This window comes from Polypterus senegalus, chromosome 14 (genome assembly GCF_016835505.1).
Source record: "Polypterus senegalus isolate Bchr_013 chromosome 14, ASM1683550v1, whole genome shotgun sequence".
In the NCBI taxonomy this organism is placed as follows: Eukaryota; Metazoa; Chordata; class Cladistia; order Polypteriformes; family Polypteridae; genus Polypterus; species Polypterus senegalus.
In genome coordinates, this window is record NC_053167.1 from 88,252,648 (window position 1) to 88,324,736 (window position 72,089).

The following is a 72,089-nucleotide window of genomic DNA, read 5'->3' on the forward strand; positions in this document are numbered from 1 at the left end:
GTAAACACTTTTTTTTAATGAGTTTTAAGCACAGGGAAAAAAACTGAAATTTGAAAAATCCTTCATTTATACAAAAACTATCCATAAACAACCAAGAAAACTAACCTTGCAGCAAATCGCCATGAATCTTCCTGGCTTTCTCGCATAACATCGCCTCGCTTACGCTATCTCCTGCAAGTTGCTTCTAGTTCAATCACAATAGCAACAGTTTTTCCACCTCTTCCAGTACTTGAGGCCTTTGCTTGGTTAACACTGTAACTCCTTTTGCAAAAAAATGCAAAAGTACACGAAATAGAGCACAAAGAGTTCACAGCGAATGCACGCACGTCTGACCGAGAACAATGTACATGGAGAGACTGAACACATGCGGAAATCATCGGTACGCACAAACTGGAAGGGAGTCTGGCTTTTTTTCGTCACCGAGTGTGCGGTCATGAAAAGATGCAAAAGTTTGGCAAACTTTTTGGTTGTAACCCGATTTGTATGTGTTCCGAGACTTTCGTGACCCGAGGTTCCACTGCATAGATAATAGTCTTTAAATTGTTCAGAAATCTGTAATATTATGAATGAAATGTATTCTGTGCGGAGATCAGTGCTTGCGCGCTCCTGTCGGTGTAAGAGAAAGCCCATTTAAGAAGCACGTAGTAATTCACACGCATAGGACACATAGAAAACAAAGCATTTAACATGCTACTTTAGTTACGACGGGATTTGAGAAACTCTAGTAAATGAAACATTGATTTTAAGATGAAGTTTACAACATTCTACTATAATGACAAAATTAACTACAAGATTAAAGTGGAAATTTCGAGATTAAAGTCAGCATTTCGACCTGTGTCCTTATTTTTGTTTTTTTCTCTTTAACCTAATACACTTCTATATGACACTCAGACGGTGGGGTACGACTCGCCTTTTCACAGCAACTTTGATATCTGACCACTTGTTTTTCATTTCGGTCACTGTGACTTTCTGAACTTGAACTTTTGAGTTTCTCCACCACTGTTTCACTTGATCAACTTTCTTTTGTTGTTTATACCACTACTTAAGCCAAAAATAGTACATTTTTCCCTGCCTCCACTTTGCATTAACTGAAATTACTTTCTTCACATGCTTTTGGAATTGTCTTTAAACCAGACACAGAATGGAAGGTGAAATTTATATTGATGTGCATATTAAAATAAACAAAATTATGGGTGGATCCTGGGGTTGGGGTGGTTATGGATGGGGGTATACGGCAGACACGTGCATTACTTTTCACGTTGACCAGGGCGTATGGAGCTGAAGTGCATGGAAGTTGGGTTACGCACAGTTTTGTGCATCTTTTTTTTGTCTGTATGCCATGTTTTAGTGTGAATGCTATGCACAACCTAATACACGAGGTCCCAGATGAGGTCTTGCCAGTACATTATATAGCTTGAGCATAACATCTTTTGAATTAATTTCAACAGTTTTTATGATATAATGAATTGCCTTTTAAATTATTCTCTGCATTGCTTTGTCAAAAAATGTTGCATCAAAATATATCCTTAAATCCTTTTCAGAGGTTGCTTCCTACATGGCAGTGTCTCCCATCTTGATGTTCCTTTTGCCCGTGTGTTCCACTTTTCACTTTTATACATTAAGCTGCATTTCCAGGAGTTTGTCCAGGTCTTTTTGCTGCCTCCTCAGTGTCTGCCATTCCTCCAAGCTTAGTGTCATATGCAAATTTGACTAACTATACCAGAATCAACGTCATTAATAAAAATCATAAAAAGTAATATAATGGTCCAAGGACAGACCCCTGAGGGACTTCACTGAAGACCTTGCTCCATGTGGTGCATTCTCTTCTTAACTGTACTCTTTGTCTCTTGACGGTTAACCAACTAGAGATCCAGTTTTACAGGTTATCTCTGATGCTTACAGGTCCTAGTTTCAGAATTAATCTTTAGTTTTGTGCTGTATCAAATGCATTTTGAAAGTCTAGGTAAATTACATTGTATGCTTTGTTTCTGTCAACTATTCCAGTTGCTTCTTCAAAAAAAATCTACAAGATTTGTTTGGTAGGACCACCCCCTCATAAATCCATGCTGGCTGCTATTTAGAATGTTATTTTTGTTTGTTATTTTCTAATTGATTTCTTTTTAAAGTTTCCATAATTCTGCATGACACAGAAGTCCAATTGGTCTATAATTACAAGGAATCTTTTTGTCTGCCTTCTTGAACATTGGAGTCATATTTGCAACATTCCAGTCCTCAGGTACTTTCTGAAGTGAGTGCTGAAAGAGGCCTACTAAAGATGTATCGATAATCCCCCCTCAAAAAAAATAATATGTAAGATCCCATGAGGTCCAGGGGCTTTATCAGTCTTCACTATATTGAGAGCTTGAAACAAAACTGACTCTTCTATTTTAAAATCTATTAACTGTCTGTTTTTACTTCTGCATAATGCATTCCACTTGCTTTTTCCTTTATAAAACACTTCAGTGAAAAAATTGTTCAGTTAATTTGCCATTGCCTTAGTATTTGTAATGATTTCTTTGATTCTCTTTTGTTTTTTTACCAAACAAATACTGAACAAAATGTTGTTTTTGGCTTCTCCAGAAATTCAGTTCCCCTTTTTACATTTTGAAAATTTTATTTTGAACTAGTGTTCTAGTTTTCCTCTATGTCAGAATCCTATTTTTTTTAGTTTTTTTGCACAGTGATCTTTTCAGTTTTAATTTTTAATAATGCTCCTATTTATCGATTGGAGCGGATTTTAAACACTTTGTTTTATTGCCTTTTGGAATGTACTTATTTTGAGCCTGCATCAGAAGATCTCTGAAGTGACAACAATTTCTTGATTTGTTTCCAGTACTACTTGACTAAGGTAAAGTCTTACACCATTTTAATATTTGGTTGCTTTAAAGAATTACAATGGCTGCAGTTTGAAGCATTATTTATATTTGGTACAAACACAACTTACGCCATATGTACTCATTATCGAATAGATAATATAAAAAATAAGCACAACAATAAGTTCTGGATGCACAACCAGTGATCATTAGACACCAGCCTCTGACCGTGTAATTGCCTGAAATGACAAATGTCACAAATCAAGAATAAAAGAGAATAAAATTTTAAACAACCAATCGTAAAAATAACTTGGGTGCTAAGGAAAAATCAGCTTCAGTGCACTAAAATGTGTAAACTAGGCTACAAATGTCTAACTCAGAGGGTGAGTTATCCAAAAGTTTAATGTCAAAAGTTACAATGATGAAGAATGGAATGGTGAATATTTGGAAGTAACCCAGATCAAACTGAATCCATGGACAGAATTAATAACTCACAAATATTGCACCCATCATTCAATACTCTAAACCAACATGTCTACACCTGGGGCCTCATGCATAACGCAGCACAAATTCACGCTAAAATATGGTGTATGGACAAAAGCAGAAATGTTCATACACACAAAAAAAATCCAGATGCATAAATCAATGCGTATGCCAACTTCCATATTCTTCCACTTCATAAATCCCAGTCAGTTTGAAAAGTGACGCACATGCATGTGTGTGCTGCCACTCCCCAACTCCTCCCAGAATTACGCCTCTTTGAAAATGCAAATCAATATAAATAGCCCTTAAGCTCAGCAGTCTGTGAAAAGGCAATGGCAAAAGCATGGTGGAAAATGGAAGAATTTCAGTGAATACCAAGTGGAGGCAAGGAAAAACAGACACGGGGGGGAAGGGGGGAAACTGTCAACTTTAATCTTGAAATTTCCAATTTAATCATGTAGTTTGTCATTAAAGCAGAACATCATAAATTTCATCTTAACAACTTTCATTTACTAGTTTCTCAAATACCATCGTAACTAAAGTAGCATGGTGGCGCAGTGATCGTGACGAGCTGGCGCCTCATCCAGAGATTGTTCCTGCTTCACGCAAGATGCTGCGCCGTGAGCGACCTTCAATGAATTTACTGTAGCAGTACTGTCTCTTTCAAACGTACAATTCCTGTCCTTTTTCTTTCTCAAAGTAACCAATTGTCACACGATCAGCTCTGTAATAGATGTCAAGCCATCTGTAGGCTTAGAACGCCGATACTTCAATACCTTTAAGGAACAATGAAATATCCTCGTAGTACAGGTTTAATTATTCTATCCATCCAGTGTCGCACCAGTCCCAGCAAGAATACAGTGCGAGGCAGGAACAATCCCTAAATGGGCACCAGCTCGTCGGTAGCGCTGCGACACCGTGTCCTCACATGTTTAATTATTAACATAGATTATTACTTGTTAACATTTTATCTGTATAATGTAATAAACATGTTTTGCTGCATTTCATTTTAAATTATATCGTCATCATATGTAAATAAGCACTTTAAAGTGGCTCAGGTTGTGCAATATTATAACTATCACAAGTTTACAGTGAGGTAAGTACAAAACAGTTCTACAAGGTGCACTTGGACTCGTTGAGTGAGTTTATAGTTCTTGGGATGAAACCGTTTATGAACCGCGATGTCAGTGCAGGAAAGGCTCTGAAGAGACTGTCGTATGAGAGCAGTTCAAATAGACAGCATGGCTGAGGCAGCATGTGCTTGATGCTGTAGACCGACAGCTGCGATTCAGATCCAGTAGGATAAATACTTGACAGTAACAAAGCTAAAGCAGCTATGGTATTTGGAATAATTTGGCCATTCCGTGGACCATTATATTGTTACAGGTTAATTACAATCAGATGCCTTAAACCAACAAACAATATGCGGTCAATTTCAGTGTATATGATAAAGCTGTGTCAGGGGATCTAAAAAAAAAGACAGGGAAACCACAATGGAACAAAAGCACTGCTTCGACACTGGATGCCACCATTTTGCAAAACCGAGTGGAGAACTTGCATATGCCAAGCATTTAGCTGGTTTGAAAATGTGTGTGGCTTTACACCAAGTTTAGGTTTTATACATTGGGATGTGAAGGTGGAAATGGGCATTTTTGTGCATACGCACCGCTTATACATCAGGCCTCTAGTGTTTTTTGATGCTATGCCACAAGGATTAAAAATGGAACTACAAAACTGATGAAGTCTGAGACAAACTTATCATGAAAAGGAGACAGTACTTTAAACTTTTTGCAGTTTTTGGGCACGGTGATGTCAAATCATGTGGAGAACAACAGGAATGTCATTTTAAGAACAGCTTATGCAATGACCTGGTTTTAGTGTGGATTTCCTGTATTGATTTTATTTGATATACTTTGTTAATCCAAAATATCTGATAGAATGATGTGGTAGTAAAAAGATAAGGAGAGGACTGCCAAATATTGAATACAATGGTAAAGAACTACACCGTGACAACCATGGAGAATGGAAAAGTCACAAAGAGGATTTTACATTGGATGGTAACTTTAATTTGGCCACATACAAGCAAGGGTGCACCGACTATAATTCTGCATTGAACCAATTTCTACTTGGTCCCACCTCCTAGGGATTCAGGATTAGTTCTGAGCTCAGGCATAGCATACAGGTTACTTGTTACCCCTGTGCATTTATGAAGTAGTAGACAGACACATTCCAAAAGGTATATTTGATAACTAAAAATTTTTAAATTGTCATAGTGTGTGTCCCTGTATAAGTTGGTTCTATGACTGTTTTAGAACCTGCTGTAATTGCTTGTGTGCTTGTTTGTGCCTTAGCATTATTTCCCATTTTATACTTTAGGTAATGGACAAAATGCTTCAATAGATATTTACATCAAATCACCACAACTTTTCCCATATTTGACTCTTTCCTAAAATCTGCAAGTACAATATTCAGTTTAGCATGGTTTGAAAATTGTTCTTTGTGATTGGAGGTATCAATGCTTAAGTATCTAAATAAAGGATACGATTGACAACAAACAGTCGTTAAAAATACCACAGAAGATTTTGTATATTACTTTGACATTGAAGCTGCTGATCAGTAATAATCAAATATCTACCAATTAATTTTGAGTGAAAGGTTTCTTCTGCAACAACTTAATTCTGAATGTATGAAAAATCATGTTCTCAGGCTGTTCATCTGCTTGACTACTATAAAATTTGTTCTTGTGTATGCCTATATTTAACATACATCTGAAAGATATTTACCATAGGTTTTGAAATGTGTCCATGCTGTGAACAGCTCCTTGTGATGGGGTATTCTATGAAAAGTGTTATACCGACTAATATGCAATTTAAAAAAAAACAAAAAACCACACAATACTATAGGACAACTTGCTTTCGTGGCGTTTAGTACATATTACATACTTTCTACTGACATGGTTTATTAACCGTATTGGTGAGGCTACACCGAATTTTCAGAGCCTCGCCTGGATGCAAAGCAGGAAGAGCAAAAATATACATCCAAAATATACTGGACATCAGACTATATAAGAGCACAGATGGCATCTTACTTGCTAGCAGGTCTCTAAAGTTAAACAAACATCACATAGTTCTCAGGAAGAAAACCAGCCACAATCGTATGCTTTGAAACAACTTAACTCATATAATCCAATATTTGAGACATTATGGATTGAGCTTTCATTTATGAAACCACATGGTCTTTTTTTAACCAGTAAACCTTTAAAGACCCCCTTCCATTGTATTTATTAAGGCTTAATCAAAACATGATCCAATACAAACTAATCACTTTGGACAAAAAACATGCTGGAAGGTTAGAAACCTTGGAATGTACACACCAAATGCAAAAAACACACCACTCACACCAAAAATAGGACAGATTTCAGTTTTTCTTCCAATAGAAAGCCCAGAAATATGACGCAGTGGTCTTTATTTACATTACAATGCAATTAAAAATGAAGCCACATTAAATTGGTCACTGAAAAGAGAAACACGAGAGGTACAGAAAAGGCAGATTAAAGATACCAAAAAGATAATAGAACTATAAAAACTAAATCACAAAGAGGGGATATATAATAAAAAAAACAAAAAAAACAAAAAAAAAACAGGTAAACAAGGTGTCAAGTGCTATAGAAATTTGGTATGTTCTCTTTTATCAAAATTCACTAGTTGGTCACTTTATTCACATTTAAAAAAAAAAAAAAAAGTGTTGTAAGAGGGAACAAACATGTATAAACAAGATTGTCATTCAAAAGCCACAAGCTTTCAATACATGTTCTTTGTCAAAATATTTTTGAACAGTAGTAGACAGGAGAAACATAGAAACTAAACCACAGCAACAGCATTGTACTCTTTAACCATAAAATTTCAACATGGTAAAAACATTTTTCATTCAAAATGCAAATATTAGCTTTCTGTGGTCAAGGGAAGTTAGCAACAAATAATTAAAAGGTAAATAGTAAATGTGTCCAATACACAAATACTGGATGTGCAACTTTGGGGGAAATAAAAATCAGAATATTCTTAAAACATACAGGAACACTAACATAGCCATCATAGACTTTATTACAAGTTACATGTACTATACAGGTTATACTATACAGAAAGTTTCCATTTTTAAAACCAAGAGCCGTCTCATCCATATAAATTTACATGAATAGCTTTACAAACATCATTAAATCACCCTTTTCAACAAGGTTAAGATATTTTAATTGTTGGCTTTAAAATATAGGACAGGAAAAGTACTTCAAAAATCACAACAGTAAATAACCAATATATCTGAAATTTCACATAGATAAGTGTTGTACACAACATGAGACAGGAGAACAGTACAAGAATATATATGTCCGCAAATGCATTAAACCCAAGTGGCATCATGAAAAAAATACAACAAACGGGAACAAACAGTTGTTTATCTTTGAATAAAGATAGCATTTAACAAATAGTCACATTCAGGACTATATTTTTCTGACTGGAAATTACTACCAGTGTAACACTTAAAGAAGAAATTTAATCTTACACTGCCATCTGTGGGATTTTCTAGAGTTGTGCACGTGCAGCTTGCTCTTTTTCCAACGCTGTATCCAAAGAGTTCAAATGATCTGAAAATGTTTCAAGAAGAACAGTTTTAAATGCGATTTTGAAATTTAGCTTGAAGCTAATTTTCTGTGTTGATTACATTTACAGAAAAGAAAATGCATACCCTGCAAGACCAAGCCTTCATTTGCCACTTCTCTAAGCTGGCTTTTCACATCTACCAAGTCATACTGACGTTGCTCCAATAAAGTCATTATTTCTTTTCCTTTCTGAAAGTATCAAAACCAGTATTATAAATTTTCAAAGCACAAATCCACTGCTTTTAAAATAAATAACTTCCAGGCCACAAAATGAAATGCATTCTACTTCTGGTATTGTATCTGAGCATTTTAAAACCAGGATTGGGTTATGTGTCCTAATGGGAGAGCAGGAGTTCGTAGCACAAGATTGCTTGTTCAAGTGCCACCTTCAAACAATTTTTTTACCGTGAGGAAGTTGCATATACTGGAAATACAAACATACCTGCATCATTTCTTGGAATACTTCCACAATCTTTTCTTCCAGGTCAGTTACACATGACATAGCTTCATAGAAACTGTTAATTGGGCTTACATCCTGGTGGGAAAAAAAGTCTCCATTAAAGAAGTAGCAGAAAAACACAACTTGACTCAGATTTAGAAGTACTGTATACTAAAATATTAAAACACAAAATATTCTTATGGTTGCTATAGGTATGACTACTAATCATACTAGTAATAAACATTCTACATGTCAAACATACAGATTATATATTACAGTTTTAATGACGATATTAAAATCAAGCCAACGTCAGAACAAGAGAAATCTGTCAAATACACAGCTGAAAAATATCAAGTATACTTATCCTACTGAAATGCAAGTAATTACTTCATCTGGAAGACTAGATGGCTCACTGACTTCCATTTCATTCTTGTCTGACTGACAGTCTGTTGCTCCATTCAGCTCTTTAACTCTAAAGTATTTATATGGAAAAAAAAAAAAAAAGATTTCAAAAATCAGAGAATGCTTCAACAGTTCTCAAAGTTGAAATTAGCAATAAATGGTTTTCAACCCGGGGGATGGAGAAGCACTAACTTTTGCCCACATCTCCCCATTAAAACCAGAGGTTATTCTAAGGCAGAAGCGGGCAAACTACTCCTCACATTTTACGCTGACATGCTGAATCATTAAAAAAATTAAACCAAGCTAATATCATAAGAATAGCAACAGTCTACATGCTGTAACATACATGGTTAAGAGTGTATTAGTTGTCAATTCATAAAACCAAAAGTATTTTAACTCTTCAGTGAGACAATCAATTCAGTTGCAGGCAACACTATTGCTAAGGTGTAGGCAGGTAGATGTTTAAAGTGTACATAAATATAAGGGTTCTATGTACATTCAAAAAATTAAAATCGAACCTCTCCAAAAATTACCATATTTCTAACTTTACTTTACAGTGTTTATATTGACCCTAGGAGTAGACCAAGGCCCACTGACTTTTACTGGTACATACTGTTCACTGATCTTTTACAGTTCAAAATAAACCCTTACCTGCAAATTAGTCAAACAATTCTCATTCATCAAATTCTTAAACTAAATCTTTATCTGCAAATTCGCTGCATGTTTGTTTCAAGTTCACCCTGAATCAATGTGTGAATATGTACACAGTTGTCATCAAAAAGGCAAGGGAGTCTTGAGAGTATGTTGCCATGTGATGCATTTAAAAAAAAAAAACAACAAACTGTTCTTTCCCAATTTGAAGAAACTAAATCAGACAAAAATGTGAACTTAACCAGATGTGCAGCTCAGGTTGCAATCATTTTGCTGCGGATTTGCATCTCACATGGCAGATTTTTTTTTTTTAATTTCCACTTTTGCTATTACTGTGTACAATGTTCCAGAGGCCTTGCAGCTGGAAGTAATGCCAGTCACCAAAAAACTGCCTACCCTTGGTTTAAGGATTTAGGTAAATAATTTAATTCCTTTATTGTCACTGTACACAGTACAATGAGATTCAATGTGCAGCTCCTCTACAAAACAATCTTCCCAAAAAATGACAAATATTAAAAAAAAAACCAACATGAAAATATAAGTACACTGTAAATGTGTATGGCACAAAGTACTGATTGAGTGGGTCTCTAGCTCTTGTGATGAAACTTGTCTCTGAGCCTTGAGGTCTGTGCACGAAAGGATCAGTGGCGTTTGCTGGATTGGAGAAGTTCAAATAGACTATGGTATGGGCAAGTATAATCCATGTAGATGCTGGTGGTTTTCTTAAGGCAGCGTTCATTTTAAACCATAGCACAATATAGCAATGATGTGCTTCGCAACAATTGGAAAACGAGTACACAAAGAATATCAGAATTCGAGAGAGAGAGAAAAAAACTCTGCAGGTACAGACTCAAATGGTAATTGGTGATTACATGTGAAGTAAGGAAAATAATGCCTACAAAAGACCATGCTGCAACCAGTGGAAAAATAGAAGCATCATTGTCCTAATGCCTTTTAAAATTACTTGAGATGATTTTCCAGAACCAGTAAATTGCAGAAGTAGCACCTTCCAAGCTCCACAGAAAAAGAATGTTATAATGAATAAATCTTCAGGAGCAATTTCACAGAAGTAGCCTTAAAGTTGGAGTTAATGCTATTAAAAACATTTTTTAAAAAAATCCCACATGCTATAAATCGATTTAATGTAACAGGTACAGTCGTGACAAGACTATGAACAAAACGGTCCCCCCAAAATGACCAACTTATCTACCAATCCAGACCACTTATCCATATTATACATACACCAAGTCTCACTATATTGACTACAAAAAAAAAAAAAAAAAAAGTGCTTACAGAAAGTCTTACTTCAAAATAATCACACAAGGTAAGTAACTGCAGGAGAGCTAATGGGTGTTCTCTCGTTTTGGGGCATGAAAGAAATCGCAATCAAATGCTGACTTTACACAAATTTGTAAACTTAAATGGCCAAAACAAAATCCTTAATAGAAACATAACCCAATATTTAAATCAAAGTATACAAAATATTTGTACGCAGCCCAACATCCAAATAGGACATTAATTAATTATAAATGAAACAATTAAAACAGACTGGTTTGTCTATGCATCCATCTGCTTATGTTCTATTTATCTTTTAAAAATGAGCTATTCTTTAACAATTCAACCATAAAAACAAAACTATTTTCAACGGCTAACAATTGTATGCAATATATGAACAACATGTGTCAATGCTGCATGATGTAGTATTTTTTTTTTTTTTTTTTTTAAATTTACATACTAGTGGGCTTTACCCCCTGCTCGTTTTGCTCGCCCACCCCCTTTTTTTTTAAAATAAGAGATGACTCATGTTTATACTGTTCCATCTCAGGTTTATGATAAAAGTATTTGCACAATAAAGAAAATATTTAGCTGAAAACAGTACAGGTGCCGGTCATAAAATTAGAATATCATGACAAAAGTTGATTTTCAGTAATTCCATTCAAAAAGTGAAACTTGTATATTAGATTCATTCATTACACACAGACTGATGTATTTCAAATGTTTATTTCTTTTAATTTTGATGATTATAACTGACAACTAATGAAAGACCCAAATTCAGTATCTTGGAAAATTAGAATATTGTGAAAAGGTTCAATATTGAAGACACCTGGTGCCACACTCTAATCAGCTAATTAACTCAAAACACCTGCAAAAGCCTTTAAATGGTCTCTCAGTCTAGTTCTGTAGGCTATACAATCACGGGGAAGACTGCTGATTTGACAGTTGTCCAAAAGACGACCATTGACACCTTGCACAAGGAGGGCAAGACACGAAAGGTCATTGCTAAAGAGGCTGCCTGTTCACAGAGCTCTGTATCCAAGCACATTAATAGAGAGGCGAAGGGAAGGACAAGATGTGGTAGAAAAAAAAAGTGTACAAGCAATAGGGATAACTGCACCCTGGAGAGGATTGTGAAACAAAACCCATTCAAAACTGTGGGGGAGATTCACAAAAAGTGGACTGCAGCTGGAGTCAGTGCTTCAAGAACCACCACGCACAGACGTATGCAATACATGGGTTTCGGCTGTCGCATTCCTTGTGTCAAGTCACTCTTGAACAAGAGACAGCGTCAGAAGCGTCTCGCCTGAGCTAAAGACAAAACTGCTGCTGAGTGGTTCAAAGTTATGTTCTCTGATGAAAGTAAATTTTGTATTTCCTTTGGAAATCAAGGTCCCAGAGTCTGGAGGAAGAGAGGAGAAGCACAAAATCCACGTTGCTCGAGGTCCAGGTTAAAGTTTCCACAGTCCGTGATGGTTTGGGGTGCCATGTCATCTGCTGGTGTTGGTCCATTGTGTTTTCTGAGGTCCAAGGTTAACGCAACCATCTACCACGAAGTTTTAGAGCACTTCATGCTTCCTGTTGCTGACGAACTTTATGGAGATGCAGATTTCATTTTCCAACAGGACCTGGCACCTGCACAAAAGTGCCAAAACTACCAGTACCTGGTTTAAGGACCATGGTATCCCCTGTTCTTGATTGGCCAGCAAACTCGCCTGACCTTAACCCCATAGAAAATCTATGGGGCATTGTGAAGAGGAAGATGCAATACGCCAGACCCAACAATTCAGAAGAGCCGAAGGCTATGAAAGTTATAAGGTAGGCTATTTACAAGTAACTTACAACAACCAATACCACAATCCACATTTGTTTGGGTGGGAGGAGAATCTGAGTGAGGTATAAGGAAAAGGGATTCCACTCTGTCATCTGCTCTTAAGCTGCTGAGACATCAGTAGCATCTGCACTTTGGTGTTTCAGAGGTTAGGAGCACGCACCGATACAGCGCATTGCTGCACCCACCACATGACGAACCAACTCAGGATCCCAGATTGGGACCCGAGTGTAGCCATGCAATGAGTGACACCTTAACTGGTGTGAGGTTTATGGTGGCCGGAGTGCCAATTCTGCCACCAACCCCAGGTTTTTCCCTGCAAGTTGGAGGGCCTAGGGGTACAATACACCACCATAGCAATGTTTACAAGTCTGTGTATTTGTTATCCAGATGTTCTGATATACTACATTATAAAATTGCTTTTCTTTGTCATTGTGTGAACACAGCAACTATGACAGTGACATGCAACGGTGTCAATTATTGATTCAATACAGTATGCAGCATTTTATGTAACAATATGAGACAATCCTGTATTGCAAGTAATGAGCGACAACTCTGCTAGTGTGTGTGTGGATGAAGATTATTAAGAAACATAAGAAACGATCAAGCGCTGCAAACTAGCTATTACTATTAATACTCATTTGGTGTGTCTTCACTGACAACATGTGAAGTGTGGCCAAATTAACCAGATTAAATTAATGCATTTTGGGGTTGCCAAAAAAAAAAATTAATGCGTTAGTCGCATGTGGCAATTAACCAGTAGCTATAGTAATTCACAACTTGGGGAAATAGTATATAAAGGAACTGGATGAGACTGGCAAAAAAGTCAGAAAGTGCTATTGATGTGCCAGGCCAACGAGGAGGGAAACAATTGTGTATGCTACTATGTTTCTACCATCATGATAAAATCTTCTTGTCAGACATCTGTACAGTACTGATTTTCTAATTTGAGATTTCAGAATAAAAAAAAAAAAAAAATAAGTTCTGTTGTAGAGAGTTTGCAGTCAATCAGGAAGCTGGCATCACAGCATCCAAATGCTAAGGTCAACAGTTAAGAACACTGCAGGTGGTTGGCTCTAGCTTATCAGTGCATGCTTCAGTGCACTGGCTACTACTACAGTATCCACAATCTCCTCAAGAGCAGCAGGAACGTTATTGCGTGTTACTATTTACACTTACTACCTTGCACTACACATTTACTTTTTACTTTGTGTATATATAGTCTCTCTTCTCATTAAAGCTTTTGTTTGTGGCACTATAAACAACACAGTAACCTGTTACTATCTGTATTGTTACAAAACTATCAATGAATGCAGGTTCAGTCCCAAAGCTTGGTCCCGTTAAAATATTTCTTTGTTCATAAAAACATTTTCTGGAAGCTATTTACTTAAACATATTAGCCAAAAAATATATGCATTTATGACACTGAGCATACAACTGGATGCCTGACATTTAGATTACACAACACATTTGATTCATGCCCATTCCTTTTGCTATTCAAAGCCCACTGTATCAAATTATAAAATTACTACTTCTGAGTGGAGTATTCAGTTAAAACAGATAAGTGCATCACACAAAAAAAAAAAATAAATAAACTACTTCTTTCAGTACTAATGGGAAACTTTGCAATCTGCCTAGGCACATTGTTAAAGCACACTAACTTTTATTCAAAGAAAGCATTTTTCAATTTGATTAAAATTAAAGTAAAAAAAAAAAAAAATCAGGGGTTAAAAAAAATGTTAATAGGGATTACCTGTCTGCATATCTAAGTGTATTCAAAGTATATTCACAAGAGCTCATGCCAGGAGAAATCATTGCTATCTACAAAATTAAGGGAAACATATCAAACGTTTGCATTAAATATCAAAACATTTAAAGATAGCAAATGAAGAATAAACTTAAGGTAAATTTCATTAGAAATAGAGCATACAAATTCACAGGATTGAGGCATATGGATAAACTATATTGCAACCAGAATGTTTCTTCAACAATAAACAGTATCAGACTTTAAGTCCTACTACTACCAACACACAAACTACAAACAAGGCAGTTTGTATATCTAAACCATAGGTTTACCACCCTAAATGTATATAGCAATATAAAAGTGACTAGAGAAAAGTGTATAATGATATGACTGAAACTGGTAACTCAGATACAACTACAAAACCCAGTTGGTCTGCTCCTGTGTCATCATCTTCCCAAATAGCTCATATTTAAAACAGAGAATGGATATAGAAATGTATAGTTCAAATACCAAAATATTCCATTATATACAAATTATACACAGACCAGTGTTCCTTCAAAATCTCTGTCAACCACACAGAAGTACCTTTTATAGTGATGATTTACCTAAACTTCAGTTCCAGTCCAACATTAGTCCAAGATAGTGGGATGAATGTCTAACTTACCATGCAGGTCTTAGAGTTTTCACCGATGAATGAATCTCTCAAAACTTGTGTAAGCTTACTCATTCTGAAAGGGGTGTGAGCCTGGTTATTTCCAAGAGCTCGAATACACTCCTGAAACAGAAAAGCTCCTGTATTAAATTTCCTTGATAGAAGTATTTTTTAGGATTTATGTTCTATAACGGAATATTTTAAACCTGAAGTTGGATTAGTTTTTACTATTATACTACTTGAATAAAACACAAACACTATTAAAAGCAACAAAGACATTTACCTTTAAAGCTAGAAGACTTCTATTGATCTCAGCACCTTCGACTAAAGTCTGCCTGTCAGAACTGCAAACATCAGCTCCTCGCTCATTGCCCGCTAGATCTACCAAGGAGAACTTGCCATGGAGCCTGCCATGATGTTTTAAAATAATCTGCAAAACTGCGTGAGAGCGAGACGAGCTTGAATTGGCAAATGTCTGCCCTGATGTTCTGCAAAAAGAAATCAGAGTTTACTATTTAAAAAAAAGAAGTTTAGATTTTTTCCACTCCAAGTATTCAAATAAACCATATACCTAAATGAACTACCCATATCAATCAGTCTGATGACTTCCTCTTCAGAGGAGACCAGGCTTTCTTGAAGTCCCACCACCTGAACTTGCTGCTTACTGTCCTCTAAAACACGCAACTTGTTTTTTTTGTTTAACAAATCAAAAACCTATACAAAAAGAAAACACTGGAATTAGTAATCACTGAATCAGAAACCTGAATTTGACAGGATTTGTAAGTGATGCTCAGATTGCTGAACGGTTATTACAAGTTAACATAAATATGAATCTAAAACTGGTAGATAGTTCAGTTCCACTTATAAAAAAGTAATGTTTTAGATTTAAAAAAAACTCTTTCCATAATCAGTAGGTGCAAAGGAGGCAGAAGTTATTCCACTCTCTCAGTTAGTCTGCACCTAGAGAAGAGACCTTTCAAATTATAGCTCCTTCATCAAATTATCATTTTAATAAGACTAAGACAAAAACTTTTTCGATAAAGCTGGATAAAAACACTACCGAAAAAGTAGTTACCCAAGACATTATGAGAAAATAGCATCACTGTTATTCTGTTAGGTATGCTGCTTGAATGCTTGAAAAATCTCCATCACCACCTTCATAACAACATAGAACATTTTAACAGGACAAACAAGCTTAAATTGTATTTAACAACCTCCAGAATGTAATTTTTCTACCACGGAACACTACCAGCCTATGAGAATCTGGTTCAATGTCATAGATGCCTGCAGTTAACTCAGCAATGGTGGGTAGTATCACTGAAGCTTTGATATATTTGATACAAGCAGGAGTCATTTACATTTCATGTGATCACACACACACACACACCAATCTCTCAGACCTCATTGCTGACTATAAGTCAAATGAGGGCGTTTCTGTAAATACAAAAAAAAAAATTCACCACACATTCATCTGCGTGGTTAGGTTTTATGGTTAAGAAAACATTCTTGAGCACATTGCACCTGCAATCTTAGCCAATCTTATAACTGAATTTGATGAGTATGCACAATTGCTGGACAATTCCTTATTAAAATATATACACGATTAGGGCAAAATGTATTAAATATATACAAATTCTTTCAAATTTTCTTTTCATTAGTTTATTATCTGATATTGTGTTAGGAAAGTTACATTTTACTTGGCAACATAGGGAAATCTGAATAGTTCTTATGCTTTAAAAGGATCTGCTCTTTAGCTATCTGGTGCAATAAATTTTTAATTTGTTCATATACTGCATTCAAATTGCTACTGGGAATAGTGTGAAAAGAACCTCAGAAACTGGAAGGATAGAGATATTTATTGTAAGGTCCCTGGCACATGACCGTAGATATGTACATTTTAACACAAATGAGCCCCAACAACAATATTTTTTCTTGCAAACTTATCAAGAAATGCCATTTATAGTTACAAAATTGTAAAAGCGTAAACATGGCTTTCCAAAAAAATTCCAGGCCTAGAAAAAGGATTTGATTCTACGGCCATATGTGAAAACTGACAAAACATGATATTTTACAGTTCATTGCCATATACATTAATTTGTATGGATTACCGTTCTGTTGGGAGATTAAGAATTTTAGGGTCTATAAACCATCAAAGTAAACTGAAAAACAACATTCTAGAACTGCCTCTGAATTCACTGGAAGCAGCAGATAAAATAAAGGATGATGGCAAACAATTAATGATTAATGTTGTAACTCTGTTTACAACACATTGCTTTGTAGAAACTTTAATTGACTAGAGTGGAGTAAGCCCAGGATAGAGTCTGCACTTCACCGTAATAATAAACTCCAGACTTAGACTTAAGATGGAATTTAGAAATTAAAGGAGAACACATAGCAGGGCAGTGTAGCAGCAAGACACTACAAAGGACAATTTATCCAAAAAAAAAAAAAGAAAATTCTAATAACCCTATATATATCTATATCCATCTCTCGGAAGGGTAACAGTATAATTAGGGAGAATTAAATGTGAGCATGTTATTATACCATTAGAATGCTAGATATGTTATGTAGACAATATACAGTTATATCTTAGTACAGACTCCCCTACAGATTCACCTCCCAGCACACTCACTGATTGCATCACTGATCTTGAGCTATTTATGGAAAATAACTTTCTCAAATTTAATCCCAATAAAACTGAAGTGTTACTGGTAGGTCCAAAATCCCAACTTTCTAAGGCATCCAATTTCTTTGTTGATGGTACACTTGTCAAACCTGCTCCTGTTGTCAGAAATCTTGGAGTTTTGTTTGATTCATCACTTTGAGCTACAAATTAGGTCACTTTCCAAAATTTCATTCCATCATCTCCGTAACATTGCCCACCTCTGTCCATTTGTTCTTTAATGATGCTCAAACTCTGGTTGATTGTTTCATAATGTCTCATATTGATTACTGTAATTCCCTCTTCATTGGCCTCCCTGCAAAATCTATACAGAAGCTACAATATATTCAGAACTCTGCACCCAGAGTCCTCACCCACACAAAGCGTTTTGCTGACATCTCTCATGTTCTCTCCCAGCTTCACTGGTTACCGGTTCCACCAAGGATTAAATTCAAGATTCTGCTTCCCACCTTCAAAGCCCTACTTGCTCCCCTCTAACTCACCAAGCTGATAGTTCCTCACACTCCTTGTCGGTGTCTCAGTTCCTCGAGCAGTCATCTCCTTACTGTAACACGCACCAGACTCTCCACCCTGGGAGGCAGGTCCTTCAGTACTATAGCCCCTCAACTCTGGAACGCTCTTCCTCAGTCTCTCCGAGATTACTCCTCTTTCTGTACTTTTAAATCTCAACTAACTTACCTCTTTCAAGAACTTTTGAGATCTGGCTAATTTTTTTTATTTTTTTAATACTCTATGTAAAGCAACCTTGGGTTTGTGAAAGGCGCTCAATAAATGTAAGGTATTATTATTAGATATCACATTAAAAGCCATTTCCAGGAATGTCCATTTCTCATGCAAGAGTAGTAACCCCAGAGGCCTATTAGGTGACAAGACATTGCTCTTAACTATAATGGAATGAATAAGACTGTGTACATCTCTAAAGCAAAGCATCCCAGAGGGTGTCTTTAAAAACAGGACATAACACAGCAACTATAAATCACTGCTACCACACTTCTGTACGACTTTCATCTAGCAGACGTTGAGTAGACTGAAGAAACCGGGAACACCTTCAGTGGATTAAAATTTATGGAATATTAACTGGTTTTAATATTCAAAATTTAAGCAGTCATAAAAACACTAAGCAAAACTTTTCTGCATCTATAATTTGAAAGTACACACATTTGCACTTTAAAAGTGAATGCAAGGGTTATCCATTCTAGGCAAAGAAAAAAAAACTGAAGTTTACATTTTGATGGTAAAACCATTCACTAATACATTGGGTAAAGGAGTGAAGGATTTCACAAGTGGCATCAGAGAATACATGGAGAAAAACAAACATATATATTCCCATTAAAAAAAGTGTTGACATTTAAAAAGTAATACCTAAATTAATACAAGTTAACCTACCTTGCCATTGTATATTTCAAAGAATGTCACATATACTTCAAAGTCAAGCACTGAATATCTTGGTTGAGAAAGGAGCAAAAAGACATCTCTTGCTAAAACAACAAGAAAAAAAAAATTGGTAATTGGAAACTAAGCATGAAAACAAGTAACAATATTTAATTTACTTGCCAGCAAATGCATAGATTCCATTAGAAGAGTTCTGATTTTTTCCAGTAAAGTCACCACCCATTGTCTGTAAAAGAAAACAGTTTGCATAGAACATTAACATAAATGGTTTTAATATTCAGAATTTAGCACATAAACCATAAATAGGTAGCTTTCCAAAAAAGCAAAATCACACAGAACAGAGAATGCAATCTGTTTTAGGCAGCTTATTCTATACAAATATTTGAGTAATGAATGCAACTTTTTAGGAATGATCTAACTCCACACATATCCAGTGCCATACAGAACCCCCCACGATAGGTGAAAATCCGTGAAGTGGAAAGCATAGGTTTGTATGGTTATTTTTATATATTTTAAGCCCTTAGAAACTCTTCCCACACGGTTTATAAATATTCTCTGCACAGTCATACAGTAAACCCTCGTTTATAGCGGTTAATCCGCTCCAGACAGATAAATGAATTTCCATGAAGTAGGATTCTTTATTTATAAATCTAATATTTTTGCAGTTAGAGCATAGAAAACCTGTTTAATGACCTTCTAAATATGTTTAACATTATTAAAGCCCTCTAGACACGAAATAACACCCTTTAGTCAAAAGTTTAAACTGTGCTCCATGACAAGACAGAGGATGACAGTTCTTTCTCACAATTAAAAGAATGCAAATATATCTTCCACTTCAAAGGAGTGCGCGTCAAGAACACAGAGAGAGAGAGAGAGAGAGAAAATCAAAAATCAATAGGGCTGTTGGGCTTTTAAGTATACGAAGCACCGCGTTAAAGCGGCCGCAATGAAGGGATCAATGTGAAGGTAGTCAGTTTTTCAGCATTTTTTTAAGAGGAGTGCCCGTATCTTCTAAGCAAACAGCCCCTCTGCTCACACCCCCTCCCGTCAGGAGCAGAGAATGTCAGAGAGTGAGAGAGACAGAGAAAAGCAAACAATCAAATCAATAGGGCTGTTAGAGCTTTGAAGTGTGCGAAGCACCGCGCGGGAAGTATATCGGGTATCATTGAGGAGTTTTATTTAATACGTAATACATGCACTGATTGGGTGGCTTCTCAGCCATCCGCCTACTGCGTCTCTTGTATGAAATCAACTGGGCAATTAAACTGAGGAAGCATGTACCATAAATTAAAAGACCCATTGTCCGCAGAAATCCACGAACCAGCAAAAAATCCGTTATATATATACATATATATATATATGTATATGTAGATATGTAGATATGCTTACATTTAAAATCCGCAATGAAGTGAAGCCGCGAAAGTCGAAGCACTATATAGCAAGGGATCACTGTATACAGTTTTGCCAAGCCAGATTATTCAGAATAAGTTCCAAAAGAAAAAGAGAGCAGTAAAATTAGTAAATTAGTAAAAGTATAAATCCATGAGGTTAATGGAAGAATTTAATAGAATAAGGATGCCTTGATCAGTTTTTCGGGGGCAGATACAGATCACCAATTTCATATACAGAATGGCCAATTTTGATTTCTTTTTTGATCCCTTTAAAAAAACATTTACACCAATTTCCAGCGTAATCAGATGTGTAGAAGCCTTACGTTCTATACAAAAACGATTACAAGTTTGGTATTTTTACAATTAATCCATAAACTACAGATAATACCTGTTCATTTTTTATTGACCAATAATTCTGTAGGCTCAGATCATAAAAATACTAAATGTAAATAACATTACCCTAAAATTCATACTTCTCTGTACATATAGTATTAGCCGATTTTTTTTTTTTTTTACTTAAGATGTGATAAAAGAAAATAAAATACTTCTCAATTACAAAACGGTCAGTTTGTTGACTATATACTGTAAAGTAACAATCTGAAACAAAGCTTAACAAAAAAAAAAAAAAAAGGGACTTCCATTTGTCAAATTTAACTTTTCACACATTGACTCAATTAATTGATATTGGCAGTTAAACATTGTTTAAATGTGATCATACATGCATTTATAATTTTTATTTATTAGTTGCATTAAGATTTTTGCTATTAAAATACACAAAATACCTATAAGCACAGTAATGTGTATGTGTTTTTTGTAGCAACTAGACATTCCTAATTCTTGGTTTAATTATCATTAACAGAACCTGTGTACTTTTTCATAATTACAAAGTTTCAAATGTGTTAATGCAGAAAAGATTTAGGTTAAATTGTAATTTTTATTACAAGCCTAAAATGTCAAACGTTGTCTATGTATATGACACAAACAACTATGTAGTACAAACCTACAAAAAAAAAGGGGGTGGGGGGCAAATCAAATATTTAGGAGTTGTATCAAGAAGTAAAACAGAAAAAGAAAATAGAAATTGCTCCTTAGTACGTAGTAGCTTTGTTAGATTAAAGGGAACATTTTTCTAATTGAAAATGCAAGCTGCTGTACTTTACATAAGCTTACTCACTTGTCCAAACTCAGACAAGCAATGCCCATTTTAAATAAGAACATAAAAAAAGATCTGAAATCATTTAAGTAACATTTCCTGCCATAAATCTAATTGCACAAGAGGACTGCAAATCACTGTCTTAAAGAAGCACTATATTTATCATAATAGACTGTAAACAATTGTGACCAGCAAAGTTACCAATCAACAGTTTTATGAAGAAAAAGAAAAAAAAACTGTCCGATTTAGATCGATGGCCGATCAAAACTGAGCATCACTAAAACAGAGTGCCAAGAAATACAATTTTGCAAAGGGGTCACAGGAGTACTCCAGGTGACATTTCTTGCAAACAAGCATGTTCGTTGAAGTCCAAACCCAAGTAAATACAAATCTTTCAACTTAAAGGCACATTATATAGTTCCAAAGATAACTTGGCTCAATGAACTTACGTGTGTTTTCCCACTTCCAGTCTGGCCATAGGCAAAGCATGTTGCCATGCCTCCTTCAAACAATGTGTTAACTAATGGCTGAGCAGTGAACCTAGGAAGAAAAGGTTACAAAACAAATAAAAGAACAGCACTGTAAATGATTAAGACAACTTTTAATGCAGATATTTTTAGATGGTACTTTACTCACTGTCTACTTACAGCAGACACTGTTAGGGTTTCCACATCATCTTAGCTCTTAATGAAGAAGATGTGTTACTGGTTAAGTTACCCGTTACTTTTCAAGTAAGACGTGAAGCATATACCTGAATAAACTGCAGCACAACAACTAAAATGACAAGGAGTCAGTCCTAGAGAGGAATGGCATATTGTCAGGTTTCATAAAAAGAACAGTTCCCAAGAGGCTGAGGTTGGGCTCAATTTTAAGTTTAAACAGGTATTTTGAACTCCAGGAAAAAAGGGCTTACTTACTATGGTGTATATGGCACAAAATACTAATGTTAAGATAGGATAAGGCAAGTAGAAATAAATACAAATCTAAATTTTAATTAAATTCCTATTGGCAATTGCTGTATCAACCAAGAGCGACATAAATATTAACATGTTACAAGTGAGCTAAAAAAAGGAATAAAATTTATAGTCAACCCTTTCAGAAAGTTCCCAAAAAGCTAAAACAGGAATTTGCTGTCAAACTGGGCACCAAGCTAAACCCACACAAAATTAATTTTGCATAAGACATACCCTGTTGTAGCCTCCCACCTACGACAATAATATGCCTACAACCACTGCAAGATTTGATGATGCAAATAAAAAGAGTACTGTAGCAATGAGGGGTGGTGGAGCAGAAACGGCACTAAGAGAGCACTTGTTCATGCCTTCTGTCTGCTACAGCCTTAGAGCTAAAGTTTTGGCTGATGGAGACTCCTGGATGTGGACACTGGGATTGCGTTTGCTCACAAAGAATCAAGGGAAAAGTGTGACATATGGGTTGCCTCTGGCCCATGTAGTGTAGCGAGGTGGAGGGAGGGTAGTTTAAAAAGAAAAAGAATTAAATGATATCTCTCAGGCATTGTGGCACATACCTATAGCATCGTTTCAATTCTAACTGTAAACTCAATTTTGTGTATTCAGGGTCATCTGCTGTGCTGCAATCAACGCACATTTCACCAGAAAAATAGTCATCTATCAATTAAGGTTACCAGATTTTGTTTTTCTCCAAAGAGGACTAGAATAGGGATAATTGAAACTTGCTTTCACATACAATAGATCTTTATTAAAATTTTTCTAATCAAACAATTAAATTGTTTGAAACATCTTAGTTGATATTTAGCTACATCACAAATCTGTTAAGGACTAGCAGGGGATGCCATTTATAATTTCTATAATAAGCATCAAAACATGCTATTTTAAAATGTACTGTAGGTCCCCCACTCCCGACTGCTGAGAACATATTAAGCAAAAATCAAGACTCTGAACTTTGAAATACAATGAAGCAAGTCTTACCAAGTTTTCTACTTCTCAGAGTGAATGTCAACTTTAAGGAACACTCATGCCAGCTCCACTGATTGCACATTTTGCTTCCTACTAGTTACATCCTTGTCGAAAACATGGGCACCTTATTATTTCACTTGAGATTGCAGTCCATTAGCAGGAGACTCACGAAGGGCAAGGACTGGTCTCAGGAGTTTGGGCGTTAATGGAGAGAGTACGAATTGGCTGGACTGCAATACTGACATGGCAGGAGCAGAACAGAGAGCTGTGAGAAACAGCACTTGTGCATAATCAGGTAGTGAGAAGCGACATGCGTCAAGGCTGAGTCGCACTGAAGCTGGAGACATACTGTATAGTGAAGTCAGTGAGGACATGAGGCAAATTAAAAAATGTTCCCAAATGCCTTAACACGTGGCAGGGAGAGAAGTGGGCAATGTTAACCAGAATTTGCTTCAGTATAATTTTATCATCAATATTAAGGTGTGAAAGCAAGTATAGGTGCCAAAGTCAGACTTTGGCAGTAAATTGCGCATGCACACGCGCACACACACACACACACACACACAATGGGTCAGAGAGAAGCAAATTGCTTTCTGTTTTAATTTTTGAAAATAAAAATGTTTCAAGTCTGATATTCATGTTTTACACAAATTTTTTCACTGTCTAAAAATGCAGTCTAGAAGGTCAGGGACTCAGTAATGGTGGAGGGAAGGGGGCAGAGATGAGACAGAGCTCAAAGGCACCAAATCAGCTTGCTGCACATGTTAAGAGTTCCAGTATCTGATGATGCAATCCCTACATAACACTTGAGCATGCAAGTCTGAACAGCACAAGGTGGTGGCACAATGCTTTAATTAGGACGTGGCTGTTGACAGCAAAGGTTGATGTGCAATAAGACACTATATCCTTCAAAACAAAAACCTGTAAGAAATTTAAGCTTCAGCTCTATCAAGAACATTATTGTTAAAATTACACATTTGACCTATTCACACTGGATTACAGAATAATAAAAGGTGCTGTACCTGTATACCATTTCGTTTGTTGCCGTTTCATCAAAAGAGTAATCAAACTTAAACACTTGATTGTCCAAATACTTTGTAAGATCCACTTTTTGCTTAGGCTCATGTAACAGAAGCATACTTTTGTCAGGAATGGTGATTACATCAATTTCTTTTTTTAACTTCTCTATTAAAATAAAAAAATTAAAAAAAAAAAAGCGTTACTACAGATCCCTGTTTTAGCCGGTATAATACAGGTCATTGTGTACCACTTAATCCTAGCAAAGTATTTACAGTACAAAAATGAAAAGCTTGCAAATGAGACTGCCAGACCCCTGTATGTAGAACATTATAATCAGATCTCAGTTTTGCACATACTGTTGTGTCACAATAATTAACTGTAAATTAGTATTTGTGCAGGAGGTAAAAATATTGTAGTTACTCTGTTCCCAGTCATTCCAAGATTAACACGATGAGTCTTTATTTCTTAAGATAGTATTATGAAAAATCAATTTGTGCTCAAAACATTCATAATATCAAATTAAAAACACAATCTCAGGATAGTGTCTTAATAAAAGAGACTGCTGTTGAAGCCTCATAAAAAAGTGTTTCTGCATAGGGGAAAACCTTGTCAAGTATACATAAGGGTCATCTATGGTGGTCAACCTGTATTAGGTACAGAAAAACTGCCACAACAGAAAATCCTAACTTACGTATGTCAGTGGTGGTGAATTGAATCAACTCCTTTATTACAAATTCACTGCACAATGGATATTCAGCACCATACTGGGAAAGATTATCATCAATGAAACTTCAGCACTCAAGGTGCCTTCACTCATCAACTGTTTGAAGTAATTGGGATGGCTTACGTGGCAGAAAGCTTTCCAAAGAATTAAATTTGCAATCTATAGGTAAACTGCTGAAGGTTCCTTTGTGTGGTCTGGGAAATAGGAGTTAATTTTTTGTGATATCCCAGACAAATATACCATTACCTGCTGAATGAGTATAACAGATAGTTGAGCATGCTAAAGGTTCTGACCATGATGGATAAGGAGGTGAATGCTTATGCTTAAACAGAGATAAAGGTCATGCAACACCCACTGCAAATGTGGGTATGAGCTAGAAGAATTCAAAATCTTTTTTCTCTCACAAAAAGCAGTTAACTTTGGAGTTTGCGGCTCTTGCATTAATGCACTTAATTTATGAGCATTGCTAAAATGCACTGGAGCTTCACAATCAACATTTTACAAATGTTTGTGTATGTGTACTGTTGTTTGTGAATTTATACAATTATTGCTTTTAATGCCTATTTTGTGCACTTTGTTTTTAGCGCTGTTTGATTAATTTCCTTCATTGTTTTTTTTATGCCCATTGCTCTGAAACATGCACTGTAGCATCATATGTATACACACACAAAAAAAAAAAAAAAAACACACACACACACACTTGTAGGGAAAATAAAAATGTAAAAAACCTTGGGAAAGGCATTTCTGACAGAGATTCCACCCCCCCCCCCTCTTTCCAGATAGGTTGGGCATGGAATGGGAGAAATTTAAAATGTTAAATATTATGCAAAACAGCTTCAAAACAGGTCAAGGAAGGATAAAAACTGTTGACTTATAATCAATTGAAACCACACCTAATATTTAAGGTGTATAAATGTTTATAATTTATATGATTCAAAACTGCTCATACCTTTTTTATTCAGGGGTCTTTTTCTTACACAAACACATATTTTGTGATCATCAACCTTAGGAAAATAAAAAGTACTTTAAATAATGTATACTGGAGTTGTATTCTTTTCAGTATATTCATATTAAATATTTCAGATGACACAAGCACAAATACTATATGTATACTGCCATACAGACATGCACATACATACACACACACAGACCTGCTTTCACAGGTAATCTTCATTCACAGGTAATCTTCACAGGTTAAATGAGGAGTTAAGACCAGTGAGGAATATTATTCATCAGCACAAATGAACAGTCAACATAACTAATTGAACAGCAATGGCAAATTAATCTGATTGTAAAGACTCAGGCGAGTGCTTTACATTAATCAAGAGATCCTGATGTTCTTGAAACATTGTACTAAACATGTATTGTCTCAAGGGTGGTACATAAAAAATAAACCCACAATCAAACTCTATATTAAAAAGGAAGCAGCCTAAATAAATATTTTGTACAATCTAACTTACTGGATCATACAACGTAATTGGATGGAATTCTATCGTTTCTCTGTATTCCTGAATCATCCTTGCAAATTCCCAATTGGAACTGTGCATATCAATTTCCTAAGGAGGGCAGAAAATTAAAAATGTTTATTTGAAGAAAAAGAAACCAAAAAAACCCAATTATATATATATCCAATACCACACTCTCAAATGTACACATACACATATATATTATAAATACATTTTAAAATTTTATACAACAAAATTAACTGAATGCTCAGTTTACAATTCCCAAGCTTAATTACTGAATTAAGATATGTAACCAAAATGGACTTTTCACTTAATTTTAGAACTGAATACAAAAGAGAAAGGAAGATCAATGTGAATGAGGGGCTTCTTTTCTTTGTATTGACATGCACTTGCTCCATACCATTTTGTGCACATCTCTTTGAGCAGCACACAACTACAGCAACTGTGGGCAAATGTGGCAAATATTACAGCCAAATAGGAACAGTATTCCGTTACAGAAATGTGCAGATAACAGAGGCAAAGTGTTGCAATGAATCCAATCTTGCAACATTATGGCTGGAAGGTGCTATCTGCAAACAAGCTGTACAAGAAGGTTGCAGCTCTGAACATGGTTTGGTAAAGACTGGGGTGAACTTGCTTCCTAGATATGACAGAAAATACCTGGCAAATCAACAAAAACCTTACACTGCATAGAAATGTTATTCATGGAATAAAGTTCAGATGCACCATTTTTAAGAAGAGGATTTAAATAGAATATCCTCATAGGAAGGAGGTATTTAAATGTACAGTCTCAGCATACAACTTATGCATTTTAGAAAGGAAAAAAAAAAAAAGCCACTGGCCATTAAGCACAACAAAGCTCGAAAATCCTGTGCACCCAATCCTTTCAAAATATAGAGTTGTGTTTTGAATGCCCCTAAAATTCTACTCTCTACAACACTAACTGGTTATCTGATTACTCCTGCACACTATCAGAACACTCACTCCTACCTCTTCACCATTCATATAAAAACTACTATTTTCTCATTACAAATGTCACATTTCAAAATGACCCAGGAATTGCATTCAAATAATATTTAAACAAATCTTAAGTGTAGTCTTCTGCTCATGCAAAGCCTGTGTCTGGGAGATTTTGTTGAAGTTTGTTACTGCATCTGTCAAACCACGTGCATATTTATGTTGAGCAGTTACTTACATTATACAGAGAATTTGCATTGTGACAAAATTTTGGCTGTTACAAATACAATTTTGGAAAATTATCTGCACCCAAATGAAAATTTACTTTACACACCAAAAAAAGAATAAGACTTTCAATCAGAATTGAGACTTAACTTCCAAGATCAGATACTTTGACTACAGTTTAAACATTCATTGCCAGACAAAATTTGGATACTAAGTGAATGCCAATAGTTGCAATTTTACCTTTGCTCTCTTTGCTCGAATTTCTAGGTTTTTTGCTTTATTTGATTCACGTCTGTTCCTCATTTTCTCTACCTGATGGACAACAGTAGACTTGCGATTACCTGTTATATTAATATATAAAAAATAGCATTACCATTGTGTAAAATTAATCTATATTAAATCACTTATATTTATCCTTTCAGAAAATAAGCTATTTACGCAGTCTGCATTTAAGGCTTGATTTCTAAGTTACCAGCTTCCTAAGATTAGTGAAACTATTACCAAGAACAAAGAATACATGAACATTTCTATAAGCTTTAAGCATTCCCCCCACCAAATACTCATCATATTCATTAATGTCAAGTGCCATTCTTAGCTTGATCAATAAGGTGTAAAAAGGTCAACTGTACAACTCTCAAATGCTCGGAAATATTCAAAATTACAGGGCACCCCTAGATAGAGTGGTCAAAATGTATCAAGGTTATAAAAATTGAATGGCTTAGCAAACTAAAAATCCACACATTTCATTTTTTCTTTTAATTTGTCACAAAATGCATACTATAAAAGTATTTATTTAAAAGGCAGGCATCCCTCACATAGATTGATGCACCACCTCTTGCAGAAACAAACATTTGGACCAAAAGAAGCTATACCCCATGACACAAAAGCCACAGAATTAAATGATGCAAGGAATACTACATACAAACGCTTACCCTACACTAATGAAGGTCTAATAAAACACCACTCTCTACTGGGAGAAGTCTTTTTGCAAATGAAAGCGAACTTGAGGCAATATCAGCTAATATGGGAAAGTTTTAACACTCCAACGTGGTTAACTGCTTTCCAGAAGCAGCCTGACCCTACCTATGTAACTGGATTCAAAAGGGCACTTATCTATTTCAAGTAAAATTAAAAATATTGCAGGGACATTTACAAAACGGAACATAAATCAAGTTAAGGGAAATAGGTGAAAAAATGTATTCCAAAATAAGTTGGTTCACAGGAGGAAAGCAAAAAAGTTAAATATACAGTGCTAGTCCAGTCAACACAATTACAGCACGAGTATGGGCACCCTTCCCAGCTAAACTATTAGTATTAGGTTTTAGGTCTCAGAACTTTGACTTGAGACCTTAATCCAAATCAGATCAAAACAATTCCAGAGCTTAATAAATTATGACCTTTCAAACCTCTCCGGTTGTTGTGCTTACACTTAAAAAGCCTTAGGCACCTCTGAACAGCAGACTGAGGATCTAAAAGTAAAGATAATTGATTCATAAAAGCAGAAGAAGAATTTAATGAAATGGACGCAATTTCATGAAGTGGAAATAAACAAGAGCTAAACAACAATGAAAATATTAGACAGCTATTGTAGACTGTTTATCAATGAAAAGGGAAAACTTCCTGCCAGTCTTTTGCAGTGATTAGGAAGGTTAACTAGCACATAAATGATCGTGCAGTTGTTATATAAACTTATGCTGCATGAAAGAGTCTATCAGAAAGAAACCTTACCCAAGGCCCCCTCACAATAGTTACTATTTGGTGTGCCAAAACAACACTTAGATAAGCAAGTAGTGTGGTGGGTCTGATGATACCTGTAAAAAGTACCTTTGGCAACTGTAGCCAGAGAGTTTGTAAAGGGTTGGAGGGGTAAGGAAAAGCCACTGTAGCATCTATAAACACTTCGCCAATTGTTAAGCATGAGGGTGGCTCTAACATTTTGCAGCAGACAGAAAATATTGTGCAGGTGAAAGGAAGACTAAATTCTATAAAGTATTAGCAAACACTGGTAGATAATATCCCCTAATCAGTAAGGCGAAAGGTTGAAAATTATAAAACAATACAAAACAAAGTTGAGGGAAACATTCATATAGCAAGAATAGAAAGATTGTTAAACTGGCCACAAAACACGCTTGGTGGAAGAGTGCTACCAAGTACTGAATGATAGGGTGCTTGAATGTCTGCACATAATCAATGAATAAGGAGGAAGGATCTCAACCTCAAACAATTTTTTCTTGGCCATCACCAGAAACTACACAGGAGTAATGTATATAAAAAAGTGTGCATCTTTTATAGATGTAATCTATATATCTGCATACATATACATTATATATATACACACACACACAGGTGGGTATAGAAAAGAATCACCTCCTTTGAAATAATCCCTTTTTTGCTTTACAGCCTTAAATGAAAACACACACAAAAAATATATTTTTTTCCAGCTTTACTTACTCAATGCAACCTATAACATCCAAGTGAAAGATATCACAGCTACAGTGAAAGAGCACAATTATTCGAGTCTGTATTTTTTGCTTATGCTGGAAGCCTTGAACTGTCAGATTACCATGAGAAAACCGATCTGTCACAGCCATTAAAAATCATACCTAGCAACTTAATACATACAACATGAATAATATAAAAGTTAACTATAAAGAAAACTGTTTTTACACTTGCAAAACGGTGCAGGTGCAGACATTTTTGGTGTGATCAAACTAAGAGTTAATTTCTAAGAAACAAAGTAAAATAAATATCTTAAAACTAGAAAAATCACTGCTTGCCCTTCTGTACACCCAGCTGAGAGTGAAATCAGATTTAAAAATTCACTATCCCAAGGTGAGCCCAATCTGGAAGAAGAAACATTTTAAAGAAGAGAATCTTAACACTTCAAATCTCTTTGCTGTGTCCTCTGAAACATCATGCTTTTCCTAAGCACCAACAGTGTACAAAGACCAACAATGTTATACTAGGGACAAAACATAGAAACAAAATGAGTGCTCGTCAAAACTAGAACTATGACATGCACATCCACACAGTATTGTGTATGGACATTAAAAGGTTTAATGGAATAAAAATAAAATTTACCAGATCATCATAAATAGAATGAAGTAGTTAATAACAGTCACCTAAACAACTGATTTTTCAGGTTTGTTACGGTGTACAAACTTGTGGGCAAAATCATTGTTAAACTTTGAGCTTTAAAGGTGAAACCAAAGTTACAGTATAGCACAAGTTCATTCAGTCTCTCATTCAATAAATTATATAGATAATCATACAGAGGTATATATTGTGAACTGATGGAGTTGCAATGCAACATTCTACAACAAAAAAGCCTAGAGACCACCACTAAACAAACCAAATGCCAGCACGCCAGTGTTATGTTAGTTTGTCTCAGCTTTCCTGTGTCCCCATCTCATGTAAATATACTTACACAACTAATCTATTTCAAAGGTTGCATTTATGGAAGAATTTACTGAAAAAGTGTGGTTCTCTTCCTTCGATACAAAACTAATGGCAAGAAACTCCTATATAAACGGAGGGCTTTACGGAAAACTAATTACCGGCTTTTAGGGCTGACTATGGCTGGGTATGAGCACTGAACTAGATTCTAAATAGAATTTATCTTGACAATTAGCATACACTGATATTTGAAGTTGTAGCTATTTTTTTTTTTTAATAGAAATTTAACCGTGCATAGAAAACACTAATATAATAGGACAAATTTCAGGAACACTTATTTGAAGGGTGTCTACATAGTGGCTAATTATATGCATAAGCATGGAATGGCATATAAGAATACTTGATTAGTAATGAAAGGATTACAGTACAGTATTTGGAAGAGGAGGAACAAAATATTTTTTAAATAAAATCATTTATGGCTGATACCATTATCCAAGGTGACATATAACCAAATGTATCATAAATGTTTTTTTTTTGGGATCTTCCAATTGGAGCACGGCAGGTCAAGTGACGGGGTCATGGTAACACTGTCAGTGGGATGTGAACCCACAACCTCAGGGATTAAGGTCCAAAAGCCTTAACCACTACACCACACTGACAAATTTACAATATCTTAATATGTGTTGCAAAACAGCCCACACATCATTGAGGTTGCTCCTTGTTTTAATACAATGCAAAGGCATCTACTTTATAAAATATCTTGCAAATATAAAATTTTCAAAGACTTCTTATATAATAAATGTTAATCAATAACCTATTCACGTGTTATGAATTCCCATGTTAATTGTTAGCCAAATGTATTCTCCTATTGGACATGCAGAGACTAATTATCTCTGAATTCCTATTTATTTATTTTTTAAATAGCTGCCAAGAGACTTTTCCCTTTTTTGCTTCCTCCCTTGCGTCATCACCTGCTCCAATTTCTGCAGCCATAGGGACGGGATGGAGCGTAGAAGATCTGTGCGTTTTAAATGCTAAAAGAAAAATGTGCTTCGAAATCAAGGCCCTCTACAAATACTAACACTGTATCTAAAAAGGCAAACTTTTTTTTTTTTCTTTTTAACAGAAAAGAAAATCCCCAGCCAGGAGAAAATTGTCATGCCCACCACTTTTACTATTTCTACAGATATTACTTTCATATATATGATGTGTAATTTTAATTACATACATATATAAATTTATATTTACCAGAAGTGGAAGTAGATCCTTTTGTAGGTGGCAGTAACGAATCTTCTTGTTTTTCATTGATCTCCATTAGAGCTGGTTTTGTTACAACACTTCTTCTAGATAAATGTGGTCTTTGATTAACTATAAAGAAAAAATGTGATTAAGATAACTGAGGTCTTTCAGAGGCAGCACATTATTCAAGTAACAGAAAGAGCTACTATGGGTCAGCAAAATTCTGACTGACATTTGATAGAGATATAACAAGCCTTCTACAATAAAGGAGCTCCAGCTTTCCAATGATCCTGCTCAGAATAAAGCAGAATTAGAAAAATGGATGGTTACTAAACACAAAAATACATTTTACATTATTGAATGCTACGACTATAGTCTAATACTTAAATTTCAGAATTTCCTAGTTTCACATTAAAAATTGTCAAGGGGCAAATGTGTAAAATGCAACATGAAAGTTTTCACATACTCAGTTCCTTTGGATGATGTGGTTAAAGAAGCATTAAAATTGTCAAAATTAAATAATTAGATTACACCTTGCTCGTAGGTCATTTTGAGAAACATTATTTCCCCCATCCAGCTTTCTGTATAACCAATCACTTAATTGTATTTATATTTATAAAAGTGCATGACAGAACATGGAAAACCAATTTGATCAACATACACTAACATGCCATGGCATTCGACTAGCCACTAGGTGGTGTGCCCTAAAGGACACCCAAATGTCGTGCTCTATAATTTTTTTTTTCTAGTTATCAAACTACTAGTGTGTTCTGAAAGGCGCCCGGCCTACATGTGATAGACAAGTTAATATACAATCAGGACCATCATTCTTCTCACAGGTTTATTTCTAGATAATTGCATATTGTGGAGGTTATTGTACAAAGTTCCACAAACATCACCTACCACAAAATTAAGCCATCTATCTGGAACCATATTTTTAGTAGAGAGCAACAGAAAGAATAATGTTCTCAACTTTGAGACAACTAGTACAAGAATGTGTACAAAAAGGTGTTAATCAGTAAAATGGTGAAACAGTAAACTGCCACAGGTTTAAAAGTTTAGGTTAGCAAAAACTTGATTAGAATATTAAAAAAGGGACTTCTGCAGGAAGCAACTAATAGGTTACAACCTACAGTCGTTTTGCAACAAGTAAATTAAGCCTTGCAAGTTAAAGCAAAAAAATTGCACAGGTGTCTAAACTTCTGTCTTAAAGCAGAGTTGGAATAGACAGCATTACTACACCGTCTGAAGTACTGCTTGGACAAGGTTTCAGAGATAACAGCATCGAAAAAAAACTGCAATTAACAAATGAAATGGCATTACTACTCTTAGACGTGTAGGCCTTTCATTTAAAAAAGTCAGTAAGTACAGTATCCTACACAATCCAAAGACAACTGGAAACTGGAAGAATTTGATAGGAAAATATCTGGCAAACCCAAAGTCACAACTCAAACAGAAGACAGGTTTCTGAGGGTCACCAGCTTGCATGATAGGCACCTCACATCACAAAAGCTTCAAGAACAGCTTGACAGTGGTGGCCAAAAAAAAAGGAGCAAGTCTCAGTTTCTACTGTGAGGAGGAGACTTTGATCTGTAGGTTTGAGTGGCCAAGTGGCAAAAAATGAAAAAAAAAAAAAAAAAAGACAAAAATATAGCCTTGAAATATCAGCTGTGGATTACTGCAGACAGGACAAATTCTCCTCTTTACAGCTGTAGCTGTTCATTCATGTGTGACTGTAAGTGGACAAAATTACTTTGGGGAAAAAAAATTATTCCTGTTTGGAAATGCACCGAATTCGTACAGGAGAATTTATGTGCAGGATTCAGATTTGTAATAACAATAATAAATAAAAAAAACCAACACCACACACACACACAAATGCACCACCACACACAGGCTCTTATTGCTGCCACTTTTATCCCATTATGAAATTAGTTCAGAAACAATGTTTTAAAAGCAAAATTAATTTTACCAATTTTAACGAGGCGTAACTGTTTAACTTGTATTGTCACACATTTGTAAGAGGAGATGGAGAGAATGAGATCAATTGCTTAACAGTCCCGTTAAATGAATGGAGGTTTTGCATTCATTCTGGGATTTTAATGAGCACTTGTACAAATGTCCATTAGTCCAAGCATCTATCCTGTTGGTATGCGGTTCAACGTTGCACATCGATGAGGATCATCCCATCCATATCCAGTAATGCATGGAGGACTGGCAGCGCTAACAGATGCAGCAGGTAAATATCAGGTATCAAAATGACTGCCTATTTGGCTTTTCAATACAAGCAAAAGCATTTTGTAAACAACAAATAACTCCATTAGTAAATAAAAGTTCATTTAGTGCTTCAACGCTATGAAGGATAACGCACCTCTCCCTATTAATATGGCATATATTGTGTTAACAGAAACACGTAAATTGCCAAAACACATAGGACAAACAAAACAGGATACTTCATTAAGTATGAATTTTTGTCATTTGCTTGGCTTTGAAGGCAAACTATGCTTTTCAGTATAACTTAAGTGAAATTCTAGATTTGTACACAGTCATAAGAAATAAAATGTGAAAACCTCAAACAGACTTTAGATTCAGATTAATCTTCAGTAAAACATTTTACCCAGCTAACTACTGAAAAATCTTATAAAATGTTACAAACTTGAGTGAGTGTAGTGTCAGTGACAAACCAGATGTTAAAACAGCTTTAGTGGGAATTTGTTAAAATGGAAACATTCAGATTTATCTTAGAATTCCCTAATTCATCTGTACATACAACATTACTTAATTCTTCTGAGGACTGCTGTGAACAAGAGAAATTCTCATTTAAAAAAATAAATAAATAAATAAATAAAAAAAAAAGACCTTCCTCAAAGCTAGGAGAGCTTCCAGGTAGGTTCCTGCTGTGTTTTGGAACGAGATGGTAAATATTTATTATGGATTTTAAACAATATATATTTTTCAGTTACTGAACATAAAATGTCAATGTCAATATAAATCAGGTAGTTCATTCTTTATAAACCCTCTGCCGAATCACTTTACTCACAGGAAATCATATGTACCATGTTCAAAACTAAAGCAGCTCCAATTGAACTACAGAAATATAAGCTCCTGGCAAAAAAAGTACTTCGTTACATAGAATTCCTAAAATATGCAGTTCACCAACAGCACAATAACTGAAGCTATTCTCTCAGGAAATTTCACACATACCAGACAGGGAAGATGCAGAGCCCTTTGTAGGTGGCAGTGAAGAATTATCTTGTTTTTCACTGATCTGCGTTACAACACTTTTTCTTGATAAATGTGGTCTTTGATTAACTAGGAAGAGAAAAAAAAGCAAGTTTAAAGAAAAAAAAAAGTGATAAAATAGATTTAATACAACCGGCAAATCATTTCTCATTTCTTAAACTTGGATTTGGGGCATTTTCAGGGACATGGGCAAGCTTTATGGCCAATTGATTAACTTCAAAATGTACTAAATGGAATGTTTAGTTTCTAGCATTTTACAAAACACAAACCAGACAATGTTTAAGCTACAGAAAGACATCTGAATCTAGATTTTCGATAAATGGGTGCAATACAATTAGAATAAAAATGAACAATTCTGAATTAGAAATGATGAAGCTCCTAAAAGGTTACTAATGCTAGTTTTCCACATATAATAATGTAGACTGCCAAGGACAGCTTTTGAATTAAGTGGTTAATATCACTTAAAGTGGTAAAACGGAGTCGATGGTTCTGCAATATTATACATAACTTAACATTTAAAAATATTTTTTGTTGTGTTAACCAGTCTCTCAAATCTCGGTAAACGTGCAAGGATGACCATTGACTTGGTTAATTCAATTAGTTTTCTTCACTAAGCTAATTTCTAACAGGTGTCTGAGGTTAAAAAAAAAAAAAAAAGGGTGTAAATAATATTGAATTTCAAAGTAAGAAGATATTGAATGAGGAAAAACCTAGAAAAGAAATGAGTAACACTTTTCTGCAAAGACTAAGCAGGAAAAAAAAAATCGGGTGAATAGATTAAAATATAGGAACCCATTTAATATATAACTACGTAAGCTATTACACGTCTATTAAGTGATTTTTGTATATACAATTGGCAAATTTGAACTGCTAACCCTGTTCTCATTCTTATTTTCACCGATTTTCTGATGTATGTTAACCTGAAAACAGAAATATATTAAAGCAAAACTTAGGTTAGTAAATTTGACCAAATTGTAAGAGTCAGGAAGCCAAACAGACCACAAACAAAACCAAAACCAAAAAGATATCACAAACATTAGGAAAAGTGAACTTGTGGCAAAAAGTGTCTTAAAGAGAACCCCACCCAAGACAAAATGATAGGATTTTTGAAAGTCAAAATGAAATACTAGCTTTTACGATTAACATAGCTAACTAAATTTTGCTAATCTATGCTTACAATTTACACGTGAACAAATTGTGAACTTAAATTTGAGGTGCTTGTTATCCTAACAGCTAATTGATATTAGAAGACAGAGGCTACACATCCCAGTTACCTGATTCATTTTCAGCATTCGCATCGTCATCATGCACTTTTAAAGAAAAGGAAATTCTGGTTAAAACTATGAAAATTTGCCCTTGACACAAAATATCCTTGTGTAGTTCCTATTAATCAGTTCCCCTCTTCAGAGAAGAGAGAAAAAAAAAAAAAAAGTGTGAAAGTGTTCAAACTCAATTTACCAAGAGAAACAAATCCATAAATTTGTTGAAACTTTTCATATTAAAAGCATCCATTACAAAAACTTCTGAATGTTATTAAAAAAATACAAATCAAAAGAATACTCATGAAATCATGAGATTCAATTGCCACATATTCTCCCCCTTAATTCTGTAATTTATAAAAGTTTACAGTAAAATGTTTGAAAACTTTCACTCCATGAAAAATCTTAAAATAGAGGTTCAAAGAAAAAAAAAAAATGTATATACTTACATTCCATGGAAGTTGGTATTTTTGAAATGGTACATCTGCGATCCCTCTTCTTAAGAGGCATTGGTATAAGGAAGAAGAGAAAGTAGGTCATATTTTACATAAGCTTTTCAGAACGTTGAAAATTCAGTGTTAACAACAATATGCACTTAACGAAAAAAATTCTAAACAGGTGACATGAAAGATTAAAGCAAACCAGTTTGTGTATGAAAAGTGAATGTTGAAACCTCAAATGAACAGAGAGCACCAACGGCTATTGAACAGCATGGATAAACAAACATTTGAAATGAAAGGAAAATGGTAGTTGTGAAAATACAATCCCTATCATAAGAACACATACAAACCAGAAGTCATTATTTTGTGAATTGTCAGTTTAAGCAGGCATGTGGGAGCTCTACATTGAGACAGAGCAATGGTACATTGTGGTGCAACACAGCAGTTATGTGCGTTTTTTTTCCCTATATAAATTGACATACTGATTACAAAGAAAACAGGATAAAAAGGAATAGGGTGTTAATTTATTTTGACAGCCTAAGTGCAAAAAACGAATCTGCACCAAGTCACAAAAATGTTATACAACTAATTTACAACTAATAAAACAATTAGAAGAAATGTAATTTATCAATAAGGTTAATGATTGTCAGGTAACTGATTTACATGACAGCTTGATGGCCAAAAAAAAAATAAATAAAAATTCAGAAATCTCAAAAGGGACTACTGTCTGCAGTACACAACATTTAAATACTAATTTGGCACAAAAGCCACACAATGCTTACTTAGTATCACAGTATTTCCCAAACATTTGGTCAATAACCTGTGTGTGTACATTTCAGTAGCTTAAACAAAACAACCGAATTGTAATTCTTGAAAATGCCTGAAAAACACTCTTTTCAGGCCCTGCTCCAAGCTTCACAATAAAATTAGTCACAGTGCTCCTTTATGAGAGGTATTCCAGTAGTTAACCTAGCCCCGCCGCTTTTTTTTTGGAAACAGCACAAGTTTTAAGAGACACACAGATATGAATGAGAGAATGCACTGGCCCTTTATCTTAAACAAATTGGAGTAACAAACTAAGAAAAAGGATTTTGAGACATCTTCCTGTACAATTAGCTCAATAGCAAGAAAAGCTACTTTAAATTAATTCAGACCTTTTGATTTTGTTCTTTAATTAAAAAACAGATGTGTGTGCTTGAATAGCACATTTGTATTAAGTGCAGCAGCATATATTTTTTTAATTGGAAGATTTTAGCTGAATTTTGAAATTTCTGCTTGGAAAGCAATAGGCTGGTTAGCTAAACAGCTAAATGTGTCTTACTTATAAACGTGTTATGCAGGCTAGCCTTGTGTCTTCTTAATAAACATTTGTGCTTTTTAAAATATTTCTGCAGCGTTTGGACAGGGGCATAGAGTGCATGTGTTGATAATAAATGTGTAAAATATTAAAATGGTAATCCATATTTAAAATTTACACCTCAAGAATTACTTGGTATCTGGGACATGAAAAGAATCCTGTATTAAGTTATAACAAAAAAAAAAAATCTGTAGTGCAATGCCTAAAACATTCAACTGCATGTACATTTATATTTAAGCATTGTTTAAATGCCAATATCAATTAATAAGAGTGAGAATACATAATTTGTTACAGAAATGGTGAAAACCACTTTTAAATTAAGCTTTGTTTCAGATAGGTATGTTACAGAAGAAATTAAATATGAGAGCTTGTACTTAAGTGTTTTATATTTGTTTATGCTATGTGCATTAAAAGGTAAATACTTTTGTATTTTATTAAAGCAAGTATTTTAAGGAAATTGTATTTTTTTTTTTTTTTGGTCACTGACCAGTGGTCCTACAGAATTTCATTTTGTTAATAAAAAAATGAACACTTAAGACCTGTGGTCTATAGTTTAATTATAAAATACCAAACAATTTAATATAGAATATATGGCTTCTACGCACCTGATTATGCAGGGGCAGAGTGTAAAAGATTAAATTAAATTAAAAAAATAAGTAGGAACATGAAATTAGTGATCAGTATCAGCCTTAAGCTGGATTTACACTTGACACTCGGAACGCTTACACACAAGCATCACGGCTGCAACGCGTTACCAGTGTTCTTTGACACGTTCTTGTAGCACGCTGCCAGAAATTAACGCAACGCGTGAGCAAATTGCAGAAACAGAAAAAATCAGGTTTTGGGTGGAGAAGCACCCAAACTATATATTCAACTTGATAGGCGACATCAGCATCGTTGTTAACATCTCCATAGTGACAGACATTCCAGTCAGAACAGCTAGTATCAAATTTTCAGCTCTTTCAAAGTGGATATGGACAAGTGTGAGATGAAATGGAATCAAATTTGACACAGACGTGTCTGTGCAAAGTGGAAAATGTCAGAGAAAAAAAAAAAAAAAGGGGGGAAATTAAGCTGTTGCAAGATAATGCAATGCAACCACAGGCCGCATTACAGCTCTAACAGACTCAATGTGCGTGCTTCGATGTTCGAGGAATGGCTCAATGTAATAAAGCAAATCTTATATACTGACATGAGAATGTATTTAAATGGTACTTTTCCATCCATTTCTCGCATAAGCATCACAAATTCCCAATTGTAATGGTGTGATGCATTTAAAGCACTCGCATACCATCTGTGTCTTTTTTTGCGCACCATCGTGTAACAGTATCAAAATACAAAGAATTTTCATCTTTCTTCTCCAGTTTCGCTATGTTACAAGCCGAGGGGTTTTCTCATTGTGATGATTCCTTGCACTGTCACCTAGTGGAATCCTCCAGATTTACTTAAAGTACACGTACAAGTATAGTCAGTACACAGCTTGCTTAGCAGCAGAGCCCTGAAGCACCTGTGTCATGTAGTGTCAAGTAAATGCTTGGCCTTAAATCTGAAAGGAGCATCCCTAGTGGTAGACGATTACAGAAAGCAGGCTAAAGATGCTATTCTACATAGGATCACCGAAAGAGGCACAAATCACTTACATGAGCTTACCCCCCAAAAAAAAAAAAACACACCACAACACACAACAAAATAGTTTACATCAATAGCTAAATTAGTGCGACATCTGAGGTTATTTGGTTCCTTAATGTACAAGAGCAAACAAATCTTAATCTGATATGTCAGAACGACTTGACAAACATGAAGTTTGGTTATTAAGTGTATAAAAAACACCAGCGACAGCCTATTATACCTCATGTAAAAGGAGCCTACCAACTAAATTATTGTAAAGCTTAGAAAGCAAGGGCTCAAAAAAATCGATTTTTGTGATCGGCCAAACTGATCACCAATTGAGTTTTTTATAGTGAAAAGCAGACAATTCATTGGAGCACCACTTAGTTTCTAAAACAATTGAAATGAACTGATCCAAGTAGCATCACTGTTATTTTTAAACTCTGATTTTGATTATATACAGTCTTAACCACAAAAACAAAAACTGAAAAACAAAAAGTTAATGACCAAATTTACTACATGTAGAAACCGTTAAGACAAATTAAGAAAAGCACATATTCTAACTAGGGCTGGGTGATAAAATGATAAAGATAATTATCGTGAAATAACTTTCCCCTCAGTGGACATACAAGATACGAGTAAAATTATAGATTTTCTGATCAATCATTATTTCCCCCCCCTCATTTAAAAAAGGACTCAATATGAATTCTTAAAGTCTCAAGATAGTAATTGAGCAGGGTAGAGATTCACGAGAACTATTTGTAGACTTTTGCTTATGTTGGTTTTTGGGGTCCAATCCAGGAGACTGCACCAATGCACCCATTAAGGCTTTCTACGGAGAAGAGAAAAAAAAACTTTGCATAAAATGGTGGGTCCTCTTTAACTGAAATCAGCATCTTAAGACACTTAAATCAGAAGTGTGGAATTACTATAAATTCAAATGGAGCGTTGGTAAAGAACAAAGGCTTAAAAGCAAATTCATATGTAAGCTGTGCAACTTGGACGTCTATTGTTGTAACACATTAAATTTGACAAACCATCCATAAACATCCCCAGTCATCATCCATACGAGGAGAACCTAAACAATTTACACTAGAGACATTAGGTTGCTACAAGCTTCTGTTTAATTCACATCATGCCCCCAAAAAAAATAACAGAATCTATAGCAGTTTTTAATCTGCAAAGACAAAAAACTAAGTAGCCCCTGTCATAAAAAGTGTGGTCACAAAGGAGCTAACAAAGTAGCTCCATAGAAGCAGCATTATCAGTCACGATGGCCTGTTTTTCTTTTATTTTCCATTCATTCAATGCCACTGTCAACAAGCATCAGCTTTAGAACATGTGTGGACTCCGATGTGGCGATACATGTTAGTTGTATTACGGTGAATGTTGAATGAGTGCAGTGAAAGTTGCGTTTTTTTGTTTTTAAATATAAAAAGAACAATGATAATTTTGTTCCACTTATCTGTTCATTACTGATCAAGCATTTCTTCTTAAAATGTTGCATGCTTATGCTATGAAGTCACTATGTAGACACCCTTGAAATAAAGTGTTAATGAAATTTGTACAATTTATATTATTTTCTGTGCATGGCCAAGTAATTTCTAAAAAAGCTTACACTTCAAAATATATCCATGCACACTAATTCAGTCAAGATTAAAATCGAGATTGAATCAGCTTATTGTGAATTGGAATCTAAACATCAGTGAAGATGCCCAGTTCTACAGTCGTTACAACATCAATAGCACTCCTTCCATCCGTGTTTTGACAGACAACACAAAAAGCCAATGATAATGAGAATAGCACTGCAACAAAACCAATCATGTAGATGGAACAGAGGTACAGTAACAGAATTTTGGTTTGAAGTGGGGGGGTTGGAATCATTGTCACTGAAGACAACACCCCAATGGACACAGCGTTTTTTTTTTTTCTGTCCACCCTGGCAATCAGACCTTACTCCTTTTCTATGTTAACTAATGTGGTCTTATTTTCAATTTCTTGTCTTATTTTTCTTTTCTTCATTATGTAAAGCACTTTGAGCTACTTTTTGTATGAAAATGTGCTATATAAATAAATGTTTATTTTCTCATTTGACGATAGAGGGTCTATTTGTGTGTTGGTTTCCCAATAATTTAAAAACAGTGTGCATCTATACAAAGGAAACAATTTAATATAGAGGTAGTTTTGAGATTTTACTTTGTATTATTACCAACTATTTCTTTGGACATGACCAAAGAATCTACTTTGTGCTCTCCTGTAAAACTTAAAATCTAAATTCTAAAATCTTTAAAGCTTTCATTGTTTTTGAAGTTGACCAAAATTTAGTGTGTTCTCCTGCAAAATTAGAAAGCTTTTGACTAGTCAAAATAGGCTTTGCGTTTTACTTATAGAGGTATAGTAAAGAATCACCCTCTTTGAAATATTCCCTTTTTGTTGCTTTACAGCCTTAAATGAAAACACACACAAAAAATATTTCTTCTGAGCTTTACTTACTCAATGCAACCTATAACATCTAAGTGAAAGATCTCACAGCTACAGTTCAGAAAAATTATAAAAAAAACAAGACATACGGAGATTAATAAAGGATCACCCCCAATGTCATGTCATTTTGTTGAACCACATTTTTGCTTTAATGACAGCCTTGAGTCTGTTGGGATACTTCTCTATCAGCTTTGCACATCTAGATTACGTAATATTTGCCCACTCTTCTTTGCACAACTGTTCAAGTTTGATCAAATTGGACGGTGAGCATTGGTGGTCTGCTATCTTCAAATCTTTCCACAGATTTTCAATGGGATTTAGGTCTGGGCTCTGACTGGGCCACACAAGGACATTCACTTTTTTCTCCTTCAGGAACTGTGTGGTCGATTGTGCTGTGTGCTTCAGGTCGTTGTGTTGAAAGGTGAACATTCTGCCCATCTTCAACTTTCTGACAGAGGGTAGCGGGTTTTCCTCAAGAATGTGACGGTATTTTGCTCCATCCATTTTTCCTTTTACCCTAATGAGCGCCCCAGGCCCTGTAGCAGAGAAACACCCCCACAACAGGATGCTGCCACCTCCATGCTTTACTGTAGGTATGGTGTGTTGTGGAGTGTGAGCTGCACTGGATTTCCACCAGGTGTACCGATCGATAGACAAAAGAGTTTGAATTTGGTCTCATCTGACCAGAAGACATTTTTCCACTTGGCATCAGAATCTTCAAGGTGCATTTTGGCAAAGCTCAAATAAGCCTTAATGTGGCCTTTCTTGAGAAGTGGCTTTTCCCTTGCAATCCTCCTGAACAAGCCACAATTGTGGCGTGCTTGTAAAATGGTTGTCACATGCACACAATGACCACTCTTTGGCATAAAATTCTGTAACTCCTTCTAAGTGGCCATTGGCCTCTAGGTAGCCTCTCTTGCCAGTTTCCTCCTTGCTCTTCCATCCAGTTTGTAGGGACGGCCGGAACCAGGGAGGATCCTAGTATTACCAAACACTTGCCACTTCTTTATTATGGACTTTACTGTGCTCCTTAGGATTGATAAAGCCTTTGAGATTGTTTTGTATCCATCTCCTACCTTATGTCTGTCCACAACTCGATCCCGGACATCTTTTGAAAGTGGCTTGCCACCCATAGTCAGTTGTTTGCTGTCCGTTGCACTACCAAGCAAGGGAATGCTCCAGGAACAGCCATTTTTTATGCTTCACTAAATCACACCGATTACAATTGATCACAGGTGGAAGCCAGTAAACCATGGTCTGCAATGGAAATGGTGCTTACTTACACCTGATTGAGTTTAGGTGGGTGGTGATCCTTTATCAATCTCAGTATATCTTGTTTTTGATTTTATTTCTAAACTGCAGCTGTGAATTCTTTCACTTGAATGTTATAAAAATTGCATTGTGCAAGTTTTTTCAGTAATTTAACACTGGAGAAAATATTTGCATTATTAATTTAGATTTGCGATCTGAACAAAGATTGAAAAGGTAGAGTGAAATGAATTACTGGAATGTATGGGACATTATGAGAACTTCTTAATAAAGATTAGATTTGGTATTGGTATACATATCAACAAGGACATTACATTTTGTGTTAATGGCAAAATTTTCAATAGTCAATTAAAACAAAGTGTTAGCACCCAAGTTTATAAATTTACCCTTTGTCCAGAGACAAACATTTTAAAACAGTAATGAAGTTATGACCAAATATGTATGATCACTCTCAGAAGAGGAAAAAAAAAAAAGTGAAAAATAAAATATTTGCAGTGGGCTTCAATTTATTGTTCTGTCCATGTTGCCTAAAATGTAAGGCTAGTGAGAAAACATTGTCATTATGAAATATAGCTAGATAGATAAAGTAGGAGCATCATGTTACATGATTAATGCAGCCAATAAAAGTCTACTGATCCAAGTATTTGGAGTTTGGGTGTTGGAAATTGAAGTGCCAATAGACTCTCTAACCTAAGTATCATATATGTCACCATTGCAATTTCAATTATATCAGATTAAAATGTCCAAAAACTTGCATGGAAATAGAAACCAAAACATTCTTTTATCAGAAATGCAAACTCACCAGGCGCCCAACATTCTCCCTCGCCAGTGAGGGGTCTGACTGATTAACACTGTTCATATATTCAAATAATTCACGATTCAAATTGTACAGTTCTCCAAAGTCAATCTAAGAAAGAAAATGAAACGGTTGTGTAATATGTTCAACAATCAAGATTAAAATGGTCTTACTCATTGATTTAAAAACTAAAGAGTTTTCCCTCCCAGCACAGGCAGTGGATAGGCTGACATTTTGGCAAAGTAATAATAAAATTAATTAATGACATAAAAAAATATTCAGGAAACAAGTTCTCTACACCTTCTACACAGTGTTATTTTTTGATATTCAAACACACAAATATTACTCTCTACAACATTGACAGTTAAACCTAAAAGTTATGTGCAATATGCCCTGAATGTTTATTACCTCTTTTCCTTTGTTTGAGGAATTCTCAGCCCATTCAACCATTACCACACCTTTCATGTAATTTACGTCTGTTATATTTGCAGCATGTACTCGTCCTGTATAAGAAAAAGGGAAAAACAGGTATTGTTTTATTTTGGTATTTTCACATTCTTGATACTATACTGAATCATCACTTATGGTGATATCTAATTATAGTATCGATAACAAAATTTGCCAGTTTCTTGTCCCACTAATCTTGAGGGATCCTGCTCACATCAAAACAAAGCAGCATGTGGATGTCGAATACAAACACATTATCACTTTCGAATTTTCTTTTAAGAACATTAAACAGCTTTTGCGTTGAACATATAAACAGTGATATAATACAACATATTTTAAAACTTTACAGACTAATAAATCTTTTACTGAGATTAAATATCGCCATGTTTTAAAAACAGAGATAAATAATGCAGCCTGTTTTAACACTCAAAAGGATGATGTGCCGAAAAAAAAAACAGACACCCATTCTCTCATTAACTGTGATTTTACAAGCTATTCTGTCTGCTCTGAAAGTAAATAAAACACTTTTACTCTAATATACAAACAAGCAACTTCTAGAACTGTGGGAAAGTGAGTACTATAAAAGGTAACGTACACAACGTAGTTATATATTACGATACATATTTTTGTAGCTATATTAATACTTATATTGCAGCAATTTAGCTAAACAAACACACTACAGTTTAAACTAAAAGAAAATTCATTCCTACCGTTGCTGCGGCTGATTTTAATGGACAATCCAGGCCTTATACGGTCTAATAATGACGGGTCCATTCTTCTTCTTTAGAGATAGATGTGTACGCTGAAGATTTCAAATTAAAATATATTGCTAAAATAATCCAGGAAAGAAATGCACACAACACTACTTGTGACTGTGTTTAACTGCAATTTTCAGATTGCAATCATAACATTCACCATAGAGTAAGCAGTTTAAAACCGCCACGCTTTTAAAAAAGACACGAACGGAAGTAACGACAGCATGTCGGGAAATCGCAAGCGCAAACGGGAAATGTAGTCCTTGCGAAACTCCGTGTGGGACACTTTTCTATATGAAGTAAACAAGGCGTCTTATTTTTTTTGCAATATAAGTTTAGAACAGTATAAGTTTAGATTTTAACATAATAATCGCTTTAATGTGCTTTAAATTTACTGACGAGTCTGGCAAATATTTAAGCGTGATATTAATAAATACGTGACCACATTGTCTTAACCACGTTTTACGGGTACTGGTGGACGATATAACGGATACATTATTGTGACTATCGTACGAACCAGAAGAGAGTTACTCTATGGTTTGTATTACAGTCATCCACCCATTCACTGATCTCAGTATAGTATATCAACCTTTCATTTTTAAAAAATGAAGTGAAACCTACAAATACACCCTTCTTACAATTAGTCTTTTTTTAACGTTAAATGTTGCAAATGAGTATGCAAAAAATGTTACATGACATTATCAAGCCCATTTAATCAAACTGAAGGTCATAGGCCTTAGAAGCTGTCCCAGCAGCACTAGCCATACTGGAGTGCCAATCCACTATTTATATACTAACATTTGTAAATGGTCTTTTATCTGGTGTACATGTAAAGTATTTTACTTCATCTGTTCATGTCTTATACTTAGCTAACTCTAATAAAATAACGTTTTGATAGCATGAATGTTTTATCATATTATAAATTGTCTAGTAGTCGTCATAAATTGATGATTTGTGAGATTCGTTTATGGGGTTGCAAAAAGCCTGAGTACTGATACCACATAAATCTACACCTCCTTATATAAAGGAAGGAGTTTCAATTGCAAGACATGAAGGAATGGCCCTGAATATGAACTTTAGTCAGCAAAAAAATATATATTTTTTTTTAATGTAAGTGTTAGCATTCAAAGCACACAAGTACATTCTCTCTCTTATGTATTACATCCATTATACATATGTATTATATTACAGCTAGATATAAATATACAGTGTCCATCCTAGCTGCCTTATACAAGTCAGGAACCAGTCCTGAGAAGGATGTAGTCTTTCACTTGGTGTATGTACTCTTGGTTACTCAAATGCTAATTTAATCTGGAGTCACCAGTCAGTATACCCTGCAGACGTCGCAGATGTTACCCCGCAAGGTCCATGGAATTTTGAGGTGGGACCCTGTGTTAGGATATAGCGGGCTGGATAATGAATGACTGGCTGACTAACCACTATCTTTGCTATTAACCACATACAAAGTTGTCTTAAAATATATTTATATTACAATGTGTACAAATATCCAAAATGTCAATTGTGAACCACACTTACTTCACTTTCACACATCAGGACTGGAACAACCATGTCATTGCTGACAATATTTTTATAGTTCCAAGACTGTGCCACCTTTTACTATGTTTTTATAATTCACTTTTATTACCATCAGAATCTATAATGGTTTAGACTTGTTTCACTTTATGCACTTTTGTAATGTAACAAGTGTTCCTTCTTTATCTGTTTCAAGTTTATACACCTTTCATTTGTAAAGTATTTAACAGATTGCTTCTTCAAGTCCCTATAAACATTTAAATGGTGGTACAACCTAGATGGCACATAAAATGGAATACTGCACTTCTTGGTCATCTATTATTTATTCCAGAGTTACAACTGGTAGTGCATATTAAACAATATATCTAAAGTGCTGATCAGTTCACATATATCATAGAGCGTGTCATATTTAAGCTTTCTTAATTACATACACAATAATGTTAAAATCATCCAAAGAAACCCACACACAATTCACTATAATTCAGTACAATAATAAAAACCTATGTATATATAGTACTTGCAAAAACATATTGTATATATTGCATGTAATTATATATATATATATTTATATATATATAGATATATATATACACACAGTGGATTCAGAAAGTATTCAGACTTTTACTTTCCACACACATCAATCTATACTCAATAATTCACAATGAAGAATTGAAAACATGTTTTCAAAAAGGTTTCCAAATGCATTAAAATTAAAACTGAAATCTCTCAGATGCTTTATGGGTGTTTAAGAATGGCCAGTAAAGGACAGTCTTAGGCTTGTTCCGAAACCACTCCTGCATTGTCTTGGCTGTATGGTTCCAAACTTCTTCCATTTCACACTTATTGAGGCTTCTTTGCTCTGATCTATACCTTAACTCAGTTTAATCACAGAGGTCTGTGGAGAGCTCCTTACACACAATGGCTGGATTTTTGTCCTAACATGCAGTGTGCATTGTGGGACTTTATTTACAAAGGTGTGTGCTTTTCTAATCTTTCAGATCAATTCATTTTGCCACAGGTAGACACCAATCAAGTTGTAGACTCATCTCAAGGATAATTAAAGCAAACAGGATGTTTGGAGTGCCACAGAATAGGGTCTCAATACTTAAATAATATCAAAAAATTAAATCTCTCATATTTTTCAATAAATTTGCAAACCCTTGAAAACAGAGTCTTACTTTGTTATTATGGGTTATTGAGTGTTTATCGATGGGAAAAATTGCAGATATATTTATTTAATTTTAAATCTCTCTAAATTCACTGTATATTTTGGTTATATACATACAAATATATATATATGTGTGTGTGTGTGAGTGAGTGTTTGAGTGTGTGTATTCAATACTATGTATACTAATTATTTATAAATAGTTAAAAACAGGAATTAGCCCTGGACATTGAGCTTGCACTGCCTCTTTTTTAAAAAATGGTCAAATCATCAAGTCAAAAATATCTGTAATCAAAGCCAACTAAAACCAAAAATGTAACTAAACCAAACTTTTACAAAGGTGCATTCACTTTGCTACAGTTGACCATTTGTCAATCTTGCTCAGCAAATCTCTTCTTCAAACTACTCAGCACTAACTCTATATCATCTGCTCCCCCAATATTCCCCAGCAGGGAACAGCATAAATCTTTAGCATTTTGCTGCATTGCAGACCACAAAAATGTAGGTCTCTAGTAAGATACTCTAGTAATATAAACTGGCATTCTATCCAAGGTTCTTTATTTAATACTATTGTGCAGTGTTGGAATTAATTATGAGCAGAGGGCAAAATACTACCAAAATAAACAATTCTTCCACTTAAAACTTGAGCAGGGACACGTAAATGCCCCAAAATGACACATAATCATAGTTATAATTAATATGGATTATTATAACTATGGCACCAAAATTGGTTTTGACACTTCATCTGCATCTAATGTTATGCTTTTTTGTTTACTAATTTCACCTTTCTCGCATTTGTGTGCTGAATGTATTAATTCTTCTGTTCGTAAACATTGTACAACTGGCTGGACAATAATAAACACAGCTACACGTGTAACTATTACATACTGTTGGTCAATATACTAACTATGGGAACATGGAGCTGCATTGCAAATAGAAATGCGTGTTTATAAAATGCATCAAATGTTTTGTAAGGCTTAAAAAGCTTTCCCTCACAGTAGCTCTTCTGCTGCTAGTGATTTCATGAAGAGAATCTAAAATATGAAACACATCTGGCTTTCCAGCACATATAAATCTAACATCACATGTCTACATTTGTTGAGTATTTGATGATGGTTTATGACTCAGTTAATTTTGAGAGCCAACAGGCTGGCTAATGTAAGCTACAATGTTCTATTAAAAAATCAGGTTGGAAAACTATAACAGTGCTTCTCAAAGTATGGTCCATACTGACTGAGATACTGAATATAAGTATTTTCTCTGCTGCCTGACATTAGCACTACAAAATGAAATGATTGGTCCATGAGGAACTGGTCTAAAACTATCACCAAAGAGCACACTGTTGAACTATCTTGAAGACAGTAACTGTAGTGATTCATTATGTTTGCAGTGCATGGTCATGTGGAGAAGATTCTCAATGTGAAAAATGAACATGAACTTTATTAATTAACAAAATGGAAAAAGTATGCATTCCTCCTTTAGTGATTTTTTTTTTACACAGGCACTTAAGGGCATAACCAACATCATTCAACTTTACAGTAACTCTTTCAATAAGCTATTTAACAGGTGAGGGGACGCTGGCGCACGCAAGTTGCTGCCGCTCCTCCCTGTTAACAACACTTTTCGCAAAATTCGCCTTTATTCTACACTTTCTCACGCTTGTTTTATTTCTTTTACTGTACGTATAGTTCGTGGATACAGCCGACCTGAATTGCATGGATTTGGCTTAATATTTACAGATTTTATGGACTCTACTTTGACTGGGAACAGCTGAGTCTGTGGATCGCGGGACGAGACCTACGAACATTTCTTTGTACCTGGCGATCTATGACCTCGGGATAATCTTTCTCCGTGATTATATTCGCTATGCTGATCTGCTCCCGATTCATTTTACAGTACTGTACGACTGGGATCTGATCTGATGCTCATATTAACCTGGCTTATGGCTCCGGGGCGATCACGCATGAAATTATCAAGCGTTATTGTTTGTGGCTGTGTATTGGAACCTGCAAATCCTGCTACCTCCTCCTGCTATGCTTTCTGCTGCTTTGCTATCGCCGTTCATCTCATCTAATCCAAATGGTTCCGCTATGCTGTGCTGCTTCTCCACTGCTTTTCAGATAAGTATTGCCAAGTATCATGCTAAAATACTCTCATGACAAACTCCTTCTTATTAAACAGTTTGTCCAGAGCAAATGGTCTGATTGGAACATCCTAAAAGACGCCGGTATTTTACAGCGCCCGAAATATATACATCGCGGGTCAGGTCGCCGCCACCGCCGGGGTGCGAATGAAAAGACAACCGGCAGCATTTGCTCAGGAATAAGCATTCCTTCTCATGGCTCTGGAAATACAAGTGTCAGTGTGCCAAATTTACATTCTGTGGAAATAAACCCTGATCACAGCTCTGTGCAAAAAGATGCCTCATTGACTAACATTGCTCTGTTTAACTCAAGATCTCTTAATGGCAAAGCATTGGTGCTGTCAGAACTCATCACTGACACCAAACTTGATATACTGTGTTTAACGGAGACTTGGCAAAAACCAAACGAATTGACGTCTCTCACGGAGGCGACTCCACCTGGTTTCACTTTCCATACAGAACCTCGCAGCTCTAGACAAGGAGGCGGGCTAGCGGTAATTATCAGAGCAGACTTAAATATCAAACGAATCCCAATTGACTGTCCACTGTCTTTTGAGTGCCTGGCTCTTAAACTAATAACGGAAACAGGTCCTGTCTCACTCATTGTTCTTTATCGTCCCCCAAAATACAATGCATCCTTCTTATCTGATCTGATTGAACTTTTAACCCACCTAAGCTCTTACTCTCAGAGAATTATCCTTCTTGGTGATTTCAACATCCATATTGACATTACTACATCTAAACTGAGAAATGAATTCCTATCCTTACTGGACTGTTTTGACTTGACACAACATGTTGATTTTCCCACCCACTCTGGTGGTCATATATTGGATCTGATCTGCACTTCTGGACTATCTGTTGCCAATATTTACAGCACTGATTTGGGACTCTCTGACCATAAAGCAGTATTTTTTACTGTCTCACTGCCTTTACCTCCTCTTACCTGTAAACGACAAATTTCTTACAGAAACCTTAAAAATATCTGTCCCTCTATCCTTTCTGGATCCATTTCTGATCTTTTACTGTCTGCACCTATTCCGTCAACACTAGATAGTCTTGTTGACCACTATAACTCAGCCCTTCATTCAGCATTAGATAAAACAGCTCCTTTAAAACATAAGGAGGTTTCCTTTAAACGTTCAGCTCCTTGGTATAACTCAGAATTGCGATCTATGAAAGCAGCTGGCCGCCTTGAGAGAATGTCACGTAAGACTGGCCTCACTGTGCACATCCAGGCTTTCTCTGACCACCAAAGAGCTTACAGAGAAGCACTAACTGCTGCTAAGAACACCCACTATGGCAGAATAATAGAAAGTGGCCACGATAACCCAAGGGTTTTGTTTTCTGTAGTTAATAAACTACTCGAACCTGCATCTGGCCCAACTACCTCTTCTACTGAAGTCTGTGAGGATTTCCTCCACTTTTTCCGTAACAAAATTAAAGATCTAAATAATTCAACTAACATAAATACATCATCTGTTTATATCTCTCCCTGTTTTCCCACTCCATCCAGCTCCTTCTCTAAGTTCTCACCAGTCACATCTGCTTTGATTAATGACCTGCTTTGTAAGATGAGGCCAACTACTTGTGTACTGGACCCCATCCCCAGCACACTACTTAAATCCTGCCTTCATGCCATAATCCCGACTGTTACAACAATAATAAACTCATCCCTTGACACTGGCTCTGTGCGCTCACTTTTAAAATCGCTTCTGTAACCCCAATGTTAAAAAGTCTGGTCTTGATGCTGACAATCTTAACAATTTCCGCCTATTTCCCACTTACCTTTCCTGTCAAAAGCTCTTGAGCGTGTTGTAGCTTCCCAGCTCACCAATTACTTAACGTCTAATAATTTGATGGAACCCTTTCAGTCTGGTTTCAGGGTGCAGCACAGCTGTGAAACTGCTCTGCTACGGGTAACCAATGATTTGCTTATGGCAGCAGACTCTGGACAAACCAGCATATTAATTCTGTTAGACCTCAGTGCAGCATTTGACACTGTCAGACATGACATTCTACTGTCCAGAATGGAGAACATGCTGGGTATCTCTGGCACTGCCCTCCAGTGGTTCAAGTCCTATCTGACTGATAGGCAAGAGTTTGTTAGTCTTGGCAACAGCAGATCCAGCTCGCGCCAGTCACACAAGGAGTTCCTCAGGGCTCTGTCCTGGCCCTCTTCTCTTCTGTATTTATATGCTTCCCTTGGCCATATTATTCGTAGCTATGGACTGGGCTATCATTTTATGCAGATGATACTCAACTCTACTTCAATGTTAAAAGTGGAACTTCATCAGAGCTTTCTCAGCTCACAACCTGCCTTAGTGAAATTAAAACCTGGATGGAGCAGAACTCTTTAAAATTAAACTGCAACAAAACTGAACTCCTGCAAATTGGGACTAAAATGCAACTTAATAAAATGAGCTCCTTCCCAGTCCATCTTGGTGGTGATCTCATCAGACCTGCCTCTACTGCAAAGAATCTTGGTGTCATTTTTGATTCCTCCCTTTCTTACTCCACCACATAAATCACATTAAGAAACTTTCTTACTTTCACCTCCGTAACATATCCGTGTTCGCTCCTTCCTCTCCTTTTCTAATGCTGAGAAACTTGTCCATGCTTTTATCACATCCCGCATAGATTATTGTAACTCGCTGCTGGCAGGTGCCCCTTCTAATCTTATATCACAGCTCCAGCTTATTCAAAACTCAGCTGCAAGAGTCCTTACTCGAACCAGCAGCAGCGAGCACATCACACCCATCCTGCTCCGTCTTCACTGGCTCCCTGTGTCTTACAGAATCGAATATAAAATCCTACTAATAACCTACAAAGCCTTAAATAACCTCGCCAAACTACATCAGTGACCTTCTCCATCACTATGTGCCTGCCCCCACTAAGGTCCTCTGATTCTGGCAATCTTGTTGTGCCCCACACTAATCTACACTCCATGGGTGACAGGGCCTTCAGCTGTATAGCCCAGACTCTGGAATGACCTACCGAAATTAATCAGGTCAGCTGACTCCATGAATTCTTTTAAAAAACAACTTAAAACTCATCTGTTCAGGAAGGCTTTTAGCTCTACTTGACTTCATTCCCCTTCTCTCAGTTTACCTCTCTGTCAAGATGCTCATGTAACCTGTGTGTGTGTGTGTGTGTGCAGACCATCAATTCTGTTGTCTGTTAGGCTTTCTCTGAATTTACTGTCTTAATCTTCTTATTTATTTATTTGGTTTGTACTATGCTATATACTGTATACCCTGCCGTTCTTTCTTATATTCTGTAAGTGCCTTGAGCATGGGAAAGGCTATATAAATAAAATGTATTATTATTATTCCTCAAGTTAAGTCCAGGTCTACACTCTGGCTTGTGGTTTTTGTCCTAACTAGTTTCTTTTTTTAAATAGACCCATTTTTTCATTGAGAAAGTTGTTATATCACGGTTTCTTTGCTTTTCTTGTGTCAATTCATAAAGTACAAAACTGTTTGCTAATTTCTTTTGGAATGAAGCAAGTATTTACAGTACTATGAAAAAGTCTTAGACACCGAAGATTTATAACCAGTATATAAATTTTGTCTTGAATGTTTATCATTTGCCTTCTGCATTAGGGTGAATCACTACTTGGAGTACACCACAATGTACATAAGACAACAGATAAAAAAAAGTATTAAGAAATTGAAATAGAAAAAAAAATCTTCCTTTATACTTTTCCTTTTTTCCTAGAATTTATATATAATATACTGTCACACACGTGCAAATAGGAGGCAGCTGAAGGGCTTAGAGAATAATGTTAACACATCTGCCCGGGGGCGGCAGGGTGCACTGACTCTCTTTTTAAGTCTCCTGCAGACCTTTCCCGGAAAATCCCGCCAGGAGCTGGTGCCTCAGCTCAGAGCACGTCACTTCCGGTCCAACCCCGAGGATGGCATCACTTCCAGTCCCGGGCCCGAGGACGACATCACTTCCGGTCCCGGCTCCGAGGACGACACTACTTTCCCCAGACTCCCTATAAAGCATCACTCCCCTCCTCTGGATTTCAGTTCTGTTTTGGACTCAGTCTTGTAAACTACTTTTTGTCTTACAATTCTTTAATTTTGCAGCCAGGAACATATTATATGGGTGGCTGCCCCAAACCTTTACCATGTCTGGACTCTCACTGTGTCACAATACATATATTATTTAGATTTCTTATATTCAGTTCTATGATACAAAGGTGGATTCACCCTGAGGGATGGAGTCCAATCATAAAACAATATTTATAAACTGCAGTGTATAAGGACTTCATTTGAGAATGTGAACTTGAAGATTAACAATCAATCTTTGTTCAGACTGAAATGATTAAGTACACGATTTAAAGCTCCTTACAAATGCCAGTATCGTTTGGAGTAAAAGTTTATTTTTTGTTACTTTTTTCTTATATTTATATTAATGTATTTTCAAATAGATACATACATTTTTACTTGTTTTAGACTCTGCTTAAGTAACTGTACATTGTATTTATTTTAATTTTAGTAATTTTTTCTATTTTGGTTTCTTAAGAGTTATATCTGTTGCCTTATCAATAGTAGCGTGCAAAACTATTCAGTCCCCTTGAAAGTCATCATAATTTTCTGCATGACAAAAAATTTGTACATCTATTTATCCATTCAGCATTTTAATGCGGACTCTTATGCTCTAACAATACATTTCCAAGGTCAAAATAAACTATTTTCCTTAGACAGTTAACTAAAGAAAAAAAACTCAAAAGCATTCAAGCGCTACACATGAATACTTTGTTGAGAATCCTTTTGCTGCAATAACAGTCTTTTAGGGTAAGTATGTACCAGTTTTGCATATTGTTCAGGAGTGATTCTTTGCCATTCTTCTGAGCAGAATTTATATAAAGTCTCTAGGTTGGTAGTGTGGCACTTCTGTACAGCAGTTTTTAAATATTGCAACAGATTCTCTCTGTGGTAAGATCAAGGTTTTGACCCAAACATTCATCTTTCTGTTTTTGAGCCATTCCAGTGTTTCTTTGGCCTTATGTTTAGGGTCATTGTCACGTTGCAAGATGAATCTTCTCCCAAGCTGTAGGTTCACAGCAGACTGGAAGAAGTTCTCCTGCAGTTTTGTGCGGTATTTGTGTCCATCCATTGTTCTTTCAACTCTGACAAGATTCCCAGTCCCGGCACAAGAAAAGCACCCCCATAGCATGATGCTGCCACTGCCGTATTTCACCATAGGTATGGTAGTTCTTCAGGCATGGGCAGTGTTTGTTTTATGCCACACATACATGCCTGTTTTATGGAAATTGTTTATCCATGCACCTTCACTCAAGTTTCAGTCAGAGAGCATCACACGCTTCTGAGAGTGACTGTTGGATTTTTAATAGCCTAGTAAACTCTCTCACCAGTTGACATCTTGCTTTAATGTTTTGTTTTGAGGGATGACCTGTTCTAGTAAGAGTCTGGGTGCTGTGAGGAACCTTCCACTTTCTGATGATGGATCCGACCATACTAAATGGGACATTCAAACTGTTCAATATTTTATTGTACCCATTTCCTGACTTGTGCATTTCAATTACTTAGTTTCTCATATCAGCAGCCTTTGTCTTCATTTTTGCAGTGATTGTACAAGGGTGCTTTTTATTATCTAGACAGAGAAGTTAAGCAAAATGACAACTTTTATTGGCTAACTAGAAAGATTATGATATGCAAGCTTTTGAGGCAACTCAGGCCCCTTCTTTTGGTGTAATTTTGCTTAACTTCACACTACATTCATAATGGCTAACACGGTACAACACCCTAGTACTATACTGTATATCTACAGAGATATAAAGAACTTGCAGACAGTACATAATTATGTTCAATTTTGGTCAAATGATAAGATCAAATCACCTTTGTGTTGTTTGTGATTGTTATTTGTGTAAACCTGGAGCTTCCAAAGCACAGAGGTTTAAATACAGAAACTGTATCTTTACAGTAACTTCTGAGTTTTTCATCTTCAGTTAAATATGTACAGAGAATGGTTTATTTTGACTTTGAAAATGCATTGATACAGCATAATTAAAAATACGGAATGGGTAAATATGTGTACAAATGTTTATCATGCAGAAAATTATGATGACTTTCAAGGGGACTGAATATCTTTGTGTACTACTTTTCCTTCTAGTGAGCTGTATTTAATGATTTAAAGAAGTACTGTTCAGCAGTTCTTCTCTTCCTAGTAATAAGTTATCTTTATATGATTCTGCATTAGTGTCTCAGAAGAAAAAGAAAGCATTTCAGATTTCCCAAAATTCATTTTCTAAAAAATTTAGTGGTACACAAATTACAAAACAAGTTTGCATTTTGTTAAAATATTAACTTTTAGTTTATATGCTATGAAAAGGGCTATATACAGTAGGTGCCCGACCCGACACAGACTGACAACGGAGGCACGTGTAAAAATAAAGAAAAAGATTTATTTTTCTTCAGTTGGGGGACACGTCTTCTCCGTGTCCCTCAGCCACAGCACAGTCCCGCACAAGCACACCGAATAAATGCAAACAAAATGCTCTCAGGTACTTCTTCCTCCACTCCTCCCAGGCAGCTTCGTCCTCCTCCTCATGACTCTGGCGCCCTGAGTAGTGGCCGCAGGCTCCTTTTATAGCCCACCCGGAAGTGCTTCAGGTGGCAATTAACCTAAATTGGGCTGCACTTCCAGGTGTGGCTGCATTACCACCCACACAGGCTCAGGAAGCCTTGCAACTCCCCCTGGCGGAGGCCACGAAACCCAACAGGGATGAGCTCTGAAGTCCCATGCCTGTGGCCCCAATTCATCCCAAGGGGGCTGCCACCAAGTGTTCCAGGAGACGTAGCGTGGATCCCATGGCTGCTGTCCCGGATCTAGTGTCAAAGAGGCATCCTGGCTGGGCATGGGTCCCAGCTGTCCGCCACAATGTTTATAGCCTATGCAATGCATGACTAAACAAAGATAACAAACCAATGCTAATGAACAATAATAACATGATGAATAGATTGATTTCTACTACATCCACTTTTGTTTCAGATAATCTGTTTGAATCACATTTGGAAAAGGACAACCAAACTAAAATGTTAGGATGTGGTAGACCAATCAAGTTAGAAAATGCATTGTGTGACATTTAGGTGTGTTCAAGTGCTGTGCAGGTACTGTACATAGTTTCTAGAACCATCTCAGTCCACTTCAAGGTTATTGGGTCAGGGGCTATCTCACTAGGACTGGGCAGAAGGCTAAAAATAGGCTTGACAGGCTAGTCCAGCACAAGGACCACTGTAACCCATGCACAGACATAAAAACACACACATCATATTCATATAAAGTGAGACTTTGCAAGTACAAATTCCAATTAACATAATCTAATTAAATAAGAAAAAAAACTTTTGTAATGAATTCCTACTGTGCTTGAGCATGTCTGGCCATAGTAATTTTCATGATTTAACACTTCCGAAGCTATTCAGTTATGATACATGCTAGAGAATAAGACAAGTGAAAGACAAACTTTATTACAGCAAGTAAGCATTATAGACATTAGGTGAATGTGGCACTCCGATTGTAAATTATAAGGTGGCCAGATTTTCAAAGTCCCAAACCAGGACACTTGTGTAGCAAGGCTGCACACGCATATAGCCCATCCTCATTTGTTTAATGCCTGCTTTATCTTGCCATCATCATCCGCATTATCATCATCAGAGATGGACCAGGGTATGGGAAAAAACACTTTCACAAATAAACATCTGGGATAGGTCACAGTGGTTGAAGTGTAAACAAATACATAAATGCCTTTGCTGTCTGTTTTTGTGTGCTTTGTGTTGCTCATCACAAAGCTGTTCAAATATAACAGAAATTCTGTGCTCAATGGTGTAAATACATGTATATTGTGATGATGTTTCATTCAGCAAAGCAACATTTGCAGCACTGAGAAATTTTATTAGATAAGGAGCCTTGATTAAAACCAGGACATTTTTATTTTTTTGTTATTTATCATTTCAGTAAGTGATATTAAAGTTAATCATTTAGACTAACAACAGTTTAACCCTGAAATTAATGTTTTAAATACCTAATGCTGCCATTAGGTGGCAGTATAGTATTATACATTAGTTGGTTAGTGTTGTAATTCAACATAGTGTAATATATGGTATAAGAAAGCCAATATAGTGTAACAGAGTAAATTAGAATTTCAAGAAATTACCTAATGGAAATTAACATTTAATATATAAATGTGTAGTCAGTTCTTAGGTAGCTGTTGTTTATGTCTAGTCTATTAAGATATGAATGGGAACAAAGGGTAGTATAATGGATCAGTGGTTTGCATGGCTGCATCACAGTTCCAGACACTTAAGTCCAAATTATAGACTGGTCTTTATCTATATGCAGTTTACATGTTTCCCCTACATCTTTGTTGATTTTCTCAAAATTCTCCAGTTTCTTTCAGTCTCACAAAGGTGGTTGTATTGTTAGGTTGATAGTAATTCTTCAATTGGCCGTGTATGAATGCATATGTAAACCTTGTGCCCACCTAATTCCTGCCCTGCAAGTGAGCAACAGATTTCCTGTTGTATCTTCTATATTAATATGCTTTGAGTCTCACAATATAATGCATATATACAGTATATATATAGAATACTGTTCAAGAGATGCAAAAGCTGTTATGCTGCTTTACTGCTATGAAACGTATTCTAAATAACCTTCCATTAAATTAATTCCATTATTTTTAATCTCTACTGCTTCCATTACATGTTTAGTAATTGCTTCAGAATACATCACATGTGTAAACATGCATTTACATTTTTGAAAGCATGTTTTTGCAAAGCTACATAAAAAAAAATATATCCTACAATAAAAGTGGAAAGAAACCAGCAATCTTTTATGCACATATTATTTTCAGAGGAAATAAAAGTGACCAGTATATTCAGCAACAAGTGAATACCTAAACTCTATTGACCTCGCTGTTAAAGTTTATAGATTTATTTATTTTTGGCTCCAGGGTTAAGGGATTTGATTTCCATAATGATGCAAGTTATCCTAAAGTAAATAAATCAGTTAGTACAAAGGAATTATTAAATTAATTATATATTTTAATTGCTGAAAGGCATTAATGCAATGAAATAATTTGTTTATTAAATTACTCACATTCCTATTCACTGGCTGGAATTTATCAATGTTTATATTTCACATTTCTATTTCAAACAAATGTAAATGCTCAGAAAACAAAAATAACTGAAAAGTTGTTTTTATCCACAACTTCATTAATTTAAAACTGAAAAATATTATTTTGGAGCAATCTGAAATCATAATTTGCATGGGATTATCCTGAGGCAGTACGCTACATTGCTGACAGATACCCTAGCTTAGTGCAATGGAAATAATGGAGAATAAAACATCTTTTTATCACCTATTCTTATCCATAAGGACATATTCACAATGGAAAATATATGAAACAGTAATTCATGTATAATTTGCCCATACCTGTGGGTTTTTTGGATACATTTACAAAAACAGGTTTGTTTAGTATGTAGTAGTGACAGAATAAAGATTCATTAGAGGGATGTGTATTAGTCATTCATTAGTAGATGTGGTGGCACTGAGACTATGGATCTGCCCTGGCAATCGGAAGGTTGCCCATTCAAATCCTGTAAATGCCAAAAGGGACTCTGCTCTGTTGGGCCCTTGAGCAAAGCTCTTAACCTGCAATTGCTGAGCACTTTTAGTAGTGAGAAAAACACTATATAAATGCAAAGAATTATTATTATTAGAATATCTATAGCACATCTCCAAATACTGCATTTAATTGCAAGAAAACAAAACTTTTTACTGAACCAACATTTCCAGTGCAGGATTTGTGATACACCCCTCCTTGAACCGTCACCTTATCGTGATGGAGGGGTTTGCATGTCCCAATGATCCTAAGAGCTCTGTTGTCCGGGGCTTTATGCCCCTGGTAGGGCCACCCAAGGCAAACTGGTCCTAGGTGAGGGATTAGACGAAGAGCGGTTCAACAAACCTCCAATGATGAATCAAAACTTTGGACAACGTTTTCCCTTGCCCGAACGGGTCACCAGGGCCCCCCTCTGGAGCCAGGCCTGGGGGTGAGGCTCAATGGCGAGCTCCTCGTGGCCGGGCCTGCACCCATGGGGCTCGGCTGGGCACAGTCCGAAGAGGTAACGTGGGTCTCCCTTCCCATGGGCTCACCACCTATGGGGGGGGGAAGCCAAGGAGGTCAGATGCAGTGTGAGTTGGGTGGTGGCCGAAGGCAGGGACCTTGGCAGTCTCATCCTCGGCTACAGAAACTGGCTCTTGTGACGTGGAATGTCACCTCTCTGAAGGGGAAGGAGCCTGAGCTAGTGCATGAGGTCAAGAGGTTCCAGCTAGATATAGTCTGACTCACCTTGATGCACAGCTTGGACTCTGGAACCAATCTCCTTGAGAGGGGCTGGACTCTCTACCACTCTGGAGTTGCCCACGGTGAGAGGTACCGAGCGGGTGTGGGCATACTTATTGCCCCCCAACTTGGAGCCTGTTCATTGGGGTTTACCCCGGTGGACGAGAGGGTAGCCTCCCTCCACCTTTGGGTGGGGGGACGGGTCCTAACTGTTGTTTGTGCATATGCGCCCCGATCTGAACCCGAGCAGTGTTTTGTTATTGGACTTCTGTGCTCGTCACAGATTGTCCATAACAAACACCATGTTCAAGCATAAGGGGTGTTCATATGTGCACTTGGCACCAGGACATCCTAGGCCTTAGTTCGATGATCGACTTTGTGGTCGTGTAGTCGGACCTGCGGCCACATGTCTTGGACACTCCGGTGAAAAGAGGGTTGGAGCTGTCAACTGATCACCACCTGGTGGTGAGTTGGCTTTGATGGTGGGGGAGGATGCTGGTCAGGCCTGGTAGGCTCAAACATGTTGTGAGGGTCTGCTGGGAACGTCTGGCAGAGTCCCCTGTCAGAAGTAGCTTCAACTCCCACCTCCGGCAGAACTTCAACCACATCCCGAGGGAGGTGGGGGAAATTGAGTCCGAATGGGCCATGTTCCGTGCCTCTATTGTTGAGGCGGCTGACCGGAGCTGTGGCCGTAAGGTGGTCGGTGCCTGTCGTGGCTTCAATCTCCGAACCTGTTGGTGGACACTGGTGGTGAGGGATTCCGTCAAGCTGAAGAAGGAGTTCTACAGGACCTTTTTGTCCAGTGGGATTCTGGAGGCAGCTGATAGGTACTGGCAAGCCAAGCGGAATGCGGGTTTGGTGGTTGCTGTGGCAAAAGGTCGGGCATGGGAGGAGTTTGGGGAGGCCATGGAGAACTAGCTTCGGAGATTCTGGTCCACCATCCGGCGTTTCAGGAGTGGGAAGTAGTGCAGTGTCAACACTGTATATGGTGGGGATGGTGCACTGCTGACCTCGACTCGGGACGTTGTGGGTCGGTGGGGGGAGTACTTTGAAGACCTCCTCAATCCCACTAACATGCCTTCCAATGAGGATGCAGAGCCTGGGGACTCAGGGGTGGGCTCCCCCATCTCTGGGACTGAGGTCACCGAGGTGGTTAAAAAACTCCTTGGTGGTAGGGCCCCGGCGGTGAATGAGATACGCCTGGAGTTCCTCAAGGCTCTGGATGTTGTAGGACTGTCTTGGTTGACACAGCTCTGCAGCATTGCATGGACATCAGGGACAGTGCCTCTGTATTGGCAGACCGGGGTGGTGGTCCCCCTATTTAAGAAAGGGGATGTGTTCCAACTACAGAGGGATCACACTACTCAGCCTCCCTGGAAAAGTCTATTCGGGGGTCCTGGAGAGGAGGGTCCGTCGGATAGTCAAACCTCGGATTCAGGTAGGAAAAGTGTGGTTTTTGTCCTGGTTGTGGAACAATGGACCAGCTCTATACCCTTAGCAGGGTCCTGGAGGGTGCATGGGAGTTTGCCCAACCAGTCTACATGTGTTTTGTGGACTTGGAGAAGGCGTTCGACTGTGTCCCTCGGGGAATCCTTTGGGGGGTACTCCAAGAGTATGGGGTACTGGACCCCCTGGTAAGGGCTGTTCGGTCCCTGTACGATCAGTGTCAGAGCTTGATCCGCATTGCCGGCAGTAAGTCAAGCCCATTTCCAGTGAGAGTTGGACTCCACCAGGGCTGCCCTTTGTCACCGATTCTATTCATAACTTTTATGGACAGAATTTCTAAGGCGCAGCCAGGGCGTTAAGGGGGTCCAGTTTTGTGGACTCAGGATTGGGTCACTGCTTTTTGCAGATGATGTTGTCCTGTTTGCTTCATCAGGCCGTGATCTTCAGCTCTCTTTGGATTGGTTCGCAGCTAAGTGTGAAGTGGCTGGGATGGGAATCAGCACCTCCAAATCCGAGACCATGGTCCTAGCCGAAAAAGGGTGGAATGCCCTCTCAGGGTTGGGAGTGAGATCCTGCCCCAAGCGGAGGAGTTCAAGTATCTTGGGATCTTGTTCAAGAGTGAGGGAAGAATGGAGCATGAGATCGATAGGTGGATTGGTGCGGCAAATGCAGTGATGCGGGATATGCATCGGTCTGTCGTGGTGAAGAAAGGAGCTGAGCCATAAGGCAAAGCTCTCAATTTAGCTCTCGATCTATGTTCCTACCCTCACCTATGGTCATGAGCTATGGGTAGTGACCGAAAGAACGAGATTGCGAATACAAGCGGCTGAAATGGGTTTCCTCCGTAGGGTGTCTGGGCTTTCCCTTAAAGATAGGGTGAGGAACTCAGTCACCCGGGAGGGACTCAGAGTAGAGCCGCTGCTCCTCCACATCGAGAGGTCAGATGAGGTGGCTCGGGCATCTGATCAGGTTGCCTCCTGGACGCCTCCCTGGTGAGATGTTCCGGGCACGTCAAATCAGGAGGAGGCCCCGGGGAAGACCCAGGACACGCTGGAGGGACTATGTCTCTCGGCTGGCCTGGGAACGCCTTGGGATTCTCCCGGAAGAGCTAGAAAAGGTTGCCGGGGAGAGGGAAGTCTGGGCATCTCTGCTCAAGCTGCTGCCCCCGCAACCCGATCCCGGATAAGCAGAAGAGGATGGATGGATGGATTCATGATACAAGGAAATAATTCAATACAGTGTAAATCTGTAACTAAAATAATCCCATTTCATGTCAGACAGGCCCTTCTTACTAATTTGTGTAGACCACATTATCATATTTTTTCTTTTCAGGTATATTGTTGCACACTGTACATTTGGCTGTATGTACAAATTATTTAAGGGGCAAATAACTTTCGTACTGAATAATGTTCCTGTTGCACCTGATACCACTTTTGTTTATAAATTCTGAACTAAACTGTAGTTATTGCAGTAAAATGTACAGAGTCTGAGCCTCCCTTAGCCTGCAATACAAGTGGGCAAAACATTCTTGCAAAGTTAAAGTCATCCCTATATATCTGAACCTTTTATGGAACTTCAAAATGACCGTTAAACCTGTCATGGAACTCCTTGCTGAAATCTTTTCCTTGTTTACATATTGTTGCATTTGAAAAAGCCCAACAGGGACAATCATAGCTTTCCACAAAATATAAGACACAGCTGCATATTTTTAACTGACAAAACATTCTGTTAATTCTGCTTAGTCTCGTTAAGTTCAATCAATCTAATTATTTTGGATTCATTCTGGTTGACACTCAGACATTGTACAGAAATCTTTTTTCAAATAAATGGTTTGACTTAAAATACTGCCAAGAAACTAATCTCAGCTGAACTACGTGGTTTTCATGAAGCTCCAATTTATTTTGCAATTCTTAGTTTGGCTCTAAATAAGCATAGAAGGAGTAACAGTCTATCTGGCATCATCACATCCAAACTGCATTATGGATCTTTTGGCTTGTGCTTACAACATTCATTTACCTAGTCATACTGGGGAAATGTGAACTCATGAATTAATTCAACATGTAGTATTTGATGTTACAGTTGGGAAAAAAAAAACTTAAGACACAGAAAAGCGGACAATCGCTGGACAAGGTTCCACCTAGAGTCCTGGTGCTGTTTGGCAGCATTACCAAATTACTCTGACATCATGCTGCCTAGGAATGTCCCTACAATAATATTAGGTGTATGTGTATTTTTTTTTGTGTCACTTTGACAATTTTCATTTACATATTTCATGAAAAGTTTCAGAGGCTATCTACAGTATAATGTAGAGTCCACTATCCCTTTTACTTTCATTGTGTTTAAAAATATACTACAGCTCATGCAGAAAATAAAAATGTTTTCTCATGTATGTATTACAATTGGCTGTTTTATTATACTATAAACTCCTTTTTAATGTACTTTAATTTTGTTTGTGCATATGTTGCACTCCTTTATTTTAAGATATATTTCTAACTATTGTATAACACACTGGGTTTGTAATTAAAAACAATAAGAGTTCTTTTAATTGATTTGTTAGTGAACAAATAAGTAAAAATATGTAAATTGCAATAGGCTTGAAATTCGTGTTTTAAAGAAAAGGACATTTCTTTGTGTTGATTTTAGGGAAAAAAAACACATGTAAATGATAAATGTAAAAGCCAGTAGATAAAGGTACAATGGGCACCCTTTGTTTGAGAATTGGATAAGTGAAAATGCAAATTTCCTGAATAATTTTGTTACAGGTTATTGTTGGTAGCTATGCACAGAACATATATATTAAAGAGTCACCTGCTTTGAAGATCCGAGTGCTTTAATTGGTATCTCACCAATATACTGTACAGTGTTGTGATAACAGAACTACCTGCTTCATTAGAAAATGTTTGTATTTACTTGATTTGAAAATTAACATGCTCTGGGGATATTGGACTCTAATCAGCATACAGTGGCATATGTACTTCAACATAATTGGCAAGAATAGTATTGTTTGAAAAATGTTTTTACACTACTTTTAAGCGAAGGAAATTGGTATGTACCATTGTATAATCAATCGTCATGTTGAACTAGGCAGAGAATGAAGCAGTTACTGTATATATGTCTGGGCAAATCAGAATAAAATGAAGTATGGTTAGAGACGTCTAACTGCTTCCATGCTTCTTTTATGCTTTTGGCAAGTTACTGCTGTGGCTACACCCTGTAGCAACAATGGCTTGTATCTGGTTCAGGTTCCTCTAGGCCTGAGGCCAGTAACAAAATCCCTACATTAGCCTTTCATGTCTCCACAGAGACAAATACAAAGCTGCTGAAGATTTCTCTACAATTAAGAGACAGTTACAGTTTATTTGGAATCAACTAATTTATTCAAAGATGTTGCAATGGGTCAAGACAACTTGATTTGACTTTTAACAGATAGCAGAACAAAATATTTATTTCATGCTGGTCTTTTATTGATGACCTTAATCTATCTTGAAATAAGCAGCTAGAATATAATATAGAGTTAATAATATGCCAATGAGCAGAGCCATTTTTAGTCCTTTTGAAGTCTTAAGCAGTGTATCTATTTTAAGCACCTCATCCCTATTTCACCATACTTCACTGACAGTGGGGTCCCATGCAGCTCATTTATTCCTTGAAATTGGCTTACATGCCATGTAGAAGCATACTGTATATCATTCTCTGCTACACTATAATTAATTACAAAATAGTCTGACCTCAGGGCAGGGCTCAATAAACGTTCTGCATACTTTGATCACTCTCATTGGTAGTAATCTTTGCTTGGTGATTCTCATTTATTAGTGGTAAATTGTCAATACCGTCCTGATAGAAGTTAGCACATTATAATTATATATGTAACAGAGGTAACTGAAGCTGTTATCATCATTGAGGTAATGATTTGTCATATTGCTAAAATCATTTCTTACAACTATGACAAAATATTGTGAAACCTTTCTTTGTCTAGTACATGACCTTTGGGCCTGAGGGTATCTTGGCAACATCAGGTGCAAGTCAGCCCTGGACATGATACCAGGCCATTCTAGGGCCCACTCATGTTCAGTTACACAGACCACTTCCAAACTGTAAATATTTTTAATCTCTACTGCTTTCATTTTAAACTTTTCTTTTTAACAATGAAATTGCATTTTGATGGCCAGTCTTTTCTGTTGTGAATGCGAAATAAAGGTAGACCAGAAACAATTAAAATTTTAGAGTATTACATTTTATAAAACTTTTGAAGGATTTCTTTGAAAATTAAAATTTATGGGTTGTATCCTGCAAATTAAATGAAATAAAATTAGAATTCAATATGTAATGGTCGTCCTGATTATTATCTCTCTATTATAATAAAAAAAGTCCTGGGACGAAACGTGACTTTTTAGCCTGGGACGAGACATGACTTTTTCAGAGAGAGAGATACTTTCATGTCCTGCGAGACGAGACTTTGTGCCAAGAGATTTAACCACACCTGGGGCCGGAAATAAAAGACAAAGAGTAGATGACAAAGTAGAACGTCGTAAAGAATTCAAAAATGTTGGCGATACGCATGCAGAGCAGGTTAGAGATAATGAAAGTACTAAAATTCGAAAGTCTCAAAAAAATGATAGTAAAGATCACAGCACAAACAAATGGAAATTATTAATCTGTGAAATAATGGAACAGCGAAAAGAGATCGAATATATTGTTCGGATTTAAACTTTAAGTTGGAGACTTGTAGATCGTCTAATTCGTGTTGCCATCAGGGAAAAGTAGTGTTTCTTCCCAATGAAGAGGCGTATCCACGAGAATTAAAAGATTTGTTGTTTGGTGAAAGTGAAATCTACATATGCGAGAGGCAGAGATGCGAAGTGTCTGGCGCGTAGCGCAGTCAAGGTGGGTTAGTGAGTGAAGCGAGCAGGGGGCAAAGCCCCCTAGTTCTTCAATAATAATTGGGTCCTAGCATTTCAGTAATATAATAAAAATTAGAAATTTGATTGAGAGTGGTGAATCTTTTCAAGAAATTATTAATGGCACAGACACAGATATACACACACACGCATGCATAGACATTACACTAGAGATTGTCAAGATTGTGTTTGGAGATGAATAAAATATGGGACGTGAATATGATATATACAGCGCTATGCATTTAATGAGCATCTGCACTCATAGAGAGTGTCTATGGAAGCAAATGGGAAATGCCCCCCCAATCCTAACACAATGCTAGAGAAAAATATCTGTTTTAAAAATTAGTTGAAAGTACATACCAGCTGACTTGAGTCTATGTGTTGCTACAGGCTACTTAGGCTATATTTAGACTGCAATTAAAGGTGATCCAATTCTGATTATGCCTCATATCCAGCTTTTTTGTTTGACAGTGTAAATTAACCAAACAATACCAGCAACTGTTGATGTGCAGACTTCAAATCATTTACGGTGCCGAATGTCTGCAAATTTGTCAGTCTGCAAGCATTCAAAGATGGCTTTGAGTGAAATCATCATTGTTAGGTCTGTGCATGGAAACTTGAAGACACAAGAGAGGCACTATAACTAATTGGAATAAGATGTGGACCTGTTTAATTCAAAATAGTGGTCTGACAATATTAGAATGTTGGGGGCATTTGATTATATAAGATAAGATTATAAGATATAAGACTCACTTGGAAAAATACATGCTTGAGGTATGCAGTTTCAGAATTAGACAATATTGTCAGGTTTTCTTCTTTTATTCACCATTTAACATTTTTCTAAAATTTTTAATCTGTGTTACATTAATGGTGACAGCATAATTATATTCTTATTATTCAACTCCATATATCATAAAGATATAAATGGGTCTCAGAAGTAAACTACCTATCCAAATATGATCACAAAATATAATAATTATCCTTAAGATTTTCACATCAATCCTGTTTACTGTTTCCTCGGTAACATATTTAAATAATGTAGTATAACCATCCAATCAGTGCACAACATCAGATATTTTTTTTTCCATTGTGGAGAACTTTTCTAGCATGGTGAGAGTGAATGTAAAGAGTGAAATCTATCAAGTCATAGATTGTTGTGAACAATACATGTTGATATTTTGTGGAGTTTTAACTTAGGTTTTACTATAAACGCATTTGAGAGATGTTTATACTTGGAATAACATTAGTCTTTAACAATGTAGCCAAAGCCTAGAATTGCAGTCCTGTTACCAAATCGCTCATTTTAATTTATTTCGCCATCTCTGTGTCTCCTATGCCGGTTTAATAATTATTATTGCTAATGTTGTTATTGTTGTTGTGCCCCAGCAGCACTGAAATAGTGTGAGGCCTTCAAAGGAAGCAAATTAGAATCCGCAAATCACCTAAACACCTCAACTAGTCACCTAAGGGCAAAGAAAGATTCTTTATAAACACAAGACTTATCAATCAAAAATGCTGTTTTTAACACAAACATCCGAGGAGCACAACGACACAAACGGAAGGGCCTAAAAGGCAACTTTTAGGCAAACCATTCCCAGAACACAATCTAGGCCACAATATAGAGCAAAATGGTCAGAAATTCAGAAAATTCAATAATAATTAATATGGTTGGAAGAACTCACCAACACACCCAATTCATCAAATGAACATCATTAGACAATAGGTCTACTAGCCTTTGTAGGGCAGTGGACATTTCCAACTAGAAGAGACACAGGTGGCCCTGCTTCTTGGGGAAACAACCAACAAAACATGAAGAACACAGAAGAAAATACATAGACACATATAAACTAAATGATCAACAGTAATGACAAAGAATGCATAATTATACAAATAATAAACATGAATAGCAATATTAACATAAAAATAAAAGATTCAAACATGCACAACGAAGTCAAGAAAAAGGAATTAAAACACAAGCTGGCTGAAACATAACAATTACTGGCCTGTAATTTTGTGCTCCACCTCAGCAAAGTTTTTGACAAGTCAGCGCCCCTATCTTTATGTACAGTTTTTGATTCCTGTAAATCAGCCATTTTCTAATCTGTTTAGTCCTGAACATGGTTGCAGGGGTCTGCTGGAACCTATCCCAGCTAGTACAGGACACAAGGCAGGAACAAACCTTGGATAGGCCATCAGTCCATCACAGAGCAAACATTCACACACACACACACACACACACACACACACACACACACACCCTAATCACACTCTAGGGCCAATTTAGGATCACCAGTCCACCTAACCTGCGTGTCTTTGGAACGTGAGAGGAAACCGAAGCATCTGGAGGAAACCCATGCAAACACGGGGAGAACATGCAGACTCCACGCAGGGAGAGCCAGGGACACAAACCCTGGTCTCCCTACTACAAGGCAGCAGTGCTACCTTTGTGCCACTATTCTGCCTACTCCTATAAATATTTTTCTTTGTAAAATACTTGCAGAATGAGGGCCTAAATACAAATCTTGCATACCCCTTAAAACAAAAAATAAAATATGTAAAAATGCCACCCATTAAAATACTTTGTTCTGTACTATGTATGGAGAAAGCAAAAAATGAACTCATCTAACTTTAATTATGAAACAAGATGGCAACAACATTAAAATATTGCTCAGGTCTAATTATAAAGCAATTTGAGATGTTTCTAATGGTCTTATTAATAATGGTTTTGTCTTTTTTACTAAAAGAAAAAGGTGATGCAATTATCACTTTATTAAAACAATTAAAGAAATTATGTGGGGCCACTTTCTTCATTCAAGAACAGACACAGGCATTGTGCCATAGTGGCTAAAATGCAGGACTGTAAACCACAAGGCTCAGTCTCCACCACTGACTCATTTTGTTACCCTTAGCACTTAACCTGCCAGTGCTCATTTTGTGAAGAAAATATGAAAATGATTGTACTGCACATTTATGATTTGTAAGTAGCCATGGTAGCAACAAACACTTTTAAAATATTTACAACACTCATACTGTGGTTTGTTCCCTTAAAATGTTTATAGTGAAAGGAATAAGTAGCCTAATTCAAACAATCTGTAAGATCAGTTAGAGTAGTGTAGAAGGTGGATTAGGACAAGCTCCCTACCAGACAGGCTGGAATGATAATGAGATGGCAGTTTTGCTAGTGTTTGAATAGAAGAAGGGGCAGGCTGCTTTTGGTTATAGTAAGAATTCTTGACATAAGGACAACAAGCGTAATTAGGAATTTATTTTTGTATTAAACTCTTTCGGTTACTCCTCCCTTCCCACATCCTGCCTGTGTGAGCCATGCAAACTGAATACAAATTAAAATCATCTCTTCTTGTGCATTGTTTCTTCCTGGGCTAGGGTTGACCCTTGTTGATTTATACTTTGAGTCCAAAGTTCTATAAACATTTTAATTAAAACCACATATTGTTCCCTTTTAAACAAATATTTAGTACACTAAAGAGATATGATAAGACAGATACTTTTTGCCTTTCATTTTTAATAAAGTTTGTAAAACTTACTGAGAGTAGTTCTTCAGGCATAAATATTCAAATTGGCCAGTAGATGGCACTATCTCATTTCATTCTTTTTACTTTTCATCCTGATTAAACATGACAGCTGAATAATAAAAAAAGACAGGCTGGTGCCATTTTCATTTTTTTCTGGTTAAACAGTGCAACTTTGATGTAGTAAGGGCTTAAATCCAAGTTAATTGTATGCATGTCACAATAAGGAAAATCTTACTCGGTTTATTTGAGTGCCATGACACAAATTTAGAAGGGGTAGCCTTATAAGGGAAATTCATAAAGATCATATCTCTATGATTCCTTCTTAATTTTTATTTTTTTTACTTTTAGCCTGTTTACTATTGCAAATAGTTTTGAAGATCCCTGATCAAAGAATTTGAAAAGTGGGATACAGTCTTGGTCAGTAGAATAAAGAATACAAAAAATACAGTATAATGAAATACAGAATAAATCCAGGTAAAGTATTTCATGTAAGAATGTAAAGTTGCATGACCATTATGCAATTTATTTTAAATCATGTAATGATTCCAGTGGGAAGACACAATATGCTATTTGCTGTCAACTTCACTTAAGTTACTTTACCTGTACTGCCTGGGGAGTCAACGTATTTTCCATTGCATCAAGATAATTGGGAGGCAGGACTCCGTAAAGTTAATCCTTTATGACACGTATGTAAGCTAGAAAGCAGCAAAGTGGGGATTTGAAAGACAGGCAGGATTGTGTTTGTCTGAAATCTGAAGTTATATTGAGAAGAGTAATTTAGGCAGGGTAAGAGGTTGTATTTTATTTGTTAAAAAAA

General features: G+C 36.4%; 1 protein-coding gene across 2 annotated transcripts; it reads right to left on the reverse strand.

Annotated features, from left to right (window-relative positions):
• Nucleotides 1-6,717: 6,717 nt before the first annotated feature.
• On the reverse strand, nt 6,718-46,399 carry kif2c (kinesin family member 2C). Of its 2 annotated transcripts, XM_039735705.1 has the most exons (22): nt 46,135-46,399; nt 45,386-45,480; nt 44,984-45,088; nt 37,476-37,524; nt 37,042-37,077; nt 35,729-35,836; nt 32,534-32,653; nt 28,130-28,230; nt 26,702-26,797; nt 26,191-26,245; nt 24,520-24,682; nt 22,010-22,100; nt 19,179-19,242; nt 19,011-19,102; nt 15,513-15,655; nt 15,225-15,429; nt 14,954-15,064; nt 14,299-14,366; nt 8,774-8,858; nt 8,390-8,482; nt 8,034-8,136; nt 6,718-7,932 (listed from the first exon to the last, which is right to left on the reverse strand). In XM_039735705.1, exons 1-22 carry the CDS (start codon nt 46,196-46,198, stop codon nt 7,871-7,873), a joined length of 2,109 nt encoding a protein of 702 aa, XP_039591639.1. In that variant the 5' UTR covers nt 46,199-46,399; the 3' UTR covers nt 6,718-7,870. The 2 variants fall into 2 exon arrangements, with proteins under 2 accessions (XP_039591639.1, XP_039591640.1); XM_039735706.1 differs by lacking the exon at nt 37,042-37,077.
• Nucleotides 46,400-72,089: the final 25,690 nt, after the last annotated feature.

What these genes read in the sequence shown, in the direction of transcription:
- kif2c (XM_039735705.1), bottom strand. Translation starts at nt 46,198, where the DNA reads ATGGACCCGTCATTATTAGACCGTATAAGGCCTGGATTGTCCATTAAA. An exon ending in GAAGTCTTCTAGCTTTAAAG is followed by an intron (nt 15,065 to 15,224) that starts GTAAATGTCTTT and finishes TTTCTGTTTCAG; the next exon opens with GAGTGTATTCGAGCTCTTGG. An exon ending in CATCTAGTCTTCCAGATGAA is followed by an intron (nt 8,483 to 8,773) that starts GTAATTACTTGC and finishes TTTTCCCACCAG; the next exon opens with GATGTAAGCCCAATTAACAG.